This window comes from Malania oleifera, chromosome 3 (assembly GCF_029873635.1).
Source record: "Malania oleifera isolate guangnan ecotype guangnan chromosome 3, ASM2987363v1, whole genome shotgun sequence".
NCBI classification, from domain to species: Eukaryota; Viridiplantae; Streptophyta; class Magnoliopsida; order Santalales; family Ximeniaceae; genus Malania; species Malania oleifera.
In genome coordinates, this window is record NC_080419.1 from 97483607 (window position 1) to 97551894 (window position 68288).

Below are 68288 nucleotides of genomic sequence, written 5' to 3' on the forward strand. Positions count from 1 at the left end.
GTAAACTAAGTCTTACATTGGGCCATTTGAGATTTTGGAGAGGGTTGGTCCAGTTGCATATTGAGTAGCTTTACCCCCAGCATTGTTTAAGATTCACGATGTTTTTCATGTATCAATGCTAAGAAACTACATCCCCGATCCTTCACATGTGTTGAATTACGAGCTGTTAGAGGTGAGTGACACCCTATCTTATGAGGAGGTGCCAATGCAGATTCTTGATTGGAAGGTGCAAGAACTGCATGCCAAGAGAATTCCTTTAGTGAAAGTGCTATGGCAGAATCATGCGGTTAAGGAGGCTTCTTGGGAACTAGAAGAGGAAATACACAGAAAGTATCCACAATTGTTCAGCGAAACCCAACAGTAGATAGGTAAATGTAATAGGTCAGGTAAGTGGTTAATTTAAATTTTAATGTTTGTTTTGTGCAGGTGATACAGTTGTATGTATGGGTGCGTGCAAGTCTACGGTGGTAATGGTTTCAGTGCATGTGTTTATGTTAAATGGGTTATGTATGTGTATTAAATGGCTTTGGGGGAAGTTTGGTTTGGCTATGTGTAATTTCCCTAGAGATAGTATTTTGTAACCATAATATTCCTCCGCCATAAGTGAGGGTTGGTAATAAATTTTGGTTAGAGCTACTCTGTGGGTGGCTATCGACTCTTCCTAGAATTGGATGATGGGTTTGATTGATGATGTCGGAATTGATAATGAGAGTTGGATAGCAAATTTTGAGGATGAAATTTTGGTAAGGAGGGGAGAATGTAGTAACCCGAACCAAGAAAACAAAAAAATAAAAGGAAAGGAAAAAATGGAAAGAAAAGGGGAAATGGGTTTGGCACAGGACCAAACCTTCAACGGTTTGAGGGAGGCTCAGAAAAACCGTCGACGGTTACAACTGCATAAAGTTGTTTAAGTGCCAAACTGTCGACATTTTTGTCAAGCTTAGAAAAACCGTTGACGGTTTTCCTGCAAGCTGAGTTACTTAAGTGCGAAGTAACATGAAATTTTTATTAAAAAAAATCATGACTCTCTTTTCTCTCTAAAAATTAGGGTTTTGGTTCTCTCTCTCTCTAGCCCCGGGAACCCTCTGCAAGTGCTATTCGATCCTCTCCCCCCCCCCCCCTAATCAAACATGTAGACCATCGTTCATCGGCAAATTCGAGCAGCTAGGTCTTAGTAGTTTTTAAAGGTTTAGGTAGTTCCTTCAGGAACAGGTAAGGGGAATACATTATATATATTTTCTAAGAATTCTGAACCGATTAAAATTAAGTATATTATACATATACTCCGTATTTGAATTTATGTATGGTTTGGGCATAAGGATTTGGCATTTTGAGTGTTTTACATGTTTGGGGATAACTTAGAGAGTGGTTTGTGTGCCTCTATGTTAGGAAGATGGCATGACTAATCAAATAAAATTTTTGGGAGAAAACAAACGAATCAGACCTAAATGAACTTTTGGATAATAATAACCGTGTGGCATGGGATCAATTAACAAATGACCTTATATAAAATTGCTGGAAATTTTATGGTATGTTATAGAAATGTTGTGTGAAGTCTATACAGATGCGGACTAGCCTATGTGGCCTGTACGCATTCATCTGGGGGTGCTCTGTATGGAAACGCTGTGTGAAGTCTATACAGATGCAGACTACCCTATGTGGCCTATCTATTATTGGGGTGTGTGTGCCTATATAGATAGTGAGGCAGATGGAATGACTATAAATTGTTGCTTTGTGGTACTTACTTTATCAACTGTTTGTAATTACTGCCTTATCAATTGTCTTAATTTGTTATTTTATATATTGTTTATATTTCCTCTTCTATCAACTGTTTATTATTATCTATTTATGTCGTAAAACTTACATTAGTAGAATATTTGGAGCTACGTCATATTGTAAAAAAAAAAAAAAATGGATAACATAACTCTCTTGCCACACCCTGAAAATAATGTTTTCCGTTTTACGGAGAGGTGTCTGACCCCATTACAAATGTGAACTTTTCAAGAACCTCAGGGAGTCGAGCCTAGGAGCTCCAGTGCAAGAAAGTAGATGATCTCGTTGAGGGTGAGTGCAAGCGGGATGTTATTTCCTTATTTGGGTTCTTGTGTTGGTCAGGTTTTTGTAGGGGTGGATATATGTATATATTCTGGAAACTCAAGTTCCCAAGCTGGGATAGTACTTTGGTAGTGTTAGTGGTGAAAATGTTTTGCTTCTGCTGTGAATTTGTTCATCTATGAACAGTGATTAACTAGCTTTTTTTTCTTTCAATGAATTTAGGTTAAAGTAAAATCTTTGAATTCAAATATTGACTTTCAACTAGTTTTTAAATACCATTTATATTTAATTTGTGGTTTATGGGAAGGATCATAATTCATGAGAAATAGCTAACGATTAGGATCTAAAAATAAATTAGCTATATTGTCTCTTATCTTTCTAGTAATATTTATCACACTATAATTTTAAAATATTAAATTAAATAAATACAATTGGTTCAACTTCAAGTTAATGCATTTTGCACAAAATCCCATGAACAAAGACTATCATAGTATAGTATTTTGCGTGTAGTGGGGGAATTAACATTTTAATAAATAAAAAAAACAAAACAAAAAAAATTAAGAAGCCAAGGACAAATTGGATCATTTATGAATCCTTCTTCCACAAGGTACTCACTTAATCGATTGTACCACATGCATTCAGATTGTTTTAATCCATATAAAGAACGTTGGAGTTTAATTAAATATAAATTTCTGGGTTTTGCTTTAGACAATTTAAATCTTTCGGGGATTTTCATATAAATTTCACTATCCAACGATCCATATAGGTATGTTATTACTACGTCCATAAGACGCATTCTCAATCTTTTAGTGACTGCTAACCCAATTAAGAACTTGAAAGTGATTCCATTTACTATGAGAGAATTTATCTCCTTATAATCAATTCTAGGTTTCTGCGAAAAACCTCACTACAAAAAATAAGGTTATTAGTGAAGGATCAAAACCATCACTAATACTTATAAATTCGTCACTAATACTATTAGTGACGAATTTATAAGTATTAGTGACGGTTTTAAATTAGTTGCTATATCTGCCGTTACTACTAATTATTAGTGATGAATTTTGAAACTGTCACTAATAATAGAGTATTAGTGATGGATTATAACCATCACTAAAACCCCAATCTCGTCATTATAAATTTTATAGAGGCTCCGCACAAATTCGTTACTAATAGTAGGGTATTAGTGATGAATTTCAAAACAGTCACTAATAATGTAGTTTTAGTGAAGGATCAAAATCGTCACTAATAGTTGGGTATTAGTGATGAATTTTAAAACCGTCACTAATAGTGCAGTATTAGTAAAGGATCAAAACCATCACTAATACTTATTGTCCTTTAGTGAATGATCATATTTCATCACTAATAGTGTAGGATTAGTAACGGTTTTAAATTCATCACTAATAGTAGAGTTTTAGTGAAGGATCGAAACCGCCACTAATACTTACTAGCCTTTAGTGAAGGATCATAATTCATCACTAATAGTTGGCTTTAGCGAAGGATCAAAACCGTCACTAATACTTGGCCTTTAGTGAAGGATTAATATTTATCATTAATAGTATGGTATTAGTGACGGTTTTGATCCTCCACTAATAGTTATAGAAACCGTCACTAATTAATTAAAAATTAATATTTTTTAAAATCATTAATTCTTGTGAAAATCTGTAATTACATTTTTGCATAGATAATATTAAATCATAAATATTAAAAAATTCATAAATTATTAAAAATTATAATTCAAAATCAAATACCACATTATACAAATTCCGAATGTTTTATACATGAATCTCATATGTTCATATAACAAAAAAAAATACAAAAAAAAAGTCAAAAGATGCATCCTTCTATAGCATAGGATGGTGTTGATGGTGTGACAGCCGCAAACCCTACAAATTAAGAATCATAAAAAAAAATTAGTATACGATTTTTGACCATATACGTACTATAAGTATCAATGATTTGTTAAAAAAATAAACGGACATTCGGACAAAGTTAAAAAAAAAAATGATACTATTTTAAATTCCTAAATTTTATCAGTTTTGAGAAATTTTGGTAGCATTTCCCCTATAAATAGGACAGTTTTCATAAAGATATGTTTGAAACCTGAGTCTTTATACAAACAGTTCACAATAATACAACCAGTAATTAATGAATTTTATTAGTGCATAAGATGAATATAATCAGCATTAAATAATATAATGTATTTATGCATCCCATAAACCATCTATATCTGATTATAGTTCTATGAAAAAATAAAATGTGATGTTGAGGTTTACATGGCTTCTTTAAGACTCAAAAACAACTACAATAATGAGTCCATTATTGATAGAATTTTCACTTAGCATATGTAAAAGTAAATTTAGAGATGAAGTTCACAATTCATTTGAACTTCACCCATCCTTTCAAAAATGTTTTTAACATTCAGCATATTATAATCATTTTCACAAATATGGTATATGACTTTAATTATTTTGCATTAGAATTTAACAAATTTTTGACAGCATGCTGTCTATAAATATAAAATTTCTCAAACCTACAAATCACAAATTTTACCAGCTGACAATATTTAAGCATATTTCTTACATGATCAGTTTTTCCAAGTATACCCATTCATGAATCTCTTTATCAAGCTCATGTGTATTAGACTTAAAAGTATGAGGTATAGATGCTGAATTTTCTATGCACAAGAATAAAACAATTATATACTAGGATTTAATAGCTTACCTAAAAAAAAAATCATTATCATGATGTAAATGACTCTAAAATTGTAACCTGCCATCCTCTTAACCACTTGGTAGTGAACCATTAACTACCAAGCCACTAACCCCAACAATGATACAAGGTTTTACATAGGAAAACAATCTATCGAAATTTCGGCAACATGCTGTCTGTAAATTGAACGTTTTCCCATTAAAATTGTACCTAATAAGGTCAAATAAGCAATTTATGATTCAGTTCAAGGCACACGAGAACTTATATCCACTACCAGCATGTAATTCACATCCACTGCATCTGTCATGCAGGAGGCATTCTAGACTATGCATGCAATCAGGTAGCACAATTAAACAAGCAACAGAACATATAAATTTTATGGAAATTAAATCAATTTAATTGTTATGTTTAAATTCTAAATCCTACTCACTCGATGTTTGACTTTAATTTTTGGAATTCAAACTATATTCTTAGAAATGCAGTTCTTGGAAATCAGGTGTCTTCAGGCATTTTGATTATCAATAGAATGTGTCTATTAGACAATTACTCAGGGCAGCTATTGTTTGAATAATGAGCTTGGTGATACTATATATGGTTGTCATTGATCAATTTGAAGTGGAATCGAGATACGCACATACATTATCAAAGCATATATTGTCCTCTCACTCAAGAGATTTACTTTCTATTGTATTTCTTATTCAATTATTCTTATTGTAACATCTTGCAAATAGGTTGAGACTAAATCACATATCTCTAGTTTCAATAATTCTGAATAAGAATAACTTTGAGTGAGTTAGAAAAGATCCTTTGGACTAAAATTTTCTATACTTCTGTAAATTGGGAGTTTTCTTGCAAAGGCTAAGGATCTTGAGTGCAGATGCACTATTTTTGGCTTGCGAGCCAAGAGAAAGTTGTGTTGAAAAGGATGGTGGTCCTAGTTGAGGGGTCTCACTGTAATAGTTGATTGATTATAATGAAAATTCTCAAGTTGAGTTGCTTGGAAAGTAGATGTATGTTAGGTCTGGTGATCAAACCATTATAAATTTGGCATCTCTCTAGCTTATGGCATTTATTTAACTTCATTTGCATGCACTTTGTGATTATATTTAGATTGCATCACTGTTATTTACTATGGTCAAACTAATTATCAATTTGGCTTGAAAAAGGATATAGAAGTCAAGTTTTAAAACCACCTAATTCACCTTCCTTTTATGGGTGCCTATTGGGACCAACATTTGATATCAAAGCATGATTCTTGTACTTATTTTATTTGTACACTAGAGTATATCAAAGGCATCCATGGCAAGCCATGATCGTGCTAAACTATAGTCCACCATCTCGCCTTACTCATTTGAAGGAACAAATTACACTTACTAGAAAGCTAGAATAAAAACTTATATTCAATCTCTTAATGTCAGTATATGAAACAATATTTTGAAAGGTCTAGTAATTCTAAGCAAGATGGTACATGGTAAGTCAGTTCCAAAAACTGAAGAAGAATATACTGAGATGATAGAGATATTTAATTAACCAAGTTTGTAAATTTTTTATATTGTGTTTTAAATTCTGTTGAATTTAATAAAGTCTCATGTTGTTATCTAGCTAAGAAAATCTAAGATAACTTGAAGTAATGCATTAAGGAACTAATCAAGTCAAAGAATCTATAGTAAATTTACTAACGAGTGAATATGAGATGTTTTAAATGAACGAAAATGATTCAATTACCAAAATGTACAATCAATTCAAAGGAGTAACATTAATCCTATGAAAGGACTCAGCAAGATCTTTCCTACTAGTGAGATGGTAAAGAAAATTTTAAGATCTCTACCAAAGAAATGTGAAGCCAAGATTGCTGCAATTATAGAAGCAAAAAATTAAAATATTTTATCAATTAATGAGCTTATTGGATCACTTATTACATATGAGATGCCAATAAATGTCACTCACTCTTCAACTGCAAATGTTAAGAAGAAGAACGCAACACTTAAAGCAAAAGAATTAATTAAAAAGGGATAGCCCAAAGGAAGAAAAGGATGGTGAACTTATTGCAAATGTAGCTTCTTTTTTTTTTCTTCTTGAAGAAAAATGATTTTAAAGGAAAAATAATTTGAAAAATATTATTTGAAAAAGAAAGAATAAATTAATTGGTCTAAGTGTAAGAAATAGGGATACTACCAAAATAATTGTCCTCTTTAAAATAAAAGAAAAGGGAAGACTAAAAAGAAGGCATTGGTTGCCACATGGAATGGTTTAGAAACCTCTAAAGCTATCAGTGTAGAAATTAAGGAAGAAATTGTTAATCTATGTTGATCGCTGATATTAATGATGAAATAAAGGTAATGTATGGTCCTCCTCTTTCAATAGATGATGCTTAGGATAGCATTAAAAATATTCGTAAAAAATTTTTTAAATTAAAAGAAAGAGTTAATGAGTTGAAAATTTAAAATTTTGAACTTAAGAAAAATAATCAAGAATAATTTAAGGATTTTGAAAATCAAGAATTAAAATGAAATTGAAAAATTTTGAATTTGAGAAAATTAAGCTAGATATTGAAAATAAATGATTTTGAAAAAGATGGATATGTAAGAAAAGAATTTGATTCTCAAATGACTGAGTTTGAAAATGAAAAAGAAACATTGAAGAAAACAAAAATTTTGGATCATGGAATAATGACTTATATAATCATATAATTGATGTAAATGAGGCTTTTGAAAAGTTTTCAATCAAATAAGATAGATTACAAAAAATTTGGTAAATCAGAAACCATGTTTTAATGAAAAAATGACTTGGTTATAAATTTTCTTAGAGTAGAAATCAAAGTTTGGAGTAAAATCTATCAAAATTGCTCCTATTGTTATTCATTATACTATTGGTAATGAATTTGGACACCTTGAAAAGGATTGTTAGAAAAAAAAAAAAAAACAAATAGAATAGTTTCAAAAAGGAAAACAAAAATGAACTCCAAGAAATTATCTCTAAGGTTTACGAACCTAGCTTCACTAGATGGAGCTAAGCTCCCCTAACTACTCAATGATTATGTTAGGATGAAATTTAATTTTCAATTAGTTTTCACTCATTCTTTCAAAAAATTTTATCATTTATTTTAACATAATCTTCTTTGTACAAGGTTTTACTTTGGGCAAAAAATCTATTGAAATTTCGACAGCATGTCGTCTGTAAATTGGACGTTTTCCTATAAAACTTGTACTTGATAGGTTCAAATAAGCAATTTATGATTCAGTTCAAGGCACACGAGAACCTATATCCACTACCAGCATGCAATTCACATCCACTACATCTGCCATGCAGGAGGCATTCTAGACTATGCATGTAATCAGGTAGCATAATTAACAATTCACATAACATATAAATCATCCATAAAAGAGATTCAATCATTTAATGCATTATGGAAATCAATTTGCAATGTTGTTTATAATGACATATCACCAGCTCCCACTTAACCAAACTCTATCTCCTCTCCCCTTCGCCTAACCAAAGAAAATTCCTCGTAACCCTCCTAAGTTTTTGAGTTACCCCTCCAGGAATCCTTAAAGGAAAGAAAAAGTAAAGCATGATGCATATGATTTCTTTATGCTCTTTCTCTAGGGATGGAGCTGAGCTCCTCTAACTATTCGATGATTATGCTAGGATGAAATTTAATATTTAATATTTAATTAGTTTTCACTCATTCTTTCAAAAATATTTTATCATTTATTTTAACATAACCATCTTTGTACAAGGTTTTACTTTAGGTAAAAAAATCTACCGAAATTTTGGCAGCATGTCATATGTAAATTGGATGTTTTCCCATAAAACTTCTAGCTTATAGGTTCAAATAAGTAATTTATGATTCAATTCAAGGCACGCGAGAACCTATATCCACTACTAGCATACAATTCACATCCACTACATCCGCCATACAGGAGGCATTCTAGACTACGCATGAAATCAAGTAGCACAATAAAACAAGCATCAAAACTACCAGCATAATATTGAAATTACATTTTGCATACCTTCTAATGAGAGGAGCCACCTGCATCATCTAGTCGAGATGGACGCATCATTTCTTCGAACTGTGCTTGCTTGTTCAGAATTGTGGCAAGCGTGGCTTCAACGGTGGAGACCTTGTCTTTCAATTGCTGGTTCTCCGTCGAGACGTTAGACATCATGTCTTTCAAACTCTGGTTCACCGTCGAGATGCTAGACACCATGTCTCTCAATTTCTGGTTCTCCATTTCCATCGTATGTATCCGCTGAACTATGTCGTTCGCCTAAGACTCGGCGTGTCGACGCGCTCATTCTATCTCAATACGAACCACCGCACCCATCAAAGATGATGCAATTGGGGCAATGTATCCACTTCCAAGACCTTTCACCCAGCCCCCCACTCATTCCCCAAGCACCTAAGTCGTTATCTAGTAATCCGTCATTTGCTGGCTCCCCTCTGCAATAGGTGCATCCCTCAGCTTGACCATCATCGCTTATTTTAAGTCATGAAAATGAAAAATAGGAAGAAATAAGAATACAACTTCGATGTTTTGAATAAAATTAGAAACTAATATTTTATTTCACTTACATGTTTACCTCTCAATAGGATACATCCAATGATATTGGATCGGTCCTCCAATTAAAGCCTCCCTTGGTAAATGGACGGCTTGGTGGACCATGACATCAAAGAATGCTGGCGAAAATATTTTCTCCAGCTTGCATAGTATGATCACAATGTCATCCTCTAACCATTCAAGTACATTTACGCTCAATTTTTGAGAATACAACTGTCTAAAAAAGATCCCCAGCTCAATCAGTACCAAGCGAATATCTTTGGTCAAGTGTCCACAAAGGAAAACGAGTAGAACCCGTTGAATAAGGACGTGACATTCATGACTTTTCATTCCTAACATCTTCCCTTCCTTCATGTTTATGCATCGAGCTATATTCGATGCATTTCCATCAGGGAATTTCACTGATTTCAACAATTCAAAGAATTTATTCTTCTCATCCTTTGAAAATGTGTAACAAGCAAATAGCATGAGAAGTTTGTCCCCATCACAAAATAGGTGCAACTCAGGCCATATTCCAACAATGTACAAATGAAATTCTCACAAATGTTCTTTTCGATGTTCATGACATCCAAGTTATGGCATAGTGGAAGATCTTTCCAGTATGGCAACTCAAAGAAGATGCTTCTCTTTGTCCAGTTCAACTTCCACTCAGCACGTTTTCTTTTTCTACTGATTGGTGGTTTCCCAAATTTCACATCTTCGATCAACCTAAGCTAGTTTAATATCTCATCCCCACATAGTTACTTTGGCTGTAACCTTCATTTAGGCTTTTCATTAAAGCTTTTGACTCCATAAGTCCTCTAAGGATGTCTAGGTCGTAGAACACGACGATGACACATAAAGCATAACTTGCGTCCATGCTTCAAGGATAAAGACCCAGCATCCTTATTACAAACTGGCCATGCTAAGTAACCTTTTGTGCTCCAACCCGACAGGTTGCCATAAACGAGAAAATCGTTAATTGTCCACAACACTGCAGCATGCATCTAAAATGTTGTCCCGGTTTCCACATCGAATGTCTCCACTCCTTTTCCCATAGTTATTTCAACTCATCAAGTAACAGACGAAGGTACACATCAATATCATTACCAGGTGCCCTCGGTCCGACAATAAGTAAAGTCATATAAATGAAAGGTTCTTTCATACATCACCATGGCGGCATATTATATGGCATCATCATAACTGGCCACATGCTATACAGGTTGTTAATGTTATTGAAAGGATTGAACCCATCTAAAGCAAGGCCAAGTCTAATGTTGTGATGATCACTAGCAAACCAAGGATGCATTTTATCAAAATTAGCCCAAGCTTTAAAGTCCGCTGGATGGCTAAGGGTGTTTCCATCTTGAATATGTTTCTTTTGATGTCATCGCATATCGACAGCAGTCTTTATGCACATGTATAATCATTACAGATGAAGGATTAATGGACAATATCGCAAAACATTTTGGGGGAACTTTTTACCCTTCTTCTGATTAGTTGTATACCTCAGTTCACCACATTATGGGCACTCATTTGCATTTTCATGTTCATAATAAAAAAAGTTCATACTCATACCAACACACATGTATTAGAGTGTAACCAAGACCCAATTCAAGCATGTATGTCTTCGCCTCATAAAAGGACTTTGGAAGTGTTTCACCATTAGGCAGTGCCATCTTAATAAGGCTTAAATGCATGTTGAATGCACTTTGAGATAACTCATGCATTGTCCTTGCATGAAGCAACTTTATCAGAAACTCTAATTTTGAGAACTTCTTATAGTTTGGATATAGAGGCACCCGTGCATCCCTTACGAGATTAGCAAATGGTTTACCGAGTCGATTCAACATACTAGGATCGTAAGGTATGGTACCTGCTAAAGTAGATTCATCACTAGTACGCGACACACCGACATCGTCCGTGTCAACTACAATCCCCTTTTGCAAGTCACCTAACATTTCACATAACCCTTCCGAACGTGTATCACCACCTACTATATTTGTCCCCTCATCTGCATCGTCATCATCATCGCTCTGAACTATGTAATCTTCACCGTGGAACACCCATGTTGTGTAACTTTTCTCCATTCCAAAGTCTAATAAATGTGTATGAACCAAATCAATGTGTTTGAATGTTATGTTTTGACATTTCTTGCATAGACACCTTATTCTACTGGCTTTGTCTGCACGAGGATGCGCAAACTCTATGAAATCATGTACCCCTTTCACGTATTCCTCAAAAACCTACCTTGAGACTTCATCCAACTCTAATCCATGTTCATTAATTACCCTATAACATGTGCAAGTAAATGGTGTTGATTACATTCGCATAGTGTTTATGATGCATGCATTATGAATCCTATAATCGACCACCTTCCGTCTAAAGGGTACAGATCCTATCCCATTTAGGAATGTTGCATTTACGTTGTGATCAATCGCTCAAATTCCTTTGTCGTAGTCATTATAAATTTCAGCAGCATCTCCCCATGGCTCTCCAAGTAGACGAGATGGGGATAGTGAACATGTTGCTAGTTTTTCATCACTAACAAATTGTTAAGAAACCCCACTATGCACCTAGAGAACACAAGTAGAGATGCACTGAAAATATATAATGACAATTGATAAAGCATGAATGATAACAACAATGTAAATACAACTTCCTGAACTGTCCACATTGGACAATCCAAGAATGGTTGAAATACAAACATTACTAATCGTAAGTGAAACAAATAATTAACATGTTCAATTGATTATTAGTCAACTTAGTATGACTAATAATCATTTGAATTTCAATAATTGTTTTGTCTCACATGTACGATGAGGCATGAATGTACAGTAACCATTCTTGAATGGGTCTAAGCTTCAATGAACACAATAAATGACACTAATTAATTTGGCAATTTACTTCATATGGCATTTAGTTGGCTTTTCCTAAGCGTCGTATTTTATATTTTGTTGTTCCAAATATTTTCTAACCGTGCACAATCTCAAATGAATGCACAATAAGGATAAAAAAAAAAAAAAGTGAACACTTATCTGCCTACATTATCTGTGTAAGTAACATCCACATAAATTCCAAAAATAGTTAGAAAAACGTAATGATATAGTGACGCACAAAATACAAGTAGAAAGCAAAAGCTTAATTTATTTTCATTAATTTCAGAGGCAATACAATGTAGATAGACACATCGAAGCACGCGTACAGCAATTCAAAAGCATGGTAAAACATAATACAAGAAAAAATAAATAAAAGAAATAGAAATAAAATAAAAGCAAATGATGCATAAGCACAGTACATAAGAAAATGAGAAAGCGCATAAAAAGATCCCAAACATCTAGTCTATCCTAATCAGAGTCAGAATCATAATCGAAACTACACGAGCAAGGCGAGGGAGCTGCAGCTCTAGCGGCGTCATGGTCGCGTGCCATTTCCTCCAAAAGACGACGCAATTTAGGGGTAAGAGGGGAGAGTGTTGGTTTGTGTGGCCTAAGGTCCTAAGGCTGCAACTCGGCGGGAATGTCCGCAGGAGGCGAAGCCTCACAATCATATGGCATAGTCGGCCTAATCGTACGAAATAGCACCGGATGAATAAGCATGTCCTCTGTAAGCCCGAGAATAACATTTGAGGATTGATCTCTAATGGGTGGCATAACAGAACGTGCCGGGGGCAACTGCACATCCTCAAGAGTCACCCTTGGTGCTCTCTTCTCATTTGAAACCCTTTCGTGCTCACTCAGTACAGCTCGACCCCTAGAAGAAGACTCTTCGCTTGGCAAATCTTGAACCCTTTGCCGCTTGGAAGTGCATAGTGGCGAGTGGCCATGCTTTAAGGCAGCCAGAGGCTTCATTCGCGAAGGATTGGCCAATAAAGGCGAAACCCTACGATTTACATTAAAAATCAAAATTTTTTTCAGAGAGGCATACTTAACAATAACATTACGAGAAAATATTCACACCAACTGATTAGAAAAGTTCAACATAAATATAATTTTAAAACTCATTTACTAAACCAAATAAAATCATTATGGATGGCTCAGTTGAGCGCTTCATTTTAATATATATATATATATATATATATATATATATATGATTATAATATATTAAATTATAAATAATAATTTAAAAATTTGAGCTATTTAGGGTGAGTTTGATGTCCCTCTTTTGTCTTATCCTTTTTAAAAGATAAAGGTAGGTCTAACTTTTAGTATAATTTTTTTAGTTTCTAAAAATCAACTTTTACTTTTTTAGAAGTTACAAAATAAAAAATTGAAAAGCTAGAAGCTAATTTTTTTTTTCACGAACAAATTATTTTTTCTATTGTTGTCCTTAATTTTTTCTAACACTATAACACGGTCAATGTATTAATTATATTTTCTAAATAGACCATATTCTTTCTAGTTATTATATACTTTTAAACACCTTACAACTTTTTCCATCAAATACTCAAATCTAACTTTTTCTTTCTAGTAGCTCTTTTTTCACAAGGAGACCAAACATTTTTAAAATGACTTCAATAAATTCACATTTACCAAGGGAAATTGTTGCATTTGACATCTGCCAATGAGGTTTTGCATAAGATTGTAACAATTTGAGTAAATGTGAGGTGTAATTCAACAGTATAAAAAATTCTGATTGGTATAGCCTAATAATTCTCCCAATAAACCAAAAAAAAAAAAAAGATAAATTATTTAACATGTCTCTAAAATTTTATTAAATTGTACTTTCTTTCTTAAAATTTAAATTATGATAGATTAACAAAGTTTAACCTTTTGATTTTTGTTAAGTACTTGTTCATGGATTTTATTATGGTTGAAATTAAACTGTAAAGTTAAAGAATCCTAAGCTGCCCCTCCCCTAGCCCAAAAAAACCAGTTTTTTTTGTAGTGGTACATGGTTTTATTCTGGAAAAACTTTAACAAAATTTCGGCAACATGTCGTCTGTAAATTAGACATTTTTCAAATAGTTCCTGCATTAAAACTTGATAGATTCAAGCAAACAAATCACAATAATACGCATCATGTAGATACCTGTGAGTTTAAACATACAAGAACCTAAATTCTCTATCAGTATGCAATTCACAATGTACTGCATTAGCCATGCAGTTGGCGTTCAACGCAAACATGTATTTCAGTAGTTTAATTTACAATTCATATAACATAATACCATCCCTCACAAAGATTTAGTCATTCGACATTTCAATTTAAATTTTCAAAAGATTTCAAGTTCACACAGTTATAAATAAAACCTACCTTTGCTTCCTAGTCATTAAATGGATGGGTCGAAAATGTTGTAATTCAATATAATTTAACCAAAAACAAATGTCAAAAATGTCAAAAATGACTTAATATTTTTTTATCAAACTACAAGGGTATTTAAGTAATTTTTGTACATGTAGGTGTATGATAATTAACTATAGGAGAATCATTTAGTTGTCATGCTATCCAACATGTAATAGGATAAGAATAAACAACCCAACCTATAGTGAAATCCATGAACAAAAATTTAATTAGAAAACAATCTTTCAAATAATAATTTAACTAGAAAACAATCATTTAACTGTCATTCCATTCAACATGGAATAGGATAGAAATAACTCAAGGTTCCTCATCTGTTACATGTTAACCAATGGCAATAAAAAGATAAGGAATAATGTTATGTCCAAATATATTTGGTTCATAGAGCATGTATTCTTTAAAAAAAAAAATGTTGATAATATAAAGATTTGAACACTTACAAAAGAAAAGGTGTTGTTGTAAAACAAATGACAATACAATCTCTCTCTCTCTCTCTCTCTCTCTCTCTCTCTCTCTCTCTCTCTCTCTCTCTATGTATCCATTTTTTTGACGTAGATTAGACAATAAATGATTATTTTTTGAATTTTACTATGAAAATATTTATTCTTATCCTATTTCATGCCATGGATTAATAATTTTTTTATTGTCTTAATTTTTACTTTGTGATGATAATAATGCTTTTTTTTTGGGAAAGATATTGAATTCCAACATTATAATTTTATTTTAAGAATAGACATTTTCTTAATTAATAAACAAATTAAAACATACCTTTTGAAACATGAAAATAATTAATAGAAAAAGGAAAAAGAAATTTTAAAAATCACTTTTTTATGTTTGTTTGTCAAGGAGAGTACAAAAGAAAGTAAAACATATGTGTAATTTTCATGTACAAAAATTAATTTTAAAATATTATCAAAATTTAATTGTCTTGACTTTAAAATTAGTTTTTACAGCAAATAGTTGCTTTCAATAGTATTTGATGTAAAAGAAACATGGATTAGAATCTCCAGCCGAGGAGCAACAGTTGCAGCGACTTGCTTATCTTATCATATAATAAAACATATTTAATAATAAAGTCAACCTGAACCCATGGGTAACGAGAACATATCTGACATTCACAGTGAAAACCTAAATAGCAGTAATACCAAAGTCAACAACATTCCCAGAATACTGTGTTTATATACAATCTCCAAAAATACAAAAAAAAAAAATATTTACATATCTAGGAACCCAAAACATAAATTTCTTATCCCTATATCAAAACTTACCCTCCTAACAGGATAGTATCAACCTATCTCAACAGCGGCCTCGATCCGCTGATCTTTCTGGGTTTCCTGAAAATTATTTAAGTTTGGGGGGTAAGACACTTCTCAGTAAAAGAAAATAAACTAAATACAGTTGTGTGGCAACATGAATATTTAGTGCAATAATACATATGCAATACATTTCATATGCTAGAAAACATTGATCATAACATACTAAATAATCATATACTTTCATAATTTCTAATAGGTCATACTGATCATGAAATGTCCGATATAACTGATAATACTAAAATTTAGCCAGAATGTATAGCTAATTGATGTCATGTATTGCCCCCTATGATGGGTTATGCAACCCGAAGGCAGGACCCGACAAAGGCTGGCCGACCACTACCGAGTCAAAAATGTCTATAAGTACGATGGACCCACCACATCCTGGTCTGGATTGCCAAGTGGACGTCTACAACTTTACACTAAAAGCCACATCGACTATCCATCTCTCACCCCCTCTACTTGCAGGGGCGGTTAGCACAAGTCTGAACATAATAATTTGATCTGTATAGCTACGCTACCGAGCTCTTGAAACTTAACTGAACTATCATCTAGGTTCTGATAACATATAATACATGATAATATACTTGTCTAACATAAATAGATTGATAGCATTTTCTGTAATAACATACATACATACATACGGTTTTGCGTCAAATTCTTTCATATCTGCGGCCTTGCGCCGAACATTCATGAATACGGCCTTGTGCCGAAATCATACATAATACACGGTCTTGTGTCAACTATCAATCACGGCCTTGCGCCGAACATTTCATACTTATCATTCTGAATAAATAATTCATTTATCATGTATTTTGAAATCATAATGTACTGCATTATTTCATAATTTTCTGAAAACATACCTTATTCGTAAAATTGCCATAACATAATACTTTCCATGTAAAATAATATTCATGTCACACAATACTGAATAAAACCATACATTCTATTATAAAATCATATTTTCTAGCATTTCATAATATATATACATTTCAACATAATAGCAGTATATTCCCAAATATGCATTTTTACCAATCTACTCATATATATATATATATATATATATATATATATAATACATATTTCCTGAAAATTAATTTTCTGATAAATAATAATAATTTGCATGAAAAATGACTACTTTAGTTTATTTCCTTACCTGATTACTAAAAAGAAATCCCCCTAAAATTGACTGGTCCTGCACTCGCAAAGTTCCCCATTCAACACCCTGAAAATGGCAACTCCAAGAACCAAATTTTAGTATTTTTCCGTGAATAGCACTTCCTATAACTATGGGAAGACCAAATTCTCAATAAATAATCTTACCTTGAATCAAGGATGAATTTCAAACTAGCCCCACCGACGATCCACTCTAGCAGATATGCAGAGAACTTCCCCAGGAGTGTCGTGGTGGCTTCAAATCATCGAACCGACATAAATCCGACCCAGAAACTTAAAGAGAAGGGATGAAAATCGCAAAGGAGAGAGAGGATAGGGTTTCTGCGCGAAAATCAACTGAAAAATCGTTTTTAGGGCTATTTATACACTGGCCTTTGTCGACGAGCCACGTCACCTCGTCGACGAGGTCAATAAGGCAATTCGTCGATGAATACTATTCCTCATCGACGAAATTCAAAGCAAAAAAAAAATGGCCTCTCGATATCTTCTTGTCAACGAAACACACCCTCGTTGACGAACCCAAAATGCAACGTCGTCGATGAACGCATCCCTCTTTTTTTACAATTTTCATTTTCCTCTCTCTTTATTATTTAAATACCATTATTCTTTGGATCATTACAGCAGTGACGAAGAAAAGCAGAAGCATAATAAGAAGAAAAAGAAGAAGAAGCAAACCTAGATCCTAGCGAGGAGCAGCGGCAGCGGCGGCGGTCGGAGTAGCAAACGACGACGACGAGCCAACAGTGATGGGCGACGCAACGGCAAACAGCGATGGAGAGAGGAGGATCGGGAGGGAGGGGTCGCAAGAGAATGGGGGGAAATTTTGGGGGGAAAACGAGGAAATAAGAGATTGGGGAGAAGGGGCCAATAGTGACGAATTTGTAAATTTGTCACTAATAGTTTCAAATAAAAAATTTTTATTTTTTTAAAAAAGGGAAGTATTAGTGACGGTTCTCAAATCCGTCACTAATAATGGGTCAATAGTGACAAATTTGTACATTCATCACTGATACTCTGAACTAGAATTTCTTTTTTTAAAAAAATAAAAGTATTAGTGACGGTTCTCAAATCTGTCACTAACAATGGGTCAATAGTGACGAATTTGTACATTCGTCACTAATACTCTGAACTAAAAAATTTTTATTTTTATTTTAAAAATGAAAGTATTAGTGACGGTTCTCAAATCCGTCACTGATAATGGGCTGATAGTGACGAATTTACAAATTCGTCACTAATACTCTGAAGTAAAATTTTTTTATTTTTTTTTTAAAAAAACTGAAGTATTAGTGACGGTTCTCAAATTCGTCACTAATAATAGGCCAATAGTGATGAATTTATATATTTGTCACTAATACTATGAAGTAAAAATTTTATATTTTTTTTAAGAAATGGAAGTATTAGTGACGATTTTCAAATCCATCACTAATAATGGGCCAATAGTGACGAATCTGTAAATTTGTCACTAATACTCTGAACTAAAATTTGTTTTATTTTTTTAAATAATATTAGTGATGGTTATTTAATCGTCACTAATATGTGTCTTTTAGTGACGGACTTAATTCCTCACTAATATCGCAGAAATCATCGCTAATATTTTCCCGAGATAATTTATGCGCGAAAAATATTTTTCCACGATAATTTCTAATTTTTAGTGACGAAACTATTAGTGACGGTTTCAAATCCATCACTAATAGTGTTGTATTAGTGACGTTTGCTAAAACCGTCACTAATACCCACTTTTAGCGATGGAATTGAATCCGTCACTAATAGTTTCGTCACTAAAAATCAATTTTTTGTAGTGCCTTGTGCCACAAGTCTTACTTTATATCGAGTAATTTCATTATTTTCATTTTTCTTGTACAAAAATACCCATTTGTATCCAACGGGTTGGACATCTTCTGATGTCTGGACTACAGGTTCAAAATCTTCTCTTTTTAATAGAGAATTTAATTCTGCTGTGATAGTCTCTTTCCATTTTGGTCAATCACTTCTGTATCGACATTGATTAACAAATTTAGGTTCAGGATCCTCATTACTTCATGTAATGTTAGTAGCTACTACATATGTAAATATGTTGTTGACAACAACTTTATTTCTATCCTATATTTTTCCTATGTAATGAATTGAAATCTCATTATTATTTTCAAGTACCTATCCTTTTTCAAGGGATGTCTCTTCAAGAGTTTTTTTCTTCAAAAGATTCCTCTTCAGGAGGTTCTATAATAGGGATTTCATTTTCAGGAGAAACAAGCATGTAAATGTCGAAAGGATTATCCACCTTTGTAACCTCTTATGGAGTGTTTACAGATTTCAAATTTCTCTTTCTGGAAATTTTATCTTTTGTACCAACAAGCTTTCCATGCTTAACTTACAATTTAGGTTTATTAGTCGGCTATTGTCCTTCAAGGATATTAATATGTGCTGGAATATTTGCAACAGGCATATAAGATTTTAGTATGGCCTTGGTATCTGCAAAATAATATGGTAACTGATTTGCAATCCTTTGCAAATGTACAATCTTCTGAACTTCAAGTTCACTTTGATTTATACGAGAATCTAAATAAGATAAACTCATAACATTCCATGTGATTTCATGTTGTGTTTCAGACACTGATTTTGCTCTCCCTAATGTAGAGAATGTCACTTCATCAAAATGACAATTTTGAAACTGTACTTTAACAAATCACCTGTCAAAGGTTCAAGAAATCTAATAATAGTAGGGGAACCAAAACCAACATAAATACCAAGCTTACGTTGAGGACCCATTTTAGTTCTTTAAGGAGGGGCAATAAGAACATATACTGTACAACCAAAAGTTCTTAAATAATAAATATCAGGTTCTTACCTAGAAACTAATTGCATTGGTGAAAGTTTATTGTAAGTAGTTGGCCTTATACGAACTAAACATGTAGCATGAAGAATAGCATGTCGCCAAACAGATAAAGGCAATTTGGTTCTCATATTCATAGATCTAGTAATAAAAGATTCAGCTAAACCAATTTGTGTATGGGTTTGAGCAACTGGATGTTCAACATCTATTCCAAGTAACATGCAATAGTTATCAAAAGTTTGGGATATGAATTCACCAACATTATCCAAACGAATTGATTTAATTGGATAATTGGAAAAATGAGCTCATAATCTAATTAGTTGAGAAAGAATTCTAACAAATGCAATGTTACGAATAGAAAGAAAAGAAACATGTGACCATCTAGTAGATGCATCAATTCAGATTATGAAATATCTAAATGGTCCAAATGGTGGATGTATTGGTCCACATATATCACCATGAAATATTTGTAAGACTTACCTTTGAAATAGATGGTTTGACAATTAATTTCCCTTAAGAGCAAGCAGTACACATGAAATCACTTGATAAAAGAATCTTCTGGTTCTTTAGTTGATGACCATGTAATTTCTCAATGATTTTTTGCATCATTACATCTCCAGGATATCCAAGACAATCATGCCAAAGTGTAAATAACTTTGGATCATTGCACTTCTGGTGTAAGACATTATATGATTCAACTGCTTTAATCTTTGAATAATACAATCTAGAAGATGAAGTTGGCATTTTTTATAAAATTTATTTTTCCCCAGAAACAATAGAAGTAATATAAAGATATTCTTTACTGCCTTCATTTTTAGTTTCAATGTGATATCCATTAAGTCTTAAATCTTTGAAGTTTAAAAAAATTCTTCTAGATCCACTAGAATATAAAGTTTGTAGAATCAGATGTTGCATTAACATTTGATGAAGATATATTCAAGTAATAGAAATATTTCCTATCTCGAAGAAATATGTGTGTTATAGCACTGTCAGTTAAACAAACTTCTTCCATAAACATCTTAGAATCAATCAAAGCTTTAGGATAATCCACGCTACAATACAAATTTTAAAAACTCATTATTATAGTTGATCATAGCAACAATAAATATGATAATTTATTTATTGAAATCCAAATACAATATTGCTTACTTTATATCTTAAAATATAACATCATTAGTTTTATCTTGATTTACAAGGAAATCAGCAACATCAAGATAAATAGAGTTGGATGGTCCAACATCAAGGTCTATTGGAACAACATTACCAATAAAATTTGTTTCAACTTCTTTACCATTTTCCTTTTCTTTTATAGAGGCTTGGTATAGATCTACCAAATGTCTGGGCATAGGACTTGTACACGACTAATGGCCTTTTCCTCTGCATATGTTGCATTTATTTTTATGATGCCTAGGTCATTAATCCTGATCATTATCCTGCTTTGGGGTCATCCCTCTTCTAGGGGTCATCCTTCTTTTAGGAGATTGCAGCCACACGTCGATACTAGGTATTATTTCGACCACGGCCATGACCATGCCCCCGACCATGTCTACGGTCTCGTCCTCGACTACGAGATGTATTCATATTCACTTCAAGGAATGAGGTAGAACCAATTGGACAAGTTTGGTGATTTTTTCATCAAAAGCTTGTTATTTTACTTAGCAACAAGAAGGCATGCTATAAGTTCATAAAATTTATTAAATTTTCTCTCCCTATATTGCTGCTACAAAAGCAGAAGCACATTAGTGGGATAGAAAGTAGTAAATATCTTTTCAAGCATATCTTCATCAGTAATATTTTCACCACATAATTTTAACTTCGAGCTAATCTTATACGGAGCTGAATTATATACATTGACTATTTTAAAATCTTGCAACCTCAGATGCAACCATTCATGTTGAGCATTTGGTAAAATCACAGTCTTTTGATGGTCAAATCTATTCTTTAATTTTTTTTCATAAGATAAGTGGGTCTTTGATAGTAAGGTATTCAATATTTAATTCTTTATCTAAATGATGATGGAGGAAGATCATAACTTTTGCGCGATCCTACAGGGATGAGGTATTTTCATCTAAAATAGTATTTCCTAAGTTCATTATATTTAGATGGATATCAACATCAAAAATACATGACATGAGAAATAATTGTTACCTTTGATATCAAGGGGAATAATTTCAACTTTGCTTAGGTTTAACATGTGGATAAATTAACAATAATAAGGCAATTTAGAAAAACAAAATGTAAAAACTGAAATAAAACTGAGATAATAATAGATATAATATTACTTCCACCATTCCAAGAGTACTTAAAATATGTTTCTTCGGGAACATTATTTTTTTTTTTTCAATTTGTATTCTTTAGGAGCATGATTTCAATTACAATATGAAAATGAGTAATAATTTACCACCTCTTCTGAAAGTTAAATGTACAACGTCATCTAGAGGATAAACGTCTCACCTCTTTATAAGATCGATTTTAACATCTCTTCGGGAGGTTAAAAATATACCCACTTCAAGAGGTAAATATTTACCATCTCTTCTGAAGACTAGATACATAGCCTCTTTAGGAAGTCTATCTCTTCGAAAGATTAAATATATAGGTGGGAGATTTAAATAAATAGTCTCTTCAGGAGGACTATCTTACCATCACTTCTAGAGATTGATACTCTTTAAACTTTAAAAGAAATATTCTCTTCTGGAGAATATTATACTCTTATACGTGGAGTAAAACTTAGAAGAAATAAATTAAATAGGATTTAAAGAAATATCTCAGATAGTTAGAGTCTTGTGTTGATAATGTGTTATAAAAAATGTAAAAAAAAGAAATAGAGACGAGATAGAAATTTTACGTGGTTTGGCTATATCTACTTCACGGACGGATGGGATTAAAAACTTCATTATCTTGGGATTAATTACAAGATGATTTGGATCGGCCTTATACAAAATATCTCTCTTTCTTTCTATCTCTCCTCTTTTCTCATACTTTCTATTCATGTAAACATTTCAAGCTTTATGTATGTATCTCAAATGAGAGGGAAAGAGGACACTTTTATAGGAGAAATTATACAGGGGACCTTCCCCTCTATGGGGAAATTGTAGTCGGCGTCGGTCTTTCCAACGTGGCCCTATGTCCGTCTGCTGGATGTGTGATGCGTGGCTTATGTTAGAAAAATAATCACATGAAGCCAGAAAGTGTACAACAACGCTGACAAAATATTCCTGTGATTCCCAACCTCCACCTTCATCATGACGGCCTCAATTCAACGAAGCCGACGATGTCGGCCCCGCGGTCAAGCTCGGATGAGGAAATTTTTTTGAAAGATTTCAAATTTTCAATAGCAAGTTCATTTTTGAAAACAAAACAAAGCAAAATAAAATTTCGAGCAACCATTAAAATCTCCAACGCAGAAGAAAATCTTCGGCAGCCACCAAATTTTTTTTCTGTTGCCTTTATTCCATGTTCTCTATTTCAAGCTTCATTTTTAGAAAATCCCCTGCAACCACATTGTTAGCTTTGGTGTATTTCCAAGAGAGGGGGTGAATTTGGTATTTAAAATTTATTCCTAGGTATATCAGAATCAGCAGCAGTAATACTTAACCTAGGCTCTGTCTATATACTCATAAACCCAAATGTGCAAATAAATGTAAGATGTGGAAATTAAATCATGTGCAACATTCATAATATAACATACACGTGTAGGAATATAAATTGCGAAAATATAAGCAATGCACACACGATATGTTATCGGGGTTTGACCAACTGTGTCTACGTCCCTGCCTCTAGCTTGCAAGCTCGAGGATTCCACTAATGCTCACTTAACGGGTAGAGCGGCATCGGTTAGACCTAAGTCAATTCACAGGGCTAACCTCAACCTACACCTTACCAAGATGGTATACCTAGTTTTCTTAACCGGGTCTAAGCCAATCCGGGACTATTCAATAGGACTAGTCTCCCTCTTCAAGCCCACCCTTGGAATACAACAAATGTATGAAAATTTATGTACACGCAAACACTTCTTACAAAAGCAAATATGTACTACAATATGCACAGTATAATCAATGCACACCAACCATGTAAGAACGATAAGCTCAGTGGTGTATATGTGCAATCTAGACTCAGTACAATGATAATCTCAAGTATGCACAAGAGTGTTCAAACAAGCTAATCTTTGAAAGCAAACTATATAAAATCTCAACATTATATTAGTGTTTTAAAGATGCAAGCAATAATATTCAAACAAACTCAAAAATATTTTCTCAAATTGTATCAAGCATAAAAGTTGTTTGAAATCAAGCTTTGTAAAATATTTTGCACACAAAAATTATTACTTAAGGAATCTTGCAATGACAATGCAAAGATCCTCAAGCTAATGAGTTTTCCCAACACTAGATTTATCAAGTTAAATATGTGGGAAGAACCCTAGCCAAACTCTCAATACAAAAATCAAACAATACAAATTTCAATGAGAGTATAGAGCTATATAAAATGAAGCACTAATAATCTAAACACTCTCTCTAAGCTTGGATGATCAAAGAAAAGGAAGTAGGAGAGTATTTGGGAGTATTTGAGAAATATAGGCTTTGGAAATTTTCAGAGGATTTTTCACTAATTACTTTTCTAATTTCTCATTAATCCTTGCAAATGAACCCCAATATATAGACACTCAAAAAATAACCGTTTGGGACACAAGGGTAATAATTATATTTGTTTTAAAATGAGTTTAAATCATTTAACCTAGTTTTACCCTAATTAACCACGGTAATATTTTGGCCACCCTGAGAGTTTTGGGTGCTCGATCCAAGGTTTGGGTGCCCGAACAGACACAGTGCAAAAAGGTATTTTTGAAGTTCGGTAGCCTAAGCATGGGTCTGGTTTGCTAAACCAAGGTGATTTCCACACTGTTCGAGATTTGGGTGCCCGATCTGAAGTTCGGTTAACTGAACTCATGTGTTCAGTCGGCCAAGGCCATTTTGAACGTGAAGTTCGGGCTGTCGAGTTGGTGGGAAAAAAGTGAAATTAGGGTTCAGTCGCCCCTGGACGATACGTTAAAAAATGTTCGATCGCCCGAAACCAAAGTCAACATTTTGACTCGACAAGGGTTTGGTCGCCCAAGGTGTTTTGAACACTAAGGGTTCGATCTCCCAAAACCTCACAATTTTGGCCGTTTGTGTCCTGACTTAATTTAATTGACTCCCCTGATAATATATATGCTATTGGGGATTGTCTTATGTGTATGTGCAAGGACCTAAGGTCATTCTAAGGTATTTTGAGGACACTGAAAAATCCGGCGTCGGTTAACGTGATCCCTAAGGCCAATCTATGGTCTTGAGCTTATAGTCCTACATGCATGATGTGCATTATTACAGACCTTTTCTTAATTAAAAATTACATACCCAAATAGATATTACAACAAATAAATATGCCGGAGTCTTCCTTTTCTTCAAGTTGCTGCATGTCATCAATATGATCTTACTAATATGGTCCTGCACGCAAACTTGGCAAATGTTAAATACCAAGGTATTTGTCATGATCAAAATGGGATATGACCAATAAGGTCAACACACATAATCTCCAATGCAGAAGAAAACCTCCAGCAACCACCAAATTCAATGGGTAGTAGGCAACATAAATGACATACACTGAACTAAACATTTCAACAAATAGGTAGCAGGCAACATATATAAAGACTTTCAATGGCTTTTTTTTCTTATGATTTCATACTCCAAATAGGGGAATAAAATTGAAACAAGTGGGGAAAAGATGAGGACAGACCTGAGCAAGCTTCTCATGGGGAAAAAAAAATTATCGACTTGCCCAACCTTGCTAGAAAAACTTAGCAAATAAATTTGAGGAGTTCAATGTTTTTTATATACACATAAACTTGGAAAAAGAAACATAGATGAGGGACTACCAGTGGGTCAACTGCCTCTTTAGATCGGAGAGCGAGCTGCACTATAACAACCTACTAGTTCTTTAATATATATATATATATATATATATATATATATATATATTTTTATATTCATATACACAAATATTCTCTATATGTAATACTACTGATAATTTCTCAAGCTCAAAGGAGCACTAAAGAAACTCTAGGCACCATACATATCTAAACAACGATATATAAAAACTGGGAGCTACTATATAAAATACTAGATAACTACCTTATTCTGAAATATATTTACAATACAAAAATACCCAGTGACGTCACTATAATCTGAAAACTATCCCAAAACTCTAGTATCTCAAAATACCTACCCTTTCCTGTATGGATAGTACAAGCTAATCTCTATCCGCGAGCCTGATCTGCTCGCCTAACTGGGTCTCCTGAAAAACAGTAAGTCATTAGGATGAGACAACGCTCAGTAAAAGGAAATATGTTATTACTAGTGTGTGGTGGCTGAGTTACACATTTGAAATACTAAAATAATACTGATATTGTAATCTGAGTAAACTGATAAGCTGTACAGAATATATAGAATATAATTTAAAACATAACTATGTATCTGAGTTTGCTAAGTACTGCTAATATAATAGTATAAATTGCTACTATGTGATAAATTTGTACATATAAACGTCTACTATAACCTGGGATTTGTATATCATGATATATCCCCTCATGATAAGGTTGTGCGGCCCGTAGGCTGGACTTACTCTGGTTGGCTTACCAGACAAGTCAATCTGAATCTCTAACATCCGCCAATCTGTGTAAATCTAACCCACTGCAATCACTTCAGGTCATCTCTAACCTCCATCATCATCTAACCGGCTAACTCAACCCAGCATGCTCGGGATACTGCAATCTCTCCTCGCACGGTTAGATGAAATCCACATACTATCTAAGTCATGTGGTTGCACGTGTCTAAAATAGAAATGGTACCGTGCTCTACTGTATATCTCTGTCTGTAATATCCACAGGGGTCTGAAATTGTGTAATACTGTATACATATATAAATATATAATTATCTTGTTGCTTTTAACATGATTTCAAAACAACCATAACACTATAAATCTAAGCCGTAATATCTGAAATATCTATCTGAATTATCTGTAATATCTATTTAAAATATCTGAAATATTTGTCTGCAATAACTGTGATATCTATCTATAATATCTGTCTGTAATTTTTGTAATATCTGTCTGAAATATATGTATATATGTCTGTAGTTTCTATATTAGCTATCTAAAATATCTGTCTGTAATTTTTGTAATATCTGTCTGTAATTTCTATAATATCTGTCTAAAATATCTTTCTGAGTGTTATGGTTTAGAAATCATGTTATTCTGAGAAATACTATAAGTCTCATTCATTGCTATAATATGTATAACTAAATATCTGTAATACTTTAAAATCTACATACTATACTATAATAAACTCATGCCACACATTTGGGAAATCAAAATCTCATGCTCAATTTCTGTAATTTTGCTGTAAAAATAATATTCATGCTATTCTGGAAAAATAATCTGATCTGCATGCTTATAAATACACATTCATAATCTTCTGAAATATATAACAAAATTTCTAGCATAGCATATTTCCCTTACCTAAACTCTGAAAAAACCTCTACTGTACTCTGGCCCTATACCCGCAGGGTTACCTATTCAACATCCTAAAAACATCATCCCCCAGAACAAAATATGAGTACTTCATTGCATACTACATTTCCTATGACTGTATGAAAGGTAAAAACTAGATAAAATACCTTACCCTGAAATTGGGATGAATTTCAAATCATCTCCACCAACGATCAGCTCCGGCAGACTTGTAGAGAACTTCACCAGGAGCGTCATGGTGGCCTCAGATCTTCAATCTGGTGAGAAATGAGCCGGGATCGAAGAGAGAAGGAGAGGAAGACATTTTAGAAAGAGAAAGAGAGTTTCTCACGAGATTTACTACTAAAAAAATTTGAGTTTCAACTATTTATAGGGTTGGCTTCATCAACGAGACACGTCATCTCGTCGACGAGTCTTGTAGAAAGTTCGTCGACGAACCTACACCTTTGTCAATGAGTTTCAATCTTCCTTAAACCCTCTCTCGGTATCTTCTCATCGACGAGACGTGTCTTCGTCGACGAAGTCATCATGTGTCCTCGTCGACGAATCCCCTGTGTTCGTCGATGAGGCCCTGATTAATTCCTCGGGTTATTACATACTCCCCTCCTTATAAAATTTCTTCCTCGAAATTTACTATCTGAATCATACATCATTTTCTAAGGAAAATGGTCTATTTATTTTATTACTTACCCTCACTTATGGCGGAGGAATACCATGGTTACATTTCAAATTATGGGAGATTACACATATAAAACTAATAACTAATTTCATCTATTCAATACATGTACCTGCAAAAGAAACACTATCTAACTATTATACTTTGTCTGATTACCTCTAAACCTCTTGAAACAGCTGCAGATATTTCTGTCTCATCTGCTCCTCGAGCTCCCAAGAAGCTTCCTCTATAGAATGATTCTTCTACAAAACTTTTACTAGCTGGATTTCTTTAATGCGTAATTCTTGTGTTTTTTTGTCCAATATCTGTACTGGTGCTTCTTTATAAGCTAATGAATCCTTAAACTCTATTTCTGCATAACTAATTATGTGGGATGGATCTAAGACGTATTTCCTCAACATAGCAACATGAAACACATTATGTATTCTAGATAAAACTGGCGGCAGAGCTAGCCTGTAGGCAACTGACCCTATTCTTTCTAGTATCTCAAAAGGGCCAATATACCTTAGGCTCAACTTGCCCTTCTTTCTAAACCTCATAACTCCTCTCAAAGGAGCTACTTTTAAGAATATTCGAGTCTCTCACATCAAACTCTAATTCTCGACGGTGAGTGTTTGTGTAGCTTTTTTGCCGACTCTGTGCAGTACTAATTCTTTCTTTAATTAGTCGGACCTTTTCATATGCTTGCTGAACAATCTCAGGATCCAAAACTCGCATCTCGCCTACCTCATCCAAGAAAATAGGTGAACGACACCTCCTACCATATAATGCCTCGTATGGTGTCATGCCAATACTAGCCTGATAGTTGTTATTGTAAGCAAATTCAACCAACGACATAAACTAGGTCCAGCTACCCCCAAAATCTAGCACGCACGCCTGAAGCATATCTTATAATGTATGGATCATCCTCTCAGTCTTTCCATCTATTTGGGGGTGAAAAGCCATGCTAAATGCTATCTGTGTACCTATAGCCCCCTAAAAACTTTTCCAAAATCATAAAGTGAACCGAGGATCTCAATCCGAGACTATGGATACCAGTACACCATGGACACGAACTATCTTCTGAACATATATTTCTGCTAGTCTATCCATGGAATAACCGACTTTAATAGGGATGAAATGGCCAGTCTTCGTCAGACGATCAACAACCACCCAAATTGCATTCAATCCTTGCCACACTGGTGGTAACCCCGTAACAAAATCCATGGAAACCTTCCACTCTGGAATGAAGAGTGGCTGCATATGTCCTGCTGGTCTCTAGTGCTTAGCCTTAACCTACTGGCACGTCAAGCACTGCTGTACAAACTCGGCTATCTCCCTCTTCATTCCACTCCACCAAAAGTACTCTTGTAGATCCCAATACATTTTAGTACTGTCGGGATGGACTGTGTATAGTGATCTGTGACCCTCCTCCAATATAGTTCTCCTAATCTCAGTATCTGCAGGAACACATAGTCTAGTACGAAACCGCAGGGCTCCGTTATCTGAGATGCTAAACTCCTCTCCCTGACTATCCCACACTCTAGTCATTACCTCTACCAATTCTGCGTCATCTCCCTAAGCTGCTTTAATTTTCTCGTATAATGTAGGCTATACAACCAAGCTAGCAACAAATTCCTGAGGACTATCCTCTACTAACTCTATGCTAAGTATCTCCAAATCCATCAGGATCGGATGCTGAACCTCCATAGCTGCCAGTCCTAGTCCTACTGATTTCCTGCTTAGAGCATCTGCTACCACATTTGCTTTCCTTAGGTGGTAACTAATAGTGCAGTCATAATCTTTAATAAGTTCTAGCCACCTTCTTTACCTCGTGTTCAATTCTTTATGAGTAAAGAAGTATTTCACGCTCTTGTGATCCATGAAGATCTCACATTTTCCACCATACAGATAATGCCTCTAGATTTTAAGAGCTTACACCACCGCGGCCAACTCTAGATCATGCACAGGATAGTTTTTCTCATATTCTTTAAGCGGTCTAGAAGCATATGCAATGACCCTACCGTACTACATCAGTACGCACCTGAGTCCCTTCAAGGACGCATCACTATATATCACAAACTCATCCACCCCCGATGGGATAGCCAACACCGGGGTTGTAACCAACCTCTGTTTCAACTCCTGAAAGCTCTGCTCATAGTCATCAATCCATTCAAACCTCACTTTTTCCTCGTGATTCGGGTCAACAGACCTGACAAACTGGAGAAACCATCCACAAAACGCCGATAATAACCTACTAAACTCAGAAAACTCCTAACCTCTTAAACATTTCCTGGCCTTACCCAATTCACTACTGCCTCTATTTTACTTGGGTCAACAGATACACCTGTCTCAGAGATTACATGGCCAAGAAAAGAAACATGCCTCAGCTAGAATTCACATTTCTTAAATTTTGCATACAGCTTCCTCTCTCTCAATGTCTGCAATACCAGCCTCAAATGATGCTCATGCACCTCAAAACTTCTCGAGTAGACCAGTATATTATCAATGAATACAACCACAAACTAGTCCAAATACTGATGGAATACTCAGTTCATTAAATCCATGAATACCACTGGTGCATTAGTCAACCCAAATGGCATCACCAAGAACTCGTAATGCCCATATCTCATCCGAAACGCCGTCTTCGAAATGTCCTCTGCTCTCACTCTTACTTGATGATAACCTGACCGCATATCGATTTTACAATAGTCCTGGGTCCCCTGGAGCTGATCAAACAAATCGTCGATCTTAGGAAGAGGATATTTATTCTTAATTGTCAATTTATTTATCTCCCTACAATCTATACACATCCTCATAGTCCTATCTTTCTTCTTCACAAATAAAACTGACACTCCCCAAGGCAACACGCCAGGCCTGATGAATCCTTTATCTAACAATTCTTGCAACTAATCCTTCAATTCTTTTAACTCGACTAGGGCCATCCGATAAAGAGCTTTAGAAAGTGGCGCTGACCCCGGTAGAAGATCCACAGTAAACTCAATTTCACGGTCTGGTGGCAAGCCAGGTAATTCTTCTGGAAATACATCTGAAAATTCTCTAACCACATGGATATCAGTTTGTTTCAATTCTTCTTTTGGAAATTCCTTAATGTAGGCGAAAAATCCATGGCAGGCTTCTGAATCAGTTTTCTCACCTGAATGGCCAATAAAAGTTGTGGTGAAGAACGTACCTGCGAACCAAGAAATCTGTATTCTCGCTCACCTGGAGGTATAAAAATCACTTCTTTCAAATGACAGTCAATACTAGCATGATTGACTGCTAACCAATCCAAACCTAGAATTATGTCAAACCCCTACATATCTAATACCACCAAATCAGCTGGTAACATCTTTCCCTGGATAGTCGCTGGAAAGTCCCTGAGTACCCTCCTACATCTCACCACTGACCTAGTCGGCGTAGCTACAGCTAACCCAATATCTAACAATTGTGCCTCATACCCCATTAATTTTACATACCAATGAAATAAAAGAGTGGGTGGCATATATATCAAATAAAACAATAGTTGTATATGAGAAAGCATTAAGGGTACCTGTAACTACGTCTCCAGCTGCATCGGAATCACCCGGCGTCAATGCGTACACTCTCGCTTATGCCGTATTTCTCTATTGTCCTCCACAGGGCGCCTGATAACCACCCCGAAACTGTCTGGGTGCTGGTGCCTCAGCTGGCAATCCCTGACATGACCAAGATCGGTGTCCGGTTCTCCCGCATTGGTAGCAGACGTCCTCACTCATTCTGCATTCACCTGGATGTCTACGGCCACATCTAGGACAGGTAGGAACATCCTATCCACCCTGAGGTCCACCACGGCCCATCATCCGTCCCTAACTGCCTCCATATCGATCCCCTTTCCACGGCCCTCGGCTAGAGCTCGCCTGTAAATCCTAAGGCGTGGAGCTTTTCCTCTGACCCTGAGCTACAACACCTCTCTGCATACCACTCTCAACAATAGCAGCTCTATCCACCACCTCTACAAACGTCTGAGCCCGAAAGCCAATAACTTGCTCAGATAAACTCTGCTTCAGACCTTTTTCAAATTTCCTTACCTTTTTTTCCTTGTCTGGTGCCCAATGTGGGGTGAAATGGTACAACTCAAGAAATCACGCAGCATACTGTGTCATTGTCATCAACCCCTGAGTCAGATGCAGAAATTCTGCTACCTTTGCGCTCCAAACGATAGTAGGGAAATATTGCTCAAAGAATAATTCCTTGAACCAACTCCATGACACTGGCACTAGATCTAACCTCTACTCTTTAATAATCCGCGCTGATCTCCACCAGCGCTTTGCTTCTCCTATCAATTTAAACGACAAAAATGCCATCTTCTGCTCGTCTGTACATGCTAGTACTGCTAAAATCTCCTCAACATCCTGAACCCAATTCTCAGCTACTATCGGGTCGGGTCCTCCAACAAAAGAAGGAGGCTTCATCCGCGTAAACTAATCGATCGTGTAGTCATGCTCTCCTCGACTCCTGATCATCTCAGCCATCACTTGTTGGGTGACGCTAAGTAAAACGGCATCTGTATCTCCACCTCCTATACTGGAGGGTCCTAGTCTGTCACCTCCAGCATCGGTGCCACTACTACCTGGATCCATCTTGAAAATACAAAGAAAGCTATTTCAAAATCCTATTTCCTGCACAGATCTAATTTATCCTATTCAACTAAAATCTCAGTTTCTCTATTAGCAACTCCCCTGTTCTTACCCCAAAATCCAATCCTGCGACCCAAACACACGACTCGTCGATAGTTTACTATGATTTTCCTGAAATCGTCATCCCAAGAAAAACACAGAAACCACCATAAAAATCCTATATTTAGACCACAGAACAAACCTCAAATTCTTTCTTATTTTCTGGTATTGTATCTGCTACATTCTAGAGTTTATAGAACCTAACAACCTAGGCTCTGATACCAAACTGTAACAATCTTCTATTTCTTTAATATATATATATATATATATATATTTTATATTCATATACACAAATATTCTTTGTATGTAATACTACTGATAATTTCTTAAGCTCAAAGGAGCACTGAAGAAACTCTAGGCACCATACATATCTAAGCAGCGGTATATAAAAACTAGGAGCTACTATATACAATACCAGATAACTACCCTGTTCTGTAATATATTTACAATACAAAAATACCCAATAACGTCACTATAATCTGAAAACTATCCCAAAACTCGGGTATCTCAAAATGCCTACCCTTTCCTGTATGGCCAGTACAAGCTAATCTCTATCCGCGAGCCTGATCTGCTCGCCTAGTTGGATCTCCTGAAAAATAGTAAGTTACTGGGATGAGACAACGTTCAGTAAAAGGAAATATGCTATTATTAGTGTGTGGCGGCTGAGTTACACATTTGAAATACTAAAATAATACTAATACTGTAATCTGAGTAAGCTGATAAGTTGTACTGAATATATAGAATATAATTTAAAACATAGTTGTGTATCTGAGTTTGCAATCTGAAGGTAGCGCTAATATAATAGTATAAACTGCTGCTGTGTGATATATCTGTACATAGGAACTTCTGCTATACCCTGGGATCTATATATCATGATATGTCCCCTCATGATAGAGTTGTGCGGCCCATGGCCTGGACTTACTCTGGTTGGCCTACCAGGCAAGTCAATCTGTGTAAATCTAGCCCACTGCAATCACTCAGGGCCATCTCTAACCTCTATCATCATCTAACCGGCTACCTCAACCAAGCATGTTGGGAAGACTGCAATCTCTTCTCGCACGGTTAGACGGAATCCACATACTATCTAAGTCATATGGTTGCACGTGTCTGAAATAGCAATGGTACCGTGCTCTGCTGTATATCTCTGTCTTTAATATCCACAAGGGTCTGAAACTGTGTAATATTGTATACATATATAAATATATAATCATCTTACTGCTTTTAACATGATTTCAAAACAACCATAACACTATAAATCTGAGCTGTAATATCTGAAATATCTATCTGAATTATCTGTAATATCTATTTAAAATATCTGAAATATCTGTCTATAATAACTGTGATACCTTTCTATAATATCTGTCTGTAATTTCTGTAACATATGTCTGAAATATCTGTATATCTGTTTGCAATTTTTGTATTATCTTTCTAAAATATTTGTCTATAATTTCTGTAATATCATATCTGTCTGAAAGATATGTCCGTAATTTTTGTCTGAGTGTTATGGTTTAAAAATCATGTTATTCTGAGAATTACTGTAAGTCTCATTCATTACTATAATCTGTATAACTGAATATCTGTAATACTTTAAAATCTACATACTATACTGTAATAAACTCATGCCACACATTTGGGAAATCAAAATCTCATGCTCAATTTCTGTAATTCTGCTGTAAAAATAATATTCATGCTATTCTGGAAAAATAATCTAATCTACATGCTTATAAATACACATTCATAATCTTCTGAAATATATAACAAAATTTCTAGTATAGCATATTTCCCTTACCTAAACTCTAAAAAAACCTCTACTATACTCTGGCCCTATACTCGCAGGGTTCCTTGTTCAACATCCTGAAAACATCATCCCCCAGAACAAAATATTAGTATTTCATTGCATACTACATTTCCTATAACTGTGGGAAAGGTAAAAACTGGATAAAATACCTTACCCTGATAGTGGGATGAATTTCAAACCATCTCCACTAACGATCAGCTCCGGCAGACTTGCAGAGAACTTCGTCAAGAGCATCGTGGTGGCCTCAGATCTTCAATTCGGCGAGAAATGGAGTCAGGATCAAAGAGAGGAGAGGAAGATGTTTTAGAGAGAGAAAGAAAATTTCTCGCGAGATTTACTACTGAAAAATCCATGTTTCAACTATTTATAAGGTCGGCTTCGTCGACGAGTCTTGTAGAAAGTTCGTCGACGAACCTGCACCTTCGTCGATGAGTTTCAGTCTGCCTTAAACCCTCACTCAGTATCTTCTCGTCAATGAGGTCCTCATGTATCCTTGTCGACGAATCCCCTGTGTTCGTCGATGGGACCCTGATTAATTCCTCGGGTTATTACATACACTGCCACCATCGTCGAACATGAGGTTAAGTTCCATACCCAACGTCGTGTCGTCGGAGTTGGACCACGGCATTGAGATTGCTAACTTCGTCGAGGCCTTCATGACGAAGATGGAGCCACCAGCGAAGTTATAGCGGCTGACGTGTTCTTGCACTGGGTGGTGGAGGTTGGGAATTGTAGGAATATTCTGATGGCCTTGTTGTGCACTATCGGCGTCGGTGTTTTGGATTAACCGCGTTGGCTTCACGTGATTATTTTCCAACATGAGCCACGCGTCATGCATCCAGCAGACTGGCGTAAGGCCACATTGGAGGGACGGGCACCGAGTATAACATCTCCCTTTATATGTTTGTGTGTCTGTTTTTTTAATGTTAAACATGCCTTAAATTGATTTTACATTCATAAATATCAAAGAGAGACTTATTTTCAGTAAATATATAATTTAGGAAACGGACACAAGGATATGTAGAGGGAGAGGTCCTTATACAATTTTTCCTTTTGTAAGATAATAAGGATAGCACATTAATTTAATGGTGGAAAATGAAGGGTAACAGTCATTAATTTTTATTCTTTTTCATAACATAATTTTCACGGTAACTCTGCATCATCATTCATCAACGAAACACAATAATAGCATTGGGAGGATGATCTCATTTCAGCGTTGATTTCAGTCCTAGTGGATTCTTTTCGTACTTAAATTCCAGGATCAAATGGCGGGGTGTGATTGAGAGAGAGGCGCGGTGGGTCAGGGAGAGCAGAAGATACCCTACCCCATCTCTGAACTTGAGCTTCTTCAGCCATAAAATTCACCAAAATAAGCTTGTTTCTAACTTTGCATGCAGCTTAAAAGAGAACTTGAGAGTTTCTTCTGGGTTTAATTTGTTGTTGAGGCGTCTTGAATTCTCTGCAGCACTAGGGGTTGGTTCAATGGAGAGTGGTGGTGACATTTACAGAGTCGGCAGTGCGCGTTCGAGCAGTTCCAACATATGGAGGAACAGCACCAGAGAAGTTTTTTCCAAGTCTTCTCGCGAAGAAGATGATGAAGAAGCCCTGAAATGGGCTGCCATTGAGAAACTCCCAACTTATCTGCGTATCAGGCGAGGTATACTGACTGAAGAAGAAGGCAAAGCACGAGAAATTGATATAAAGAATCTTGGATTGCCGGAGAAAAAGAACTTGCTGGAGAGGCTTTTGAAAATTGCAGAGGAAGATAATGAGAAGTTCTTGTTGAAGCTCAAAGACCGCATTGAACGGTAATCCAAAAAAAAAAATGCATTGTTTTGTTCTCTAGCTTGTAAAATGATCTGGGTTTACGAAAATCTTCAGTTTTGTCGGCGTTTAGATGATGTTCTTGCAATGTTTTTATCATGTTTGATCAAAAGATTTCTTCTGGAGTTCCTATTTCTGCAATTCAAACCCTGTTCTTATGACGCATTATTGTTCAATTTTCCTCTCTCTCTCTCTCTCTCTCTCTCTCTCTCTCTCTCTCTCTCTCTCTCTCTCTCTCTAAAATGTAAACACAGAGTTGGACTTGATCTCCCCACCATTGAAGTCCGATTCGAGCATTTAAGTGTTGATGCAGCAGCCTATGTTGGAGGCAGAGCGCTACCTACAGTGTTCAACTTCTCTGTTAATATGCTAGAGGTAGTTCGTTTTAAAGTTCATATGTACATAGTTCTTACTGGATTATGTTTTCATCTGTTTATCTGTGAATCAAACTCACTGTGCCTCTGCGTGTGTATGTCTCTCTCCCCCTCTCTAAAGGGATTCTTGAATTTTCTTCACATTCTTCCCAACAGAAAGAAGCCATTTCCAATCCTTCACGATGTTAGTGGAATCATCAAACCTGGCAGGTGAGAAGGCTTCCATTACTATACACAATAAATTCTTCGAACAGTGTATTCCTAACTTCGTGGATCCGGGTTTTCGAAGAATGACTCTGCTTTTAGGCCCTCCAAGCTCCGGAAAGACCACACTGCTCCTGGCTTTAGCTGGAAAACTGAGTTCAGATCTGGAAGTAAGAGAATCAAGTTAGTGATTGTACTAACTTTTCTTTGTGGATAGATTTCGCATTCTCATCTGATAATGGGTGTTCATGAAATTTCAGTTTTCTGGTAGAGTTACGTACAATGGCCACGGCATGACTGAGTTTGTTCCTCAGAGGACGTCAGCTTATATTAGTCAATATGATCTTCATATAGGAGAGATGACAGTAAGAGAAACATTAGCATTCTCAGCTAGATGCCAAGGGGTTGGACCCGGTTATGGTCAGTTGAGCTGCCTTATTTTGTAGATTGCTCTGAGTCTGAAGAATTCAATTGGGTTTGAATCAATTATTTCGATTTGGTAAAATTTGCAGAGATGTTGGCAGAGTTGTCGAGAAGAGAGAAAGCAGCAAACATTAAGCCAGATCCTGATATTGATGTCTACATGAAGGTGAGGAAATGGCACCTTTTTCTTCTTCTTTTTTGTGAATTTTCTATTCCATGTTATGCCCGCAATAGTTCATATTTTTGTGAAAAACAAAGCATTTTTATAATTCATTATCTATAAGCACTTAAATGCTTCTGATACTACAGGCAGCAGCACTAGAAGGGCAAGAGACTAGTGTAGTTACTGATTATATACTCAAGGTACCACCTTGTGATTCATCTAAGCTTACAAAAATGTTTTCAGATCCAAATATAAATATATATATATATATATATATATATATATATATGAAGAAATCCAAATGATCTTTGTTTGTTTTCATAATACATGAAGATTTTGGGACTTGAAGTTTGTGCTGATACCATGGTGGGGGATGAAATGGTGCGCGGTATCTCTGGCGGACAAAAAAAACGAGTCACAACAGGTATTTCCCAGAGCAGAAATTGTTTACGTTTAATTAATCATCTCATCTCCTGTCTCTCTCTCTCTCATATTTTATTTGTTTCCGGAGTCTTATGAATGTTGGATGAACAGTTGTTCCCTGAATACTGAAAGAAGTTCTCTCTCTCTCTCTCTCTCTCTCTCTCTCTCTCTCTCTTCCTATTTTATTGTTGCATTAATTCTTGTATATTTTTTGATCAATTTAGGGGAGATGCTTGTCGGACCCGCAAGAGCACTTTTCATGGATGAGGTATCAACTGGTTTGGACAGCTCAACAACTTTCCAGATAGTGAATTCACTCAGGCAATCAATTCATGTTCTCAAGGGAACTTGTGTCATCTCTCTCCTCCAACCAGCACCAGAAACTTATGACCTTTTTGATGACATAATTCTTCTCTCAGATGGACAAATAGTGTATCAAGGACCCCGTGAAAATGTGCTTGAGTTCTTTGAATACATGGGCTTCAAATGCCCTGAGAGAAAAGGAGTTGCCGACTTCTTACAGGAGGTAAAAATTTACGCCTTCATCTTTGAAATACCCTTCCTTTCTCATTTGTAATCTCTTTAGGTGTATCCTGGTAGGTGACGTCGAGGAAAGATCAAGAGCAGTACTGGGCTCGCAGAGACGAGCCTTGCACTTTCATTACTGTCAAGGAATTTGCAGAAGCATTTCAGTCATTTCACATTGGTCGAAATCTAGGTGATGAGCTTGCCATTCCTTTTGACAAGGCCAAAAGCCATGCTGCTGCTTTAACTACTAAGAAGTACGGTGTTGCCAAAAAGGAACTTCTAAAAGCCTGCATATCAAGAGAACTGCTGCTTATGAAGAGGAACTCATTTGTCTACGTATTCAAGATGACCCAAGTGAGTTGACAAGTTTGATATGCTCATCATATCGCACATTCTTTTCAACTATATTGGACTACTGATTGAACAATATACCAAAAAAAGCTTAGTTTATTAGTTAATTGCTCAAATGAAGTTAAACTACATGTTGAGTTGTCAAATTACTTGAATGCAGTGAACCTAATTGTTGCATAAAATTTCTTATCTTTATTCCAGCTCATTCTTATGGCTTTCATAACGATGACCTTATTCATGCGAACCGAAATGCACCGAGACACTGTAACAGATGGTGGGGTATTTATGGGTGCTTTGTTTTTCATACTCATTATGATAATGTTCAATGGATTCTCAGAGCTTGCCATGACGATCATGAAGCTTCCTGTGTTTTACAAGCAAAGGGATCTTCTCTTCTATCCGTCATGGGCATACTCCCTGCCCACTTGGATCCTCAAGATCCCAATAGCATTTATAGAAGTTGCCATTTGGGTGGTAATGACTTATTATGTCATAGGATTTGATCCAAACATCAAAAGGTAAAAAGATTAGATGACATATAATATTATACCTTGGTTTCAATTTATTGGTTTGATAGTTTGATGAGCATTATCAATGGCAGGTTTCTCAAACAATTTATTCTACTCCTATGTATTAACCAAATGGCATCTGGCCTTTTCCGATTCATGGGGGCATTAGGAAGGAACATTATTGTGGCAAACACATTTGGTTCATTCGCATTACTCGCAGTTTTGGTTATGGGTGGATTTATTTTGTCAAGAGGTACACTGATTGTAAATTTATAATAGCATTAACAAAGCCTTTTCCCAAACTGTTTAGGATTGGCTACAGCAATCCTTTTATGCACATAAATTTTAAATAGGCTGTTTTTTCTTTAGTTCCTTGTGCTAATATAGTTCAGATTAAACTGAAAAAAGCTTTGTTTTTTCTTTTTTTCCAGTTGATGTGAAAGCATGGTGGAAGTGGGGTTATTGGATCTCCCCTATGATGTACGGGCAGAATGCTATTGCTGTGAATGAATTCCTTGGCAATAGTTGGAGACATGTAAGCATATTTTCTTGAATGTGGGTGAAAGTTTTAACCAAAAAATGGCTTAATAAGGATTGCGTAAAGATTTTACAAAACTTTGCTCAGATTTTGAAATGATTTGTTGTAGGTTCCTCCTAATTCAACCGAGCCATTAGGAGTACAAGTATTGAAATCTCGTGGGGTTTTCCCACAGGCACATTGGTATTGGCTTGGAGTAGGAGCTTTGATTGGCTATATTTTCATATTCAATTTCCTTTTCACAGTGGCTCTCTCTTATCTCGATCGTGAGTAGACTTGCAGCTCTTTCCAGAATTCCCAAAACTGGGAGTATCATTCCGAGTTCTGACATTGGGTTGATTTTCTGCAGCACTTGGCAAGCCTCAGGCCATTATATCTGAAGAAATCTTGAATGAGAAGATTGCAAACAAAACTGGAGAAATCATTGAGCTGTCATCACAAGGAAAGAGCTCTTCTGGTGAGCCATAATTCTCACATGCTTTATTTTTAACTTGTCTATCACTGTATTAGCTATAACTTAGTTGATGTCATGCAGAAAGAGCTGAAAGCCAAAGAAGTGTATCTTCCAGATCATTTTATTCAATAGTAGGCTCAATTAACGAAGCTATCCGCAATAGGAAACGGGGAATGGTCCTTCCTTTTGAGCCCCTTTCCATCTCCTTTGATGAAATCAGATATGCTGTAGACATGCCAGAGGTATCTTGAAGCTTCCATTAATTAAGGCACAAACAAATGGTAGAAATGGAGGACCTTCCAAGACATAGTTCAATTTTCAAAAGAAAATCATGAGTTATACACCACCATCTTTTTGAAAATATGCAAATCACACTAAACATGCAACAAATCTGTGAATTATTTTTGAGAGCATGCAGTTTCAAATTTATCAATAATTAAATAGTTTTTTCCTGTGTAAGTAATTAATATGCAGAATTCTTGGCTTGTTATCTGGTATTATGCTGTTATGGACATTGTTAACTTTGTTGACAACATTTGAGTACTCATTGAATATCAAATTATGTACTAGTCTGCGGAATAATTCCGGGGTGTGGATTCTGCATTTATTACTGTGCTTGCAGGAAATGAAAGTACAAGGTGTTAGTGAGGACAGGCTAGAACTCTTGAGGGGCGTAAGTGGTGCGTTCAGGCCTGGTGTCCTTACAGCTTTAATGGGTATTAGTGGTGCTGGCAAGACCACTCTGATGGATGTGTTAGCTGGAAGAAAAACAGGCGGATACATTGAGGGAAGCATCATGATATCCGGTTACCCAAAGAAGCAAGAAACATTTGCTCGCATATCAGGCTATTGTGAGCAAACCGACATCCACTCTCCGTATGTTACAGTCTATGAGTCCTTGCTGTTTTCTGCCTGGCTTCGGTTATCTCCTGAAGTTGACTCGGAAACTAGAAAGGTGAGAGCATCCTAGGTCTTTTAGCTCCATACTTCATTCAATGAAAAGAAATTGGCCATTGGTTCGAAAGAGTAAAAATCCATTCCCCTTTCACATGCACATGACATTGCCTGAATTGCAGTTTTTTTTTTTTTTTTTTCTAAGTTAACGCAGTCAAAGCCTATCTTGTTAAGGCAGCTCATTTCAACACATAAAAACCTGAACTGCAGTTCTTAAAAATGGATTGCAGATGTTCATTGAAGAGGTCATGGAGCTTGTGGAGCTGACTTCATTGAGGGAAGCACTAGTTGGATTGCCTGGTGTTAGTGGTCTCTCAACGGAGCAGCGCAAGAGGCTCACCATCGCCGTAGAGCTTGTTGCCAACCCATCTATAATATTCATGGATGAGCCAACCTCTGGGCTTGATGCTAGGGCAGCAGCAATAGTGATGAGGACAGTGAGGAACACAGTAGACACTGGACGAACAGTAGTGTGCACCATCCACCAGCCAAGCATCGATATATTTGACGCATTTGATGAGGTTTGGTTAAATTTTTCAAGGGTAAATGGAATTAGCAATATTTTCTTGCTTTTCTTCTATTCTACACAAATTAAATACTTCAACGTAATATTACAGCTATTTCTTATGAAACGAGGAGGAGAAGAGATATATGTTGGACCGTTAGGCCGCCATTCTTGTCATCTAATTAAGTACTTTGGGGTGAGGCATTTGACTTGATGACATTATACAGGTTTCCGCAATTTCTAGATGGTACTGACATAAATGTGCATTGTGTCCCAAAGGAGATCGATGGAGTCAGTAAAATCAAAGATGGTTATAATCCAGCAACGTGGATGTTGGAGGTGACTTCAGCAGCACAAGAAGCTGTTCTTGGGGTTAATTTCACTGAAATCTACAAGAACTCAGAACTGTATAGGTTGGGTAACATCAAACTCTTTGTAAACCTCATGAGCATTGCTCCAACATTTACTTAACAGCTATTGATATTGCATAATCTTACAGTTCAAAATTTTTAAGGGTTCTAACATCTTATTGTATAATACCTTGTTGAATGCTAGTCTTGTACCATAGATGTTAATACTCTTAAATAAATGATTCAGGAGGAACAAAGCATTGATTAAAGAACTTAGCAGACCTCTCCCTGGTTCAAAAGATCTATACTTCCCTACTCAATACTCGCAGTCTTTCTTCACTCAGTGGAAGGCTTGCCTATGGAAACAGCACTGGTCATATTGGCGAAACCCTCCGTACACTGCAGTAAGGCTCTTATTCACAACTTTCATAGCTCTGATGTTTGGGACGATATTTTGGGATATTGGCTCCAAAAGGTAACCATAGAAAAATCTACTGTACTGTGAAATGGTGTTTTAGCATTGGTTTTTATTATTCAGTCCCCTTAATGGGTAAACATTTCCACAAAATGAAGGATTAGGAAGCAGGATCTATTTAATGCGATGGGTTCTATGTATGCTGCTGTTCTCTTCATTGGGGTACAAAATGCCACATCTGTGCAGCCAGTTGTGGCTATTGAGAGAACAGTCTTTTACAGAGAAAGAGCAGCCGGAATGTTTTCAGCTTTGCCATATGCCTTCGGACAGGTAATTACTTGAATTAATCTTCAATATTGGCCTTTCTTAAGTAAATAATTTGGTCATCTGCATAGTCTTCTTATGGAAACAATTCAACATTCAACAATTGCCGGTGAAAACTTGTAAGGAAGAGAACAGATTTATTAATGATGGAATGAAACATGCAGTATTCAATGAAAGTAATTGGTTATTGGGGAATAATAAATGTGCCAATGTTCAATCAGGATCAAATAAGAGAGTGATAATGCATTGGAACAAACTGTGAATTTATCGTGAATATATTATGGCGAGGACCACAAACCAGACAATGGACGAGAGCAATGGGAATTATAAAGCCAAACATTTCCTTTACGGAAATATAAAAAATTCTTTATGGTAATGATGACAATCTAAGAATATATTGTCATGTAGAATGAACTTAACATATCTTAAAGGAATGTGTTAGTAGAGGTTCTTATAATTACAAAATTCTGTCACAAAGGTTCACACCAAATCCAACTGTTTTGCAGGTTGTGATTGAGTTGCCACACATTCTCATTCAGACTGCCATCTATGGAATCATAGTATATGCCATGATAGGATTTGACTGGACAATTAGCAAGCTCTTTTGGTATCTCTTTTTCATGTACTTTACCTTCCTATACTTCACATTCTATGGAATGATGACCGTAGCTGTTACTCCCAACCACAACATTGCTGCCATAGTTTCTTCTGCCTTCTATGCTATATGGAACCTTTTCTCGGGATTTATCGTTCCACGACCAGTAAGAATCAACACTACTTTGTATCATTTTTCAGTTGAAATGAAATTATAATTCAACACTAACAAGGTATTTCTAATGGCAGAGAATCCCTGTGTGGTGGAGATGGTACTATTGGATATGCCCCATCTCTTGGACTTTGTATGGACTGGCTGCTTCACAGTTTGGAGACTACACAGACAAGCTAGACTCCGGCGAAACTGTGGAAGACTTTCTGAGGAGTTATTTTGGATTCAGACACGACTTAGTCGGAGTCGTTGCAATCGTCATATTTGGGATAACTGTTCTCTTTGGATTCATCTTTGCCTTCTCAATAAGAGCATTCAACTTCCAGAAAAGATGAGAATGTACACTCATGGATAAAAACAGAATTCTCGTCATTAATTTTATCAGCTTCTCTTCCAAAGATATTAGATGAATATGAGAGTTTTTCCCATGTATTTATACTAGGTGTACTTAAGTAGTTAAGCTTCAAAAAAAAAAATTATAGATCCACAAGACTCTGTAATGTATACCACTTGTATGTATTAACTATCATTGTCAAATTGAAGAAGATGAAATTTTCTTTCCAAGTTTCTTGAAAGGTGTTGTTTGGTAGATGCATCTTTGCCAATTGTCAGGGAACCAGTTTATGTTTATCTAACACTAGACGGTAAATAGTAGACATTAAAATGTACAAGGTGAGGAGGGAAAAAAAAAAAAAATTATTTTAGAACTTAGATAAGCTAGTCAAGATCAAATTCAAACATAAGGACCTAATATGTATTTACTGTAAGACAAAATGGACGCATAAGAACTAATTATTTGTGTGGAAAAAATGAAGAAAAAATATTAGGAATGAAGGAAAAAAAATCTACTAAAACCTTGCATGGACAGAAGATGGTTTACCAGTACAGCTTGGTATTTTAATGGTCGTGTGTATGTTTTTATGATGAGGAATTGTCTTAGTATCACCGATTATATGAAATCGAAGGTATAATCTTTTAATGGAATCAAATTTTTTTTTTTTGAAAATTTCCAATGTATACAATTTATTTTTTTCTTTTAAAATAATAAAGCTCGGCTTTAAGATTTGTTGAAAATACAAGGAAAGTTATTTACTAATAAAATTAATATTAAATAAAAATACAAATACTTATCAAATAGTGAAGCATGAAAGGACCATTGTCTTTAAAGTCGAATTCGCTCTTACAGAGAACATTTCTCGATGCATATAGTCATTACGTACATGACCTCCAAGATTACTCAACTACTTCGATTTTGTGTGCACTTGCAAACATAATAGTTATAATAGATGTAGTGTTATTTAATTACCCAACAAATATAAATCTCAAAAAAGAGTAGAAGATAAAGGTATTTTGAAAAGAAAAACCATATCTTGAAATGAAATTGGATCATAGTTTTTACAGGTAAAATTAAAAAATAACTTCCAACATCATAAATACGAAACCTTTAAAACATTAGTTAATATTTTAAAAATGTAACAATTAATATATTAAATTTAACGTATACTTAATTAAAATAAAATCAACGATTGTTATATAATATTTATTAAACAGATTTTTTTAAAAAAAAATAAAACATAACACATTAATATCAACAGTTTCTTCCCTATGAAATTTAGGAACTCACAAGGTTTGCATATTGGCTGTTAAGGCAGCCATTGTTACTCCTGGTCTAGGTTTTTGACCTCCAGAGTTGGATTGATAGAACAACGCATGAACTCTTTCAATGTCTCTTCCTCTCCTTGAACAAGACTTATCAAGTGGGTTGAAGTATTCGTCATTTTTCGTTTATTGACGAAATGTCCCATAAACTGCTACTCCATTTCAAGAAAATTCCCAACTGAGCTGGACTTTAATATCCAGTACCATGACCTAGCATTCCCCTTCAGGGTTGCCGCAAATGTTTAGCACATAATGGTATCAGATACACCTTGCAATTCAATCAATATTTTGAAGATGTCAAGGTGGCCTAGGGGATCTAATGACCAACCCATTATATCCTTCTTTGTTAAGCGTCTTAAATTTACTAGGCAAAGGGATCTACATTTTTTTCTTATTAAATGGGGGATTAGAAGATCTAGCTGAGGTTTTCTCTATTGAGGGGTGGTTGTGAACTTCTTTTACCAACTTTTCTAGTTGATCAATTTGCCCGAGTTTTTCTTCAAATTTTTGGGACCGTTGTTCATTATTTCCCACGTCATTGGCTCATTCTACTTTCTTTGTCAAATTTGAAATTTTCAAGGCTACTTCATGTGGTATTATCACCTCACCCTAAGGTGTCGTTTCTGGTTCATGTGCTTCATGTTCTATAGGATCTTTTTATGTTGTAAGATCATACTAAACATGTCTTCAACCCTCCTTTGGAAGACTAGAAATTGGTCTAAAAACACAATTTGCAGTGAATTATCTAGCGGTTTGGAGTTAACCAACTAGGAGATTGATCCCCCAGCAAGGAGTTTGAACCCAGAATTATGTGATACAACTATGATTGAGTTTTAGAAAGAAATCCTTCCAAGTTTTCCATAGACAACACCAGCGTATTGTTGCTATTAAAATTTGTCTGGGAGAATTTGGATCAAACACAACTTCGATCACCTACCAAAAATAAAAGAAAAACACTTTTAAGGACCCAGAGTATACTCCAGGGGACCACTCCGATGTCTGAGTCAATGAAATTGAAAGAAATAATTGCAATAATAAAGGAGTAAATAAAAATGAGATGAGAAACCTTACCTTCCTCAGGGAGTCATTTTTGTAGGCATTCAGGATACCTTCGCATTGATTTCCCTACTAATAGACATTTATTTAGATTGTAAGAGCTACACCTTAGTAATAGATATGTTACTAGAGAGTAAAGATGTGTACTAACCCCTTGCTTTAGTTAATGGGAGTTACCTCCTTTTATATTGATCCCTTGATGTATCTTACATAAGTTAATGTCAAGTTCATTATCGGGATCTCTTCTAGGTCATATTAGTAACTGAAGTATTTTTCTAGTGTATTAGTTAGCTCTAGAGAGTCCGCTTAAATGTCCATACAGTTTAAATGTCACATTGGTTTTGTGGTTACAACGGCTTATTAACCTTCATAAATCCCCTCTTAGGCTGCATAAATACCATATTGAGTCTCAGCCAACTAATGATCTTTACATTGAATTACTATTGACCTTGAACCTCTTACCCCCATCAATGACTCAATATGATATATGATATTATTATTACATAATAATAGTATCGCCTTAATTTTTTATTGATATATGCTTCGTTATTATAATAATGTATTATTTTAAATGTAAGCATATAGTTGTATCATATTTTGAGGGCCGCTAGTGTCTAATCAACGACAAAGCTATGGTAGAGAATGGGAATGAAATTCCCATGTTCCCTGAAAAACCACCCCACATCAAATTTTAGTTTCAAAACAAACATGTCAATAAAATGTCAAGAATGGTACATTTTAAAAAATATTAAAATATACCATAAAACAAATGCTACTAAAGAAAATGCCATCCTAACCATTTTCATTCCTTCTTTCATTTCTCTTTTCCTTTTGCCCAAATGAAAAGGCAGCCATTTAAGACAATGGGCTGCACCTTCTGATATCTTGGTCAAGCCTGCACAAAACTTGTTGAGCTAGCACAAAGCTCAAGGGGAGAACCAATGGATGAGGAATTCAAATACATAAAAAATGGCATTCCCATCCTTATTCCATTCTTTATCTTGCAATCAAACAAAACCTTGGATATTGATTAATTTTTTTATTAAAAAAATAAACAGGGCAAGAGAACAACAAAACATAACTAACAGTGTGGCATACCATTACCAAATAAATAATTAAGCAGACAGAATAAAGGGAAGATGATCAGTGTTATTGCACTAGTATTAGAAACAAGGTTAGCATCAATCAATCAACAGTAATGGGAACAATAATTCAAATATCAATAGGGCCTAAACAAATGGCAGAAACAAGTTGAATCATATGGGGAAAAATGAGTTAATGCCGCATATGTTACAGTTGGGACGATCACCTCAGAAATTCTCTCTCAACTTCTAAAACTACCAGTTAAATTTCATCATTACGAATAAGAAAAAAAAAATAATATTCGTCGACATCTCAATTTCCCAGGCTGTCTAGGAAGCTCTGCAACTCTTTCAAACCCTCAGCAGAAATGCTCCTATGCACTCTCCCACGGGGTGCAACCAAGTTAGGGGGTGGCTGGGGTTGGAAGCACACCACCACAACAGCTAAATTGTCCCCACTCTTCCTTTTCAAAGCCTCATTAATCAGATCCTTGCAACACATGGCTGGGTCATTGTGCTCCTGAAGCCTTCTGCGAGCAAAATCAACCGCATTTTGACTCCTAAAAACATCCCAGATACCATCACAGCCTATGATAATGAATTCATCCTCTTTAGTAAGTCTAGTGGTCCTAAATTCAGGCTCTGCACTCAGAGGACCACCATCCCTACCCTTCAATCCTTCCATGTGCCAATCTCCTAGAGCACGGGCAACATTCAATTGTCCATTGAGGTAACCATCATACACGTATCCTCCTGATGCTTCAATCCGTATCCTCTCTGTGGTGCAAATTGGCTTGTGATCCCGGGACATCTCAATAGCTTTGCCCCGCCGACAAAGTACAGCCCGACAATCTCCCGCATTTGCCACCACCAATAACCTACATAAAAATTAAAGGATAAAAGATAAACAATAAGGGATTTAAAACTCTGTAATATGTAATATAAAGAAAACTCTACTCATTGACCAATTCTTGAAATAAGGCATATAATCCCAAAACCTTCATGCTCTCTTTTACCCTTTCATATATGCATGAATTTTGATGGGGAAAAAGCAAGAATAGTACTTAATGAATAAACAACCTCAGAACTTCTAGTTCCGATGTTCTACCATTACTGGCTTATAGAGCTACGTTAAGACCAGCAGGCAATCAAACCCACGCTTGATTTCAATTTTAACCCTTTACCACCCCCTTTTTAATCCACAAAGCATAGAAAATTATAATTATTAAACAGGCTTACTTTCAGCTAGGTTTCATTAAAATTCAAATTGTAGGATTGTACTATTACTCAGAATAGAATATGGCCACATCACCATAATATATTACAGGTACATTACAGATTATGTTCATTCTCAAAATCCAATTCATAAAAGTTACACAAACCTGTCGATGGAGAATTAATTATCCACGAAAAGAATAAAAATGGCATGTTATTAAGTTTCAGATAAATCTGGAAGTATGATATAATATATTTCAACAGTAGAAAAATAAAAATAAAAAATAAAAACTAACCTCCCAACAACAAGAGCCGCCAAAGCAGTGGTTCCAGAAGCAAGAGCAGCATCCAATGAGCAAGCTTCAGCAAAGGCAGTGTCTGTTTGCAGAAATGCTGAAGCAACAGCACGCTCAATCTCTTTTGGGAAATCTTCATCTTCAACAATGAACTTAGGCAAATGATAGCAAGCAAAGTCAGCAGCATGCTTTCCTCCATGCCCATCAAAAACCTAAAACAAAAAAAAAATAAAAATAAATGTTACACATCCCTGAAATCTCTAAACAAAGGTAAAAAAAAAAATAACTGATGTTCTTATCTTTGCATATCATGACTTCAGACATTTTGTCTAAACTACAACGCAAATACAGAATCAGCAATGCATGCATGCTGCACAGTTCTTCCCATGCAACTAACAGTTACAACCTTGCAAATGCATGCGACATGGGTCCATGTATAGGCTCTGCGCCTAATTTAATATAATACAAGATTTATTTATGAGCACCCTGTGAAGCACACCATTGAAGTCTGAATAGTCATCATAATGATAGATGTTATTAGCATAAGTCAAGATGATTCCACTCAGCAAAACAAGAAGCAGCAGAAGCCACCTCAGCAGCTCTAGAATCTTCAAGAGTTTTCGTGATTTCCTTTTTATTCTGATTCAGTTGTAACCAACATTATTCTTTTTGTACGTGCTTTCTGTTATTACTTGCAGTACCTCATGCCTTTATATTCTGTCAAGAAGCACAATGTATTATACGATGAATGATAGAGGTATACTGATTAGATGAACCAACCATATTCATAAATCAACAACATTCTTACTTTTTACACTTTACAGTTCCTTGCATTTGTAAGGTACATAGTTACATATTCATCATATGATTATAATTGCATATGCACAACAAAAGAAATAGATGGCATATTTTCTAGCTTTCTATCTTAAAACTAGAAATTGCCTCGAATTTGACTGATAATGTCATAATTTTAATTAACTGAATATATCAATATACAGGGGGCAAAATGAAAGAAACAATTTATTTATATCAACACAATCACATTCTGCCATAGCGGTAGCAGTGGAGGTGGAAAATTATTAATATTAGTAGTGTTGTAGCAGTCATGGAGGCTGCCACAGCAACACTTGCAAAAATATCAATAACAAGAAGAGAAATACTATATTAATGAAAACAATAACAATAATAGATAATAACAGATCAGCAATTCACAACATCCAAAGACGATGCAAGCGGCCTACCAAAATATGCTCACCCATAATGGCAATCTGCCCTGGCATGTGCAACACATCCACAAGTAACACAGTATTTACCCTAGCACAAAAACAACGCAAATAGCATGTTTAAGAGCACAATATAAAACATCATAGTTGATAAGGAAAAATACCCCATAGAAAGCATTGGGCCCTTCACTGAAATTTTTTGGTCCAAATTCACGCATAAAATTGTCAACACAAACATATGCATCCTCCATGCTTGTTCGAAATCCCATATCTGCCCATGCTCCAGAGCGAACAATTGGAATGAATTCTGTTTCACAATCTTCTGTACTCAATCCCGGTCCAACAGAAATATCTGATGCCTTCGTCCTCACCTGATAGGGTTCTAGTTATTCCACAGTGCACATAAAATGCAATAAAAGGAAATTGGGAAAAAATAAAAAGTTATGCTGAAAACAAGAACAGCACTCCAGCAACGATTGCTTGGATTCTTGCGCAGGCATGCTCTATCAAAGACCTGTTTCTTGAAAAATTTGACAATTCCAGAATCACAAAAACTCACAAAACAAAGTGTGACAGTCCAAAAGACAACTGGAGGCGAAAACATTAGAGAAAATAAACAAATCCCAATAACCAGTTGGTACGACACACAATGCAGTCAGGAGATGTTCATAATAGATTCTTAATTGTAGGGTGATTGATGAGTCTTTGCTCACAAAAGGAACAAAGCAACCCAAGAACGAGGAAGAGAGTAGTCTGACAGATAATGCAAACTCAAGGCCACAGATTGAGAAAATTTTCCCCCACCCTCGCAGAAAAATAACAATAAATAATTCATCGAAAGAGTATGACATAGTTGTTAAAAGTACATAGCTCACCAGGTGCATAGTTAACCTAGGCCCAAGCACAAGGGACAGTCCGACAGGCATACATTTCTTAAGAATGCCTTCAAAATTCTTACATAATGGGTCTTCATATTTTAAATTAATATCAATATAGGAACCAAGTACTACATCAAGTGAAAACTGGGATGCTACACACAAACAAGCTAACAAACCCACCGACCTTCCATGATTTTTTTTCCAAATAAATATCACAATAATTATAACAAATATCAATTGGGAAATAAAAATAAATAACTTCACCACAGGAAAAGCGAATAATCCATTAACCAAAGGGGCAAAATGTGATTCTTGTATTAAATATTACTAGCTGACGATAAATAGTAAATGTTTTGCAAAAGAGCAAAAGAATCATAAAACATAACTTCAGAAATCAGACCACCTAAACTGGAAAACAGATTTACCTCAACACAGGAAAAGCTAATAACCCATTATTGTACTGGGGAGACGGGGAAAAAAATGCACTACTTGTATCAAGTATTAGTAGATGCATCTGATACTGAAAAGCCAAAATACCACTAAACATTTAAGCCTTAAGCGCCCCCTCCCCCACCCCCCCCCCCCCCCCAAAAAAAAATCTCCCAAAACCCAACACACCCAACGCGGCAGGCAAAACCCCGGATAAAAAAGAGTATCACGAACAAAAGCAAAACAAAGAAACATCAGGGATACTCAGAAACAGTAGTACTTTCAATCTCCATCAAGTATCAATCCAACTATACGTTTGCGTAGCGTTTTAGGACTACTATTCAATTTCGTTTAAGAGCTAAATCTATCCAAATTTCGCCTTCAAGAACAACTCTACCTCAAAATAATACCAACGCAACAACCAAACGGCGCACATTCGAGCCACCGACAAAACCCAAAAAAATAGCAAACCCTGAAGCCACTGTTTGATAAGGTTTTTGACAATTTAAGGAAAAAAAGAACAAAGCAATTTTGCATCCAGAAGAAACAACAATACCCTCAGAAACCCAAACCGATGTACGCTTAAATTATGGAAATACCGAAGAATATGCAGAGACTTACAAGCGAGGGATGGCGAACCAGCGACTTACACGGGGACGCTACATGGGCAGCACTGAAAGATTGGCGGAATGCGGAGGCCACGGGGTTCGGAGGCCGGCCGTCGCTCGAACCCCCATTATCTGTTCCATCACCAATCACCTTACCTCCCTCCATTGGCTCTAACCATTGCACGCTCTGCGACTCGTAAACAAAACCCTAACCCTAACAAAAACCGTAATCGAAACTCCGGAGTCCGCACTGCAAAGACTCGGAATCGGACGATTCAGCGGGTTAAACGAGTGGGGCAGAGTCGATTGGGGAATTAAAGGGGGAACACTGACTTGAAGCTCAAGCTAGCAAGAGGGGGAGCAGTCAAAATTTAGGGTTTATTTGGAACGATTCGGGGGGTTTTTGTTTTTGATGAGTTTACCTCGAAGAAAACGCTCTTGTAAGTTGTAACGCGTGTACGCGATGTTTTAACAGATTGGGGAGTGACGTATCAAATTGCACTGTGAAAGTCGTTGGGTTTGCGTGGCGAAAACGACGGCGTATTGTCATCATGTGTGGCTTTTAGTTAGATCACGCCCCTTTTGTGGAAAGCTACTCGTGGATTTTGCTTTTATTTTGGGTAATATAGTTGTGTTAAATCTTAAATCCTTGTAGGCAGCGTGCATTAATGAATAAAAACAATAATAACCATGAATGCCAAGTGGGCTTTGCAGGAAAAGAGTAGATTGGATGAGCGTATCTGAATTTGCCTTTTGATGGTTAGAATTTTTAAAATTTTTCACATTTTGAGTTTCAACAAATATGTAATTTTTCTAAAAAAATATGAACAATTGAAACTTTTTTACGATCTAATGTATGAAATCTCTTTATAATTTCATACACGAACGATAAATTAATATATGTAAAAATCAACTCTACTCATGTGCGTATGTATCTATATATAATGATGATTAAGTCATTTTGTGCATGAATGAGACAATTCTATAAAAAAAAATTTATGTATTTTATAAATTTTTTTTTTTTTTTTGAATTATTCAATCATAATCATATCATTACATTATTAATTTAGACATAATATTTGAGTACTAACTTTTTTCTTTTAAAAAAAAATTCAACTCTTACACTATATTCATTCCGAAAAAAGAAATATACCTGACAATAAATCTGTCTTACTATAAATGATTAAATAATCATTCATCCAACAATTTAGGATTTAATGTAGAAAAAATAATAATAATTTAGGGTATCCCTCTCCCACAATGACATGGAGGGGACTACTATTGCTCTTTTTCCTAAGAAAAAGTAAGTTATTGAAGTTGAGGTGTTGCTAGAATTTGTGCCAGAGTTCGATAAAAGCCTAGCAAATGAGGCTATATAAAGCTAGTAGCAACTTTTTTTTTTTGGTTGCAATAAAAAGAAGTGAGCAAAAAGAAAAAGATAGTGTCAATGTATTTTTTTTTTTTTTATTACATAAGAACTCCAGCCACCAACAAGCCCTTCGAACCCCCTGGTGCGGCACCAAACTTACGGATCAGTGTCCTCCCCCTAGGTCTCGCTGATTAGGTAAAGTCTGAATACAGACACGGCTTCCGTACATCAGTTCGGCCAACCCGATCCCCGGGACACATCTCCATTATCATCCACGGTCCCCACTGGCTCACAGAGAACTCTCACCATACACGGTCCCAACTAGCTTACAGAGCGAACTCTCACCATCCACGGTCCCCGCTGGCTCACAGAGTAAATTCTTACCATCCATAGGTACTGCTGGTTCCATGAGTGTATCTACTTGGAATTGAACCACCGATGCTCCTTCTTACGTGTTGATGTCTTTCCACCGCTCTATGCCCATTGGGGCAGATAGTGTCAATGTTAATCAACAACATGGATGGATCTTGATACAAAAGAAAGGGGTATTTATGACCATTTGATTATTGTGTCTGTAGAAACTAACAAAGGGGCCTCCTTGTCTTAGGGAATCTACTATCTATTGTTTTATGTGCCACTTTAATATGATAGCAATTGTGCTAAAGTGTGCTTATTGCAATAGTTGTTTATAAGAAAATTGGTAAATCAACTTATACATGGATTGATAATCAAACTAGCACTACAAAAAATGCCCTTATTGCTGCCTGAAAATTGAACAACCTTCACAATTCATTTCTTGATCACAACCACTGAAAAGAAACAAATAAGAATGACTTGGAGGACCCGGAGTATACCTTGGAGGATCACTTCAATGCCTAAGTAAGGGACTAATAAGAGGCTTTGAATTGCAACAGTAGAAAGAGTGAGTATAAGTGAGATGTTTACCTCCTCTTAGGATCCCTTTTTAAAGTAGTGGAGGCAAACCCTCCTTCAGTTTGACATTCATGAGGTACCTTTATGTTTAAAGGGATACAAGTAACTCATGGGTGGTTATATAAGCCACCAATTGCAGTCTCTGTAACCGTACCAGGGATTATTGATTGTTTAGTGGGAATTATGTGAGAGATCAATAGTAGCTCTCTTGTAACAGTACCATTAAGCTCAGGGGAGGTTATAGGTAACTTAAGAGAGGTTACATGAGACATCAAATGCTGGTCTTATAACTGCCCAACCCTATGAGTGTTCCTATAAATTTTGGGTGTATTAGTCCCCCCCCCCCCCTCTAACATTCTCTAATATTTGAAATAAATTTCCTTTATTTGAGAGTTGTAATTCAAATCGGACCTAGAGTGATTTAGCTCAATTGGCTCAATCCAAGTCAATGCGCTTACTTTCGGGCACACTTCAAGTCGACTTCTACATTACTCAACTCAATCCGAGCTAAAAGCATATTATGACCAGTTTGGCCTTATCTGAGCAACACTTATTGGATGGGCATTACAAGTGAGCCCCCCTGAGTTGTGCTCATAAAGTGGGTAGGTCTTCAGGGCCACATGAGTTGTACTTAATCCGAGCTGCTTTTGCTTACTATTAGCTCAATCTAAGCCAGTTCTTACATTAATTGGATCCATCCGAGCCGATATCTTAAACACCAGCTCCATCTGAGCTGAGTCTAGCACAATCATGAACTCAATCTGAGCCAGTTTCTCCCTAAATTAGCTTAGTCCAAGCTAATCAGTGTTTTTACCTGATATGTTTTATACCTCTACTCGATTCAAGTAGGATGTTTTGCAATTTCTTAAATTATACTTTGTCTGCCTTATAAGTTGTGCTCATCAGTTCGAGCTGATCTTCGGGTCTCACAAGTTGTGCTCATCAGTTGGGCTAGTTTTCAGGCCTCATAAACTATGCTCATCAGTTGGACGAGTTTTCGGGCCTCATGAGCTATGCTCATCAATTGGGTCAGTTTTCAGGTCTCATGAGTGGTGCTCATCTATTGGGCCAATCTTTAGGTCTCATGACTTGTGCTCATCAGTTGGATTAATCTACTGAGTAGTGGTCAGTCTTTGTTTTGCCTCATGAGTGATGAAATTTCATCTGTCACTAATACTGCACTTTTAGTGACAAAATTTCATTCGTCACTAATACTTCCGTCACTACTACTCTAGTTTCCCCGCTCAAACCAGTGCGGGAAACCACTTTTTGCGCGAAAACTATCCCGAGAAACAATTAGCGACGATTATTTGGGTATTAGTGACGATTTCAATGCATCATTAAAAAGAACTTTTTAGTGATAGTTAATTAACTGTCACTATTATTATTATATTAATAAATAAAACAAATTTATTTTTCACTAGTAGTGACAGTTTGTCATATTCGTCACTATTAGTCCATTAGTAGTGATGGTTCAAATGCTTCATCACTACTAGTTCTTTTCTTTTAATAAATGAACCAAATTTATTTTAAACTAGTAGTGACGGTTTGTCATATTCGTCACTATTTCTCCATTAGTAATGACAGTTCGGATGCTTTGTCACTACTAGTTGTTTTCTTTTGATAAATAAAATAAATTTATTTTAAACTAGTAGTGACAGTTTGTCATATTTGTCACTATTAGTCCATTAGTGGTGACGATTCAGATGCTTCGTCACTACTAGTTCTTTTCTTTTAATAAATAAAACAAATTTATTTTAAACTAGTAGTGACGGTTTGTCATATTCGTCACTATTAGTCCATTAGTAGTGACGATTCGGAAGCTTTGTCACTACTAGTTCTTTTCTTTTAATAATTAAAATAAATTTATTTTAAACTAGTAGTGACGGTTTGTCATATTTTTCACTATTAGTCCATTTGTAGTGATGGTTCGGATGCTTCGTCACCACTAGTTCTTTTCTTTTTATAAATAAAACAAATTTATTTTAAACTAGTAGTGACAGTTTGTTATATTCATCACTATTAGTCTATTAGTAGTGACGGTTCGAATGCTTCGTCACTGCTAGTTATTTTCTTTTAAAAAAAAATTATTTCATTTCACACTAGTAGTGAAGTTATGGGATTTGTCACTATTAGTTCTTTTATTTACCAGGTTTCGCCCCAATCTCCCTCATTCCCTTATCTCTTTCCCGCCTCCTCTCTTGATCCTTCCCTCTAGATTCTCCTCTCTCCATCGCAGCGTCGTCGCCGTTCGTCGCAACTTGAGGGCCCGTCCTCGTTCGTAGACCGTCGCAGCCTGAGGGCCCATCGCCATTCGTTCGCTGACCGTCACAGCTGAGGGCCCGTCGCTATTCGTTCGCAGAACCCGTCGCCATTGCAACACCTCGCCTTCGCCGTCATTAGGGAGGTCAGTATTTTAGCTTCCAATTTTGTGTTAAAAATTCTATTCCTACTTTGTTATTGATACACACACACACACACACATTAAATAATTTTTACTATATTTATAGCACTAAGTTTTATTCTTATCATTTTTTTTCAATATTAGAGAGACTCTATCCATGTTGATTCAATACCTAAAAGGATAAAATTAATAAAATAAAAAATAGTTATATTATGAACAAGTGCATTATATACAAAAATAAGCACATAAAAAATTTTAAAAAAATAATTTCAAAGAATGCAAGTTTGGTGAGATGTGCAGATAAAGAAAATTGCATTTTTGAGGATTCGTTGAAGATTTGAGTTTTATTATCTAATATAATGTGAAAAGTGAAAGAATGGTAAGTTATGAAATATTCTAATTATATTTGATTATGATTTTTAATTTAATTAGTAGTAGAACCTATCGTATTATGGCATACATTAGTCATTAGAGGTATTAGATTCAAAGTTTTGAAATAAGATTTGGAGAGATTTTAAAAAGAGAATTTTATTCTCTTATCTTGCATTTGGAAGCTTGAAATTCGAACTTTAAATTTGCATCAAACACTTCTTTTCTAAGATAAAAGACTAAACATTTTTTTAACATGTCAAATAATATTTGTTGAGTAGTACCACTTATTTTAACTAATATATGATATAAAATTTTTTAAATACTTTCAAACAAAGATTTAATACTTTAAAGTTATGTTTGGCTCACAGAATATCATGACAAAACAAAATAAACACAGAAATATGTGTTATCCTCCTTAATGTAACTAGCACTAGTAGGACATGGTGCCATCGCAGCCCCTCGCCTTCGCCGTCACCAGGGAGGTCAATATTTTAGCTTCCAATTTTAAGCCTAGAGGCTTCATCCTTTTTAATTCCTTTGATTTAGGGCATGTTGCATCCTTGTTGTTGACTACTGTGAGGTGGATAGGATTTTGTGGAAATCTCATAGAATGAAATCTTGTCTTAGGGGACATATAAATAATGATCACTACAAAAAAAATTAGTTTTTAGTGACGATTTTATTAGTGACGAATTCAATTTTGTCATTAAAAGTGGGTATTAGTAACGATTTTAGTAACCGTTACTAATAAGACACTATTAGTGATGAAATGAATTCGCCACTAATAAATTTATCACTAAAACCTAGAAAAAAAATCGCGAGAAAACATTTTTTGCGCAAAAATTATCTTAGAAAAATATTAGCGACGATTTCTGCGGTATTAGTGACGAAGTAAATCCGTCACTAAAAGATATTCATTAGTGACAATTAAATAACCGTCACTACTATCATTTTTTAACAAATAAAAATTTTTGTTACAAAGTAGTAGTGACGAATTTTTATATTCGTCACTATTGGCCGATTATTAGTGACGAATTTAGCAACCGTCACTAATACTTCCCTTATTTAAAAAAAAAAAAAATTTTGTTTCATAGTATTAGTCATGAATATACAAATTTGTCACTATTGGCCCCTTATTAGTGATAGATTTGAGAACCGTCACTAATACTTCCCTTATTTAAAAATAAATAAAAAATTTTTGTTTCGGACTATTAGTGATGAATGTGTATATTCGTCACTATTGGCCCCTTTTAGTGACAGATTTGAGAACCGTCACTAATACTTCTCTTATTTTAAAATAAACAAAAATTTTTGTTACAGAATAGTAGTGACGAATATACAAATTCATCACTATTGGCCGATTATTAGTGACGGTTTCTAAAACCGTCACTAATACTTTCTTTATTTTTTAAAAAAATAAAAATTTTTGTTTCATAATATTAATGACGAATATATATATATTTGTCACTATTGACCGCTTATTAATGATGGATTTGAGAACCGTCACTAATGCTTCCCTTATTTTAAAAAAAAATAAAAATTTTTGTTACAAAGTATTAGTGACGAATATACAAATTCGTCACTATTGGCCCCTTATTAGTGACTGATTTGAGAACCGTCACTAATACTTTCCTTATTTTTTAAAAAAATAAAAATTTATTAAACACTATTAGTGACGAATTTAAGATTCGTCACTAATAGTCTGACACTGAAAAAACGTACAGGGATTCCCCAATTTGCAAATTGCTTTCCCTCCAAGCTTTTTATTTCCCTCCATCTCTCAATCTCCCCCTCTCTCGATCTTTGTCTCTCCAATCTCTCTCCCTGTCTCTCTGTCTCTCAATCTCTCCCTCTCTCGATCTTCATCTCTCCGGTCTCTCTCTCTATCTCTCCATCTCTCAATCTCTCCCTCTATCTTCGTCTCTCCGGTCTTTCTTTTTGTCTTTCCATCCCTCAATCTCTCCGGTCTCTCTTTATCAGTCTCTCCATCTCTTCATCACCGTCGCCGATGCTCCGGGTCCGTCGCCTTCGCCGAGGAGATCAACCGTCAGATCCAACCTTCAAGATATGTTTCTGGGATTGCTCAGAATTTGTTTTTGTGTTTTTAATTATAAAAATGTCACATTCTTTTTATGACTTTGAAAAGTCAAAAGTCATATTTTCATTATTGCTGTAAATTCTAACTCTGTCTTTGCGTATAGAAGTATGGAATCTGAATACTAGATTTCAATTTGTGTATATTATATATAAAAGTTATTTTAAATTCACAGACATTCAAGTTAAAAGATAAGCTAAAATTTTGTCATATTCGTCACTATTTCTCCATTAGTAGTGACGGTTTGGTGAGATGTGAGGATAAAGAAAATTGTATTTTTGGGGATTCATTGAAGATTTGAGTTTTATTATCTAATATAACATGAAAAGTGAAATAATGGAATGTTATGAAATATTCTAATTATATTTGATTATGATTTTTAATTTAATTAGTAGTAGAACCTATCGTATTATGGCATACATTAATTATTAGAGGTATTAGATTCAAAGTTTTGAAATAAGATTTGGAGAGATTTTAAAAAGAGAATTTTATTCTCTTATCTTGCATTTGGAAGCTTGAAATTTGAACTTTAAATTTGCATCAAACACTTCTTTTTTAAGATAAAAGATTAAACATTTTTTTAACGTGTCAAATAATATTTGTTATGCAGTACCACTTATTTTAACTAATATATGATATAAAATTTTTTAAATACTTTCAAACAAAGATTTAATACTTTAAAGTTATGTTTGGCTCACAGAATATCATGACAAAACAAAATAAACACAGAAATATATGTTATCCTCCTTATTGTGACTAGCACTAGTAGGACATGGTGCTATCGCAGCCCCTCGCCTTTGTCATCACCAGGGAGGTCAATATTTTAGCTTCCAATTTTTAAGCCTAGAGGCTTCATCCTTTTTAATTCCTTTGATTTAGGGCATGTTGCGTCATTGTTGCTGAGTACTGTGAGGTGGTTAGGATTTTGTGGAAATCTCATGGAATGAACTCTGGTCTTAGGGGACATATAAACAATGATAACTGCAAAAAAATTAGTTTTTAGTGACGGATTCAATTTTGTCACTAAAAGTGGGCATTAGTGACAGTTTTAGTAACCGTTACTAATACGGCACTATTAGTGACGAAATGAATCCGTCACTAATAAATTCATCACTAAAAACTGAAGAAAAAAATTGCAGGGAAACATTTGTCACCCAGAAATTATCTCGAGAAAATATTAGCGACAATTTCTGTGGTATTAGTGACGAAGTAAATCTGTCACTAAAAGATATTCATTAGTGATGATTAAATAACCGTCACTACTATCATTTTTAAAAAAATAAAATTTTTTGTTATAGAGTAGTAGTGACGAATTTGTATATTCATCACTATTGGCCGATCATTAGTGATGGATTTAGCAACCGTCACTAATACTTCCCTTATTTTAAAAAAATAAAAATTTTTATTTTACAATATTAGTCACGAATATACAAATTCGTCACTATTGTCCCTTATTAGTGACGGATTTGAGAACCGTCACTAATACTTCCCTTATTTAAAAAAAATAAAATTTTTTGTTTCGAACTATTAGTGACGAATGTGTATATTCGTCATTATTGGTCCCTTATTAGTGACGGATTTGAGAATCGTCACTAATACTTCCCTTATTTAAAAAAAAATAAAAATTTTTGTTACAAAATAGTAGTAATGAATATATAAATTTTTTACTATTGGGTGATTATTAGTGACGGATTTAGAAATAGTCACTAATACTTTCCTTATTTTAAAAAAAATAAAAAATTTTGTTTCAGAGTATTAGTGACAAATATGCAAATTCGTCACTATTGGCCCCTTATTAGTGACGGATTTGAGAACTGTTACAAATACTTTCTCTTATTTAAAAAAAATAAAGAAAATTTGTTTTAGACTATTAGTAATGAATTTGTATATTCGTCACTATTGGCCGCTTATTAGTGACGTTTGAGAACAGTCACTATTACCTCTCTTATTTTAAAAATAAATAAAAATTTTTGTTACAGAATATTAGTGATGAATATACAAATTCGTCAATATTGGCCCCTTATTAGTGACGGATTTGAGAACCGTCACTAATACTTCCCTTATTTAAAAAAAAATAAAAATGTATTAAACACTATTAGTGATGAATTTAAGATTCGTCACTAATAGTTTGACACTGAAAAACCGTACGCAAATTCCCTAATCTGCATATTGCTTTCCCTCCAAGCTTTTTATTTCCTTCCATATCTCAATCCCCCCCTCTTTCGATCTTTGTCTCTCCGGTCTCTCTCTCTCTGTCTCTCAATCTCTCCCTCTCTCGATCTTCGTTTCTCCGGTCTCTCTCTCTTCTCCCCGTCTCTCAATCTCTCCCTCTCTCGATCTTTGTCTCTCCGGTCTCTCTCTATCTTTCCATCTTTCCATCTCTCAATCTCTCCTCTCTCTTCATCTCTCCGGTCTCTCTCTCTATCTCTCCATCTCTCCCATTCTCTTCATCTCTCTGGTCTCTCTCTCTCTCTCTCTCTATCCCTCAATCTCTGTGGTCTCTCTCTATTAGTCTCTCCATCTCTTCGTCACTGTCGCTGACGCTCCGGGTTTGTCACCTTCACCGAGGAGATCAACCGCCAGATCCAGCCTTCAAGGTATGTTTTTGGGATTGCTCAGAATTTGTTTTTTTGTTTTTAATTGTAAAAATTTCACATTCTTTTTACGACTTTGAAAAGTCAAAAGTCATATTTTCATTATTGCTATAAATTCTAACTCTTGCTTTGCATATTAAAGTATGGAATCTGAATACTAGATTTCAATTTGTGTATATTATATATAAAAGTTATTTTAAATTCACAGACACTCAAGTTAAAAGATAAGCTAAAATTTTTATAATTCTCTAAAAATCTAAAACTGAAAAAAAAAATTGCAACTAAATGGACCCATAAGCAATCTAAAAACAAATAAAATATGATTTTTGACCTTTTTGTACAAACTTTAAAAATTAAGATAAGTCACAAATTGATAAAAGAACCACCTTATGTTTGTAAGTATGGATTTTGGGATTTAAATTTGAATTTATTTGAATTTAGAATAAATTTAATAAAATTTTAATATTTTATATTATGTTTTATTCAAATTTCCACATCTCAAATCTAGGTAAGTCAGAATTGAGTTGGGCCAAGTTATAATGAGTTTTCCCACCCAATCAAACTCGCCAAGATTTTAAGGGTGCGTTTGTTTATGAGTTAGTCTTGATTAACATGATTGAGAAAGGCTTCTTAAACCTTTACCACGAGGTAGAATTAGGCGATCTCCCTTTTACTCCCTGTTGGTTGCCCCAGCCCAAGAGTATATAGTCTAGAGGGGGGGTGAATAGACTCTTTTCGCGGAATACGTATTTTTCTACAAAATAAAAACTCTTGGCAAGATATAAGAAATTATATCGCAATATGAATATAAATCATGCACAAGATATAAAATAAAGAGTGTAAGGGAGAGAAAGAACAACACCGGTATTTTACGTGGTTTGGCACCAAGCCTACATCCGTGCCTTAGCACCAAGCCAAGGATTCCACAATCCACTATAATCGCTCCTTCCGCAGTGGAGCAAGCCTTACAAATCTGGGAACAAATCCCTACCCCTCACAAAGAGCCTTTATCAATTCGGTTCACAAAGAACCTTACAACATGGTTCACAAAGAACCTTTCACACAAAGGTGGAAGATTACAAAGAATGTTCCTTAAAATGAGCAAATATGATTTAAAACTCAAACCTCACACTATTCTCTCAAGAATTAAATCAAACACAATAAGTGAGTAAGAGTGAATGAGCACATGTAATGAAGAACTAATATGCAATGTGCTAGGTTTTGTATAAAATGATGTTTTTTACTAACAATGATCAAAGACCTTCAAAACCATGTTAATACAAGCCTAATAGCTTTTATTTATAGCCCAAAAGCCTTAGGAGCCGTTAACTAGCCGTTGGGGGGAAGAAAAAATATTTTATTTGGAAAACTAGCCATTTTCCGCCCGTTAGTGTCATTCTGCCTGTTGGACTCATCGACGAATCTCCTGTGTTCGTTGACGAGGTCCCTGAATTAGAAAAAGTCATAAAAATAAAAGTTGTGTAATTTTGTCTTATCTTTCCAAGGACACAAAGATCGTCCCATTTGGACCTTTCTATCAAAAGTTATGTCCAAAATACCAAATGGTGTTCAAGACTCAAGGTTGCGCTACGGTAGTGACATTTGCTTTGTTTTTCCTTGTCAAAAAGCGTTTTAATGACTTAAAACATTCTTGAACAAAAGTATATGAAATATATTGAGTCTAATGAAGATTAAAACTTGTCCAAGTGAGTTTCCCCATAAATATAAGATATCTTGTTTTATGAAAACATATTTGAAAACTCGTTTCGATATCTTATATGCTTAGTATGTCCTTTATTAAAAATATGCTTAACTTTTAGGACTTTAGGACGTAGAGATAGTTTTGTAAAATCGGGACCAAGTTTTGAAAATTTTTATAACTCATATATTACTTAACACTTGTCCCATTTTGAAAACTTAACTGAGTATAGGATTATTTTGACAACCTCTTTGTTTTTACTTTGAAAACTAGGAATTGTGAGTTTGTTACTTTTGTGTAGATCCTATATGCTCATGTGTCCTAGTATGCTTATGCAATGGCTCAAATCTTACTCAAAAATCATGCAAGACACACACCGCAAGAGTTATAATACGCACTCACTCACACAACCCTTATTACAATTAATTTATACACAATAAAAACTCCTGGATGTGCTTTGGTGCTTCTGAGTCAGTGTCCTTACAATCTTTTCTATTTGATGCCTACTAGGTCCGATCTTTGCTTCTGATTTGGCACCTCTGTGTATCTGAAACTTTGTACTTATACTAGATAAGATCTATAAGGATGGAAAATACTAGAAACAACAAATAGGTTAATATCATCAAAACATATAAACCATGATAGTGTAGCTGACAGGGCTAACATTCTCCCCCTTTTTGATGATGTCTAACCTATTAAGAATCTACTTAATCGTTGCATTTATGTTTGTTCTTACTAAGGCTTATTGTGTAAAGATAATCTCACTTAGAACCAGTAGTGGGTTGTTATCATCAAAACAAGACAATTAAGCTTACGTAGCCTCTAAGGCTAACATTCTCCCCCTTTTTGATGATGACAAACCATTGGTGTTCTATATGGGGTAATTTTTTAAAGCTTCCCCTTAATTTATGTGCTCCCCCTTAATTTATACATATTGTTAAATGATATTTATAATTTGCTCCCCTTTACTATATGCATATGAGGCATAAAAATAATTTATGTTTATTTGAACTTTTAACATGCATTCCATATTTTCCCCCACACATACATCATGTTTTCCCTCACATATATAATACCATAAATCTTATCCCCATGGATAACTTCAAATATCTTCTCCCCCTTTGATCATCATAAAAAGGAGAGGTCATTTATCTTAAAAATACTCTAAGAGCCTATTAAGACTAGTTTCCATGGTGGTGAGGTGAGTGTGTGCTAAACACATATACCAAAATTTTGGGTGCTAAACCATAATATTAGAAAAACCTAGATTGGCTTCCTTCCAAACTCATGAATGATGATTCAGCAGTTAAACCATTTGTTGTAGATCAATCATTCAATGATCATTCAAGAATGGACATTTTCAAAATAAGCACAAAATATTCATGCTTATAATTTAAGCATAGTAAATGTGTCCAAACAACTTGGTAAAGAGCAGGTGTATAATTTATAGCATTCTAGGAAAATTCAAAGGATTATTATAAATTTTGCATGTTTTTCAATATGGCATACAATGTTTAGAATTCAACATGTACCACTACCTATTCAATTATTCAACATGCATTATAAAAAATTCATAAAGTTCAACCCACATGCAATGGATTTCAAGCCATGATCATTTAACATGTAAAGACTTATAATTACAAATGAATGTTCATGCAAATGATCTTTTTATCATGCATCATTTATAAATATTCATTAATGACAGTACATGAACCAATCTAAGTGACCACTTAAAGTTAAAACACTAAGTTCAACTTGGTCACCATACTAATATTGCATAAGACTTTCAAAAGTATTTAGAATTTAAAAAATAAGTCTTATGAAGTCATAATTTCAGTTGACTAACTAGCATGTATGTCTAAAATAGATCAATGAATTCAAAATGCCAGACCCTAGTCAACTACCAGCATGCAATACACAAATCTGCATCGATCAAGTAGATTATGTTCACATCAAGCATGCAGTTCAGTATATTCAATCAATATAAACTATTAAATAATATAACATTTAGAAAGTAATGGATAGTAAGCGTTCAGTTCACATGAAGCATCCAATATATATAAAAAAGATACTTCCAAAATAAGCACAATACAGTGAAGTATTTATTGGATGAACTTTAAATTTGCTACTTCCCTTCAATTATACAACCCAAGCACAAAAATTTTATGATCTTTTTGAATATATTAATCATTTAAGCTTCAAGATGAGTTTAGGGTTATATGTGCAAAGTCTATAATTAATTCGCAAAAGCTCAATTTTGTATGATGGACAAAATATACTATATTTTAAGATATTCATACAAAAACATATGTATATAACATTTAAAAAATTATTTAACTAGTTAAGATCCTTTGTCCATTTAGGGGGTTTACTTAAGTATGCAAGAACCTATACTATCATATAATAACTAATCATAATGATATATATATTAAGTGAAATAGATTGGATGTTTCACTAAAGTTCTCATATTGGCTTGATTTTCCTAAGGTTCTTAATATCATAATAATGTATACTAAAATTTAAAATTTTAAGCACAAAACACTACTTAAGGTTTTAAAACATTATTACCCCTTATAACCTAATAAGAATCTTATGAGTAAAAAAAAATTTCTTTTAAGATATCTCATAAGATATCATGCAAATATAACCCATGATTTGTTAATGAATTTAACACAAGATGTAAATCATGAATCATGACATGAGATAAAGTAGAAGGAGGAAAATATACCTTTTCAATTAACTTGGTTTTATTTGACAATGCTCTTAGAAAAATAGGAGACATGTTCTCCTAATTTGCCACTAATGGGAAGGCATTCCTCAAACATATGATATCACAAATAAATGCTTCATTTTAGAATGCCACTTGTTGTTATGATTATTTTTACCAAAACTCAATTCATGAATGCTATGTTTAGATATTATACTATGTATTCAAACAAGAGCATATATCATCAAAACGAATTATGTGACTAAGAAATACATCTCTTTTCCATAAGAGATGGATTTACCTATCATAGCATGTCTTTGAACTTAAATTCAAAACCTTAGAAACTTATATGATAAAAACAAAGTATTTCCATTTAATAAACTTAAAGCACATGCTATTTATCCCATAAATAGTAGCCAACATTTTCAAAAAGGAACCATTTGATAATGGCATATACAATTAAAGCATCACATTGGTTTTATAATTTGAACTCATCAATATTGGCATGTTTTTCAAAAGTTCCCAACAAAGTAATTTAAATAATTCGAAATTTGGGATTTTTCGCTCATTAAATACTTTTACCTAGGTGGGGTTTAAATCTACCTAAACCTAATTCCTAATCCTAGGTCCCAAGGAAACAATTCAAAGAGCTCATGTGTTTCCTTTTGGTACTCATTCCTCCTTGGGTCCCAATGGATTTTTCTTCACAGCCCATTTTATTTTTCTTTCTTTGCCTCTAACTCCTCTAAATGGGCAAAAATATCTAACATGACCATTTCTTTCACAATATAGACAAATCTTGTTTTCATGTGAGGGTCTTGACTTATTTGCATTATTTTTGCTTGTTGATGCATAACCTTGTGATTTATAAGAGGATTTTGAATTCTTTTTAGAAACATTATTTTTCTTAACTTCCAAAGATTTATTTATGTTTTCTTTTCCTCTTATGATTTTACCATGATTTTCAACTTTGTTTTTCAAGAGAGTATTCTCTTTCAAAATATTTTCAATTTTATTTTTCAAAATTTCTACTTTCCCTTGAAGAATTTCATGGTCTTTTTCAGCTTTTTCCATAAGCTCCACATTTTCCCTTTTTAAAGAGCAATTTTCTTCTTTCAAGATAGAACAAAGATAAAGTTCCTTGCCTTTGGATTATGACAATTTTCCTTCCAAATTTTCTATCTTTTCTTTCAAAATTTCATGCTCTTTTTGAGAATTTAAAACAAACTCTTCATTTTTCCTTTTAAGGGATTCGTTTTCTTCTTTTAAAGAAAATTCTATTTATTTTGACAAAGCAAGCTCTTTCTCAACATTTTTATTCTTCCTTTTTACTAAAAGTAATTCATCAAACAATTTAACACAACTATTCACAATTTCATCATATGAAGGTGCATAATCTTCCTCATCCAAACTTACTTCATCTTCTTGTTCGTTAGCCATGAAGTAAGGATATGCTTCTTTCTCATTTTCATCATCGGTGGCTAATCCATTGATTTGATCCAAAGTAGCACCATTTATGGCATTATGATCCCCATTTAGAAAATTTTCTTCATTTTGATTTAGGGGGCAATTTATCATGTCATGCCTAAAGTTAATACAATCGCTACATTCAATGCATGACTCTTCTTTTTCTTTTTGTTGCATTCTTTTACTTAAAAGTTTCTTAACTTCTTTTGTGAAGAATGCAATATCATTATCTTCAATTATTTCTTGTTGATTAGTATAAGATTATTCTAAGACAAATCCATTTTCTATCTTAGGTTTTTCTAGATTTCTTACTTCTTTAATGGTCATAGATGACTTAGGTAAAGATTGGAGAATTTTGTGAATATAATCTTCTAATGAATACATTCTACCAAATGCTTTCAAGTTGTTTATGAGGCGTGTGAACCGAGTGAGCTTGGAAGAAATTTC

The 68288-nt window shown here is 34.9% G+C and overlaps 2 protein-coding genes across 2 annotated transcripts; one reads left to right on the top strand and one right to left on the bottom strand.

Annotated features, from left to right (window-relative positions):
- Positions 1 to 35836: 35836 nt before the first annotated feature.
- On the top strand, positions 35837 to 44319 carry LOC131152373 (pleiotropic drug resistance protein 1-like). The gene is made up of 24 exons (XM_058104220.1): positions 35837 to 36458; positions 36729 to 36849; positions 36970 to 37058; positions 37138 to 37222; positions 37313 to 37472; positions 37565 to 37641; positions 37785 to 37838; positions 37972 to 38062; positions 38286 to 38587; positions 38662 to 38943; positions 39142 to 39458; positions 39542 to 39702; positions 39881 to 39984; positions 40097 to 40253; positions 40337 to 40444; positions 40523 to 40683; positions 41064 to 41396; positions 41626 to 41916; positions 42013 to 42096; positions 42180 to 42313; positions 42498 to 42725; positions 42824 to 42995; positions 43496 to 43750; positions 43833 to 44319. The coding sequence occupies exons 1-24, from the start codon at positions 36133 to 36135 to the stop codon at positions 44088 to 44090; spliced, it is 4350 nt and encodes a 1449-aa protein (XP_057960203.1). The 5' UTR covers positions 35837 to 36132; the 3' UTR covers positions 44091 to 44319.
- A 3280-nt stretch (positions 44320 to 47599) lies between these two features.
- On the bottom strand, positions 47600 to 52643 carry LOC131152374 (probable protein phosphatase 2C 22). Its single transcript, XM_058104221.1, has 4 exons — positions 52215 to 52643; positions 50451 to 50657; positions 49064 to 49275; positions 47600 to 48430 (listed from the first exon to the last, which is right to left on the bottom strand). The coding sequence occupies exons 1-4, from the start codon at positions 52365 to 52367 to the stop codon at positions 47866 to 47868; spliced, it is 1137 nt and encodes a 378-aa protein (XP_057960204.1). The 5' UTR covers positions 52368 to 52643; the 3' UTR covers positions 47600 to 47865.
- Positions 52644 to 68288: the final 15645 nt, after the last annotated feature.

Bases quoted from the DNA above. Each gene is read 5' to 3' on its own strand.
- LOC131152373 (XM_058104220.1), top strand. From the start codon at position 36,133: ATGGAGAGTGGTGGTGACATTTACAGAGTCGGCAGTGCGCGTTCGAGC. The intron at 37,223-37,312 runs GTAAGAGAATCA...ATGAAATTTCAG, and splicing joins AACTGAGTTCAGATCTGGAA to TTTTCTGGTAGAGTTACGTA. The intron at 39,459-39,541 runs GTAAAAAGATTA...TATCAATGGCAG, and splicing joins TTTGATCCAAACATCAAAAG to GTTTCTCAAACAATTTATTC.
- LOC131152374 (XM_058104221.1), bottom strand. From the start codon at position 52,367: ATGGAGGGAGGTAAGGTGATTGGTGATGGAACAGATAATGGGGGTTCG. The intron at 49,276-50,450 runs GTATTTTTCCTT...TTTTTGTTTTAG, and splicing joins GGCCCAATGCTTTCTATGGG to GTTTTTGATGGGCATGGAGG. The intron at 48,431-49,063 runs GTTAGTTTTTAT...ATTTTTATGTAG, and splicing joins GCGGCTCTTGTTGTTGGGAG to GTTATTGGTGGTGGCAAATG.